The 66,746-nt window shown below is 43.6% G+C and overlaps 41 non-coding genes across 41 annotated transcripts; all 41 read left to right on the top strand.

Moving 5' to 3' along the window:
- The first annotated feature begins 10,101 nt into the window (after nucleotides 1-10,101).
- On the top strand, nucleotides 10,102-10,173 carry trnad-guc (transfer RNA aspartic acid (anticodon GUC)). Its single transcript has one exon. It is a non-coding gene; the product is annotated as a tRNA-Asp (tRNA).
- A 216-nt stretch (nucleotides 10,174-10,389) lies between these two features.
- On the top strand, nucleotides 10,390-10,471 carry trnas-aga (transfer RNA serine (anticodon AGA)). The gene has a single exon. It is a non-coding gene; the product is annotated as a tRNA-Ser (tRNA).
- A 1,854-nt stretch (nucleotides 10,472-12,325) lies between these two features.
- Nucleotides 12,326-12,407, top strand: trnas-aga (transfer RNA serine (anticodon AGA)). Its single transcript has one exon. It is a non-coding gene; the product is annotated as a tRNA-Ser (tRNA).
- A 1,868-nt stretch (nucleotides 12,408-14,275) lies between these two features.
- trnas-aga (transfer RNA serine (anticodon AGA)) lies at nucleotides 14,276-14,357 on the top strand. Its single transcript has one exon. It is a non-coding gene; the product is annotated as a tRNA-Ser (tRNA).
- Nucleotides 14,358-15,937: 1,580 nt separating this feature from the next.
- trnad-guc (transfer RNA aspartic acid (anticodon GUC)) lies at nucleotides 15,938-16,009 on the top strand. Its single transcript has one exon. It is a non-coding gene; the product is annotated as a tRNA-Asp (tRNA).
- A 216-nt stretch (nucleotides 16,010-16,225) lies between these two features.
- On the top strand, nucleotides 16,226-16,307 carry trnas-aga (transfer RNA serine (anticodon AGA)). Its single transcript has one exon. It is a non-coding gene; the product is annotated as a tRNA-Ser (tRNA).
- Nucleotides 16,308-18,177: 1,870 nt separating this feature from the next.
- Nucleotides 18,178-18,259, top strand: trnas-uga (transfer RNA serine (anticodon UGA)). Its single transcript has one exon. It is a non-coding gene; the product is annotated as a tRNA-Ser (tRNA).
- Nucleotides 18,260-20,129: 1,870 nt separating this feature from the next.
- Nucleotides 20,130-20,211, top strand: trnas-uga (transfer RNA serine (anticodon UGA)). Its single transcript has one exon. It is a non-coding gene; the product is annotated as a tRNA-Ser (tRNA).
- Nucleotides 20,212-21,790: 1,579 nt separating this feature from the next.
- On the top strand, nucleotides 21,791-21,862 carry trnad-guc (transfer RNA aspartic acid (anticodon GUC)). The gene has a single exon. It is a non-coding gene; the product is annotated as a tRNA-Asp (tRNA).
- A 216-nt stretch (nucleotides 21,863-22,078) lies between these two features.
- Nucleotides 22,079-22,160, top strand: trnas-uga (transfer RNA serine (anticodon UGA)). The gene has a single exon. It is a non-coding gene; the product is annotated as a tRNA-Ser (tRNA).
- Nucleotides 22,161-23,742: 1,582 nt separating this feature from the next.
- On the top strand, nucleotides 23,743-23,814 carry trnad-guc (transfer RNA aspartic acid (anticodon GUC)). Its single transcript has one exon. It is a non-coding gene; the product is annotated as a tRNA-Asp (tRNA).
- Nucleotides 23,815-24,030: 216 nt separating this feature from the next.
- On the top strand, nucleotides 24,031-24,112 carry trnas-gga (transfer RNA serine (anticodon GGA)). Its single transcript has one exon. It is a non-coding gene; the product is annotated as a tRNA-Ser (tRNA).
- A 1,870-nt stretch (nucleotides 24,113-25,982) lies between these two features.
- trnas-uga (transfer RNA serine (anticodon UGA)) lies at nucleotides 25,983-26,064 on the top strand. Its single transcript has one exon. It is a non-coding gene; the product is annotated as a tRNA-Ser (tRNA).
- Nucleotides 26,065-27,643: 1,579 nt separating this feature from the next.
- On the top strand, nucleotides 27,644-27,715 carry trnad-guc (transfer RNA aspartic acid (anticodon GUC)). Its single transcript has one exon. It is a non-coding gene; the product is annotated as a tRNA-Asp (tRNA).
- A 216-nt stretch (nucleotides 27,716-27,931) lies between these two features.
- Nucleotides 27,932-28,013, top strand: trnas-uga (transfer RNA serine (anticodon UGA)). Its single transcript has one exon. It is a non-coding gene; the product is annotated as a tRNA-Ser (tRNA).
- A 1,582-nt stretch (nucleotides 28,014-29,595) lies between these two features.
- On the top strand, nucleotides 29,596-29,667 carry trnad-guc (transfer RNA aspartic acid (anticodon GUC)). Its single transcript has one exon. It is a non-coding gene; the product is annotated as a tRNA-Asp (tRNA).
- Nucleotides 29,668-29,883: 216 nt separating this feature from the next.
- On the top strand, nucleotides 29,884-29,965 carry trnas-gga (transfer RNA serine (anticodon GGA)). The gene has a single exon. It is a non-coding gene; the product is annotated as a tRNA-Ser (tRNA).
- Nucleotides 29,966-31,545: 1,580 nt separating this feature from the next.
- Nucleotides 31,546-31,617, top strand: trnad-guc (transfer RNA aspartic acid (anticodon GUC)). Its single transcript has one exon. It is a non-coding gene; the product is annotated as a tRNA-Asp (tRNA).
- Nucleotides 31,618-31,833: 216 nt separating this feature from the next.
- trnas-uga (transfer RNA serine (anticodon UGA)) lies at nucleotides 31,834-31,915 on the top strand. The gene has a single exon. It is a non-coding gene; the product is annotated as a tRNA-Ser (tRNA).
- A 1,580-nt stretch (nucleotides 31,916-33,495) lies between these two features.
- trnad-guc (transfer RNA aspartic acid (anticodon GUC)) lies at nucleotides 33,496-33,567 on the top strand. The gene has a single exon. It is a non-coding gene; the product is annotated as a tRNA-Asp (tRNA).
- A 216-nt stretch (nucleotides 33,568-33,783) lies between these two features.
- On the top strand, nucleotides 33,784-33,865 carry trnas-aga (transfer RNA serine (anticodon AGA)). The gene has a single exon. It is a non-coding gene; the product is annotated as a tRNA-Ser (tRNA).
- Nucleotides 33,866-35,735: 1,870 nt separating this feature from the next.
- trnas-uga (transfer RNA serine (anticodon UGA)) lies at nucleotides 35,736-35,817 on the top strand. The gene has a single exon. It is a non-coding gene; the product is annotated as a tRNA-Ser (tRNA).
- A 1,579-nt stretch (nucleotides 35,818-37,396) lies between these two features.
- Nucleotides 37,397-37,468, top strand: trnad-guc (transfer RNA aspartic acid (anticodon GUC)). Its single transcript has one exon. It is a non-coding gene; the product is annotated as a tRNA-Asp (tRNA).
- Nucleotides 37,469-37,684: 216 nt separating this feature from the next.
- trnas-uga (transfer RNA serine (anticodon UGA)) lies at nucleotides 37,685-37,766 on the top strand. The gene has a single exon. It is a non-coding gene; the product is annotated as a tRNA-Ser (tRNA).
- Nucleotides 37,767-39,348: 1,582 nt separating this feature from the next.
- Nucleotides 39,349-39,420, top strand: trnad-guc (transfer RNA aspartic acid (anticodon GUC)). The gene has a single exon. It is a non-coding gene; the product is annotated as a tRNA-Asp (tRNA).
- Nucleotides 39,421-39,637: 217 nt separating this feature from the next.
- trnas-aga (transfer RNA serine (anticodon AGA)) lies at nucleotides 39,638-39,719 on the top strand. The gene has a single exon. It is a non-coding gene; the product is annotated as a tRNA-Ser (tRNA).
- Nucleotides 39,720-41,299: 1,580 nt separating this feature from the next.
- Nucleotides 41,300-41,371, top strand: trnad-guc (transfer RNA aspartic acid (anticodon GUC)). The gene has a single exon. It is a non-coding gene; the product is annotated as a tRNA-Asp (tRNA).
- Nucleotides 41,372-41,588: 217 nt separating this feature from the next.
- On the top strand, nucleotides 41,589-41,670 carry trnas-aga (transfer RNA serine (anticodon AGA)). The gene has a single exon. It is a non-coding gene; the product is annotated as a tRNA-Ser (tRNA).
- A 1,582-nt stretch (nucleotides 41,671-43,252) lies between these two features.
- trnad-guc (transfer RNA aspartic acid (anticodon GUC)) lies at nucleotides 43,253-43,324 on the top strand. The gene has a single exon. It is a non-coding gene; the product is annotated as a tRNA-Asp (tRNA).
- A 217-nt stretch (nucleotides 43,325-43,541) lies between these two features.
- trnas-aga (transfer RNA serine (anticodon AGA)) lies at nucleotides 43,542-43,623 on the top strand. The gene has a single exon. It is a non-coding gene; the product is annotated as a tRNA-Ser (tRNA).
- Nucleotides 43,624-45,203: 1,580 nt separating this feature from the next.
- On the top strand, nucleotides 45,204-45,275 carry trnad-guc (transfer RNA aspartic acid (anticodon GUC)). Its single transcript has one exon. It is a non-coding gene; the product is annotated as a tRNA-Asp (tRNA).
- Nucleotides 45,276-45,492: 217 nt separating this feature from the next.
- Nucleotides 45,493-45,574, top strand: trnas-aga (transfer RNA serine (anticodon AGA)). Its single transcript has one exon. It is a non-coding gene; the product is annotated as a tRNA-Ser (tRNA).
- Nucleotides 45,575-47,428: 1,854 nt separating this feature from the next.
- On the top strand, nucleotides 47,429-47,510 carry trnas-aga (transfer RNA serine (anticodon AGA)). The gene has a single exon. It is a non-coding gene; the product is annotated as a tRNA-Ser (tRNA).
- A 1,586-nt stretch (nucleotides 47,511-49,096) lies between these two features.
- trnad-guc (transfer RNA aspartic acid (anticodon GUC)) lies at nucleotides 49,097-49,168 on the top strand. The gene has a single exon. It is a non-coding gene; the product is annotated as a tRNA-Asp (tRNA).
- Nucleotides 49,169-49,385: 217 nt separating this feature from the next.
- Nucleotides 49,386-49,467, top strand: trnas-aga (transfer RNA serine (anticodon AGA)). Its single transcript has one exon. It is a non-coding gene; the product is annotated as a tRNA-Ser (tRNA).
- A 1,580-nt stretch (nucleotides 49,468-51,047) lies between these two features.
- trnad-guc (transfer RNA aspartic acid (anticodon GUC)) lies at nucleotides 51,048-51,119 on the top strand. The gene has a single exon. It is a non-coding gene; the product is annotated as a tRNA-Asp (tRNA).
- A 217-nt stretch (nucleotides 51,120-51,336) lies between these two features.
- Nucleotides 51,337-51,418, top strand: trnas-aga (transfer RNA serine (anticodon AGA)). Its single transcript has one exon. It is a non-coding gene; the product is annotated as a tRNA-Ser (tRNA).
- Nucleotides 51,419-53,272: 1,854 nt separating this feature from the next.
- Nucleotides 53,273-53,354, top strand: trnas-aga (transfer RNA serine (anticodon AGA)). The gene has a single exon. It is a non-coding gene; the product is annotated as a tRNA-Ser (tRNA).
- A 1,882-nt stretch (nucleotides 53,355-55,236) lies between these two features.
- trnas-cga (transfer RNA serine (anticodon CGA)) lies at nucleotides 55,237-55,317 on the top strand. The gene has a single exon. It is a non-coding gene; the product is annotated as a tRNA-Ser (tRNA).
- A 3,844-nt stretch (nucleotides 55,318-59,161) lies between these two features.
- Nucleotides 59,162-59,242, top strand: trnaf-aaa (transfer RNA phenylalanine (anticodon AAA)). The gene has a single exon. It is a non-coding gene; the product is annotated as a tRNA-Phe (tRNA).
- Nucleotides 59,243-61,121: 1,879 nt separating this feature from the next.
- Nucleotides 61,122-61,202, top strand: trnas-aga (transfer RNA serine (anticodon AGA)). Its single transcript has one exon. It is a non-coding gene; the product is annotated as a tRNA-Ser (tRNA).
- The last annotated feature ends 5,544 nt before the right edge of the window (nucleotides 61,203-66,746 follow it).

The raw sequence follows: 66,746 nt of genomic DNA, 5'->3' as shown, positions 1-66,746 counted from the left end.
TAACACCCCTCCCTATCTCTGTAAACTCGTCCAGTCCCTACACCCCTCCCTATCTCCGTAACCTCCTCCAGCCCTACACTCCTCCCTATCTCTCTAACCTCTTCGAGCCCCGACAGCTCTCCCTGTCTCTCTAAGCTTGTTAGGGTTAACTTCAAACCACCACTAGGATTCTGTTAGCCTTAAAGTAAATGCAGGTTTTATTAATACAAGCCGGCAGGGGAGCTATCCTTGAAGGAATGCTCGAAGATACTGCCAGAGACATCTTACTTTATACAGTTTCAGATTATAGCATTAAGTAATTACGCAAGTTACAATGATTTCATGCTGATTGATTAATACATGATTGATTGGTACAGCGCTTCCTCCAATCTGGCATCTACATGCCTTAATTGGCAATTCCAAATACATGTTGTTATGATTATTTTATTTAACTCTTATTTTGTTATACAATTCCAATTCTATGTTATCTGTGTCCATACCCAGCTCCCAAGGCCTTTAGTCTATGAATTGGAGCATCTGCTCCTCTGTGGAAGGCATCCCTCACATGCTTCCCACAAAAAACAGGCTGTGGGTTCCATTTTAAAAACCTGTTAACTCCATTTTAAAACATCACAATTATTATTATTCATTGTAATTACAATTTGTAATCTGCCCTTTCAGTCCCTCCTGTTGGTCCCTGATTATTTCTAAATAATCAGCTGACCACATATATGTTCTGAGCCATCTGCTGGAAATGGTGATATCAAGTCCATATCCCTGGGATCACTTGTAGTTCCATCTTTTGCGGAGTCTTTACATACTACCCCTGACCATTTCCCTGGGATATTGGCACATCACTTATATTTCGTTTTGTACATACAGTGCATAAGCTCGGGGTCTTGGTTGTTTCCCTAACGCGTTCCAAAGTCACTCGCCTCCCTATCATGCCTACATTACATAATTAACAGGGCTGTTTGCTGTTCGGCTAGAACCACGTGGTTGTATATCTCTCTGATCTTACACATCAGATATAGTTGGATCACGATACATATCCCTTCCACTACCATTATTACCACAATTGAATGCCACATCAATTTGAGGACTGCGTAGGCTTTAGGTGATCAGCCCTTAAAAAACCCACCATGAACAACAATTTTCCATTCCCTGCCTTATCCTTACCTGATTCCTATTTCTCCCGCCTCCGTTTCGTTGGTCAGGCGACAGGATTGGGACACTCATGACTCAGATCAGGTATTCATGCCGTCTTTTTGTTTGATTAACCTTCTTTGGATCTAGCAAAGGCTTTCTGCGTTCTTGGTTACGGGTCTTGGCCAATCTCTTCTTTCTGCGCCTCTTGTATCTGCCTGTACAGTCTCCCAGTAGCATCAACACCACTATCAGCTGCACTAGGACTAACACATGGGATATAATTCTAATCCCTATCTTGTAACTTTGCTCGGGTAAGCCTCACCTGTCTTTGCACTTGTTACATAACATCACCAACCAACTCAAGGCTATTACTATCTGTATTGCCACTAGGGTATGGGAAAGGATCCTTATCCAGGAATGTATAATCTCAAGTACCAAGGCGGGTTTTTCAGGTTATCCTTTATTTCACTCTCCAGTTCTTCAGCTTTCTCCTTCAGCTCTTAATATCTTTTAATGTTATTTCTTGAGCTAGTTAAATATTCAAGTAACAGGGGAATTGATTGTGCTTGCTCTTCCATGTAAACATCAATATCTTGCTTAATCTCATCGCTTACATTGTCTTCCTGGCATGTCATGCGTGCTCTTCCCCCTGCCACGAACAGTCTTGGAGTAACGTAAGTTCCCAGGCTAGTTACCACACAATATTGTCCTCGCCCTTGATACGTGTAATGTAGGTTCGGGCAGGTTTTATTCCAATGACGCACCCTTCCGTAGTATTGTCAAACCCGCATCTATCCTTGCTCCCGTCTCCCACTAGATGAGGACCTATAGTTAGGGTTCCTCCTCTCCGGTACATGGATAAAGATATTCCCCTTATATTACCATTCTTTTTGATCTCATACTGATCCATCGCGGATGTACTCTTCCCCTCGTATTTTGTTTGTTTCCCCTCTCATCCTCCTGTAACCGCATACACCCTTGTCATTCCTTTCAAAAAGGGCCACATTACAGCAAAGTCTAAAGGGACAAAGCGTGTTAAAAAGACAAGCCTGAAGGCTCTGTGCCTCAATGCGAGGACTATTCGTAATAAGGTGGATGAATTAACTGCACAGGTAGCAATTAATGAATATGATATAATTGGCACCACGGAGACATGGCTGTCCTGAGGCTGTGTCCCCTGGTTCTGGACTTCCCCAACATCGGGAACAAGCTACCTGCATCTAACCTGTCCCGTCCCGCCAGAATCTTTATGTTTCTAGGAAATCCCCTCTCATCCGTCTAAACTCCAATGTATAAAAACCAAGTTGATCCAGTCTCTCCTCATATGACAGTCCAGCCATCCCGAGAATCAATCTGGTGAACTTTCGCTTCACTTGCTCAATAGCAAGAACGTCCTTCCTCACATTAGGAGACCAAAACTAAACACAATATTCCAGGTGAGGCCTCACCAAGGCCCTGTACAACTGCAGTAAGAATCTGTTAAATCTGCATTTTACTGCAATTTTATGACATTCTGAACCGATAAAGAAATGGAATCGTGTCTCTCAGTCTCTGCCTCACTCTCTACCTCTGTCTCTTTAGAGATCTGTGCATGTGTTTGCGTGTTTGAGTCTTTGTCTCCCTCACTCTGCCTCTCTCTGACTCACTCTGTCTCTCCCTGTTTCTCTGTTTGTCTCGGTCTCTCAATCTGCCCGTGTCTTTCTCACAGTGTCCAGTTCTGTTGCAATGGGATTCTCTCAGTTTCTCTGTCTGACTGTCTCTCTCTTTCCCATCATTACTGTCTGTCTATGTCTCTGCCTGCCTGTCTCTCTTTGCCTGTCTCTGTTCGATCCTGTCCGTAACCTGTTGAGTATTTCCATCATTTTTTGTTTTTATCTCTGTCTCTCTCTCTCTATCTTCTCTCTCACTATCTCTCTCTCTCTCTTTGTCGCTTTCTTTGTCCATGTCTTTTTCTTTGTCTCTGGTTTTCCATTACTATTTGCCTCTCTCTCTTTATGGAGCACACACACACACACACACATCTCTGTGTATGTGTGTGTTTGAGTCTTTGTCTCACTCAGTCTCCCTATCCCTCTCAGTCTCACAATTGATCTCTCTCTATTTCTCTAGCTCGCTGTCTGTCTCTCCCTGTTTCTCTGTTTGTGTCTGTCTCTCAAAGTGTCTGTCTCTTTCTCATGATGTCCACTTCTTTTCACAGCTCGATTCCTGCTGTCTCAAAATCTACACCCGTCAGTCCATCATTGGTATAGTCGTGCGTATCCCTGCCTGTCACGCGGGAGGAATCATTTTCGAAATGTAGAATTGTACCTCTGTTATTCGGTATAGATTCATATTAACAGTTCCAGAGCAACATAGAAGAGTAAAAATACAGCAAGAGGAGATTGGCTCTTCCAGAATTTTAGGAAACAGAGACTTTTTCAGGACTCTGCGGCGTTCTGATGCAGAGAGATGGATGATTGAGTTTTATGTGAGTAACATTTAAAGAGGTAGAAACCCAGTCGTCGTGCCTGGGTGATTAAGGCGATGGACCAAAAAACCCACTGGGGTTTCACCGTGCAGGTTCGATACTGTCGACTACCGATTTCAGCGTTTTGCATTCCATTTCACAATTTAACCAGATCCCTGCAAAACGGATCCTGAGTTCGGTGGAATAACGTCCCACACCTTGCAACACTGACATTTTTTTCTCATGTTCATTAATTTGCAATATTCACGATACATACGGATAGAAAAACGCAAAAATCAGCCAAATTAGCGACAGTGATTCAGCCTGTCGATCCTTCTTTATACTAAGGCACTCTGTGTATGTCCATTGGTGCGTGTATATTTTTGGTTGTGTGTGTGTGTGTCTCTGTATCTGTCTATCTGTATGCATGTCACTGTGTATGTGCAACTGTCTGTGGATATCATCACCATGCATTTGGTATGTCCTGGAACTTTTTAAAAAGACTTGGGGAAAATAATATAGTTGTGACATTTGATATCGGCTTTGGTTCAGCGGCAGCATTTTCGACTTCAAGTCCCACTCCTGAGACTTGAGCAGAAAATCTTGGCTGACACTCAAGTGCAGTACTTGCGGAATTTTGCATCGTTGAAGCTGTTGACTTTTGGATGAAATGTCAAATTGAAGCTCCGTCTGCTCTCTCCGGTGAATGCGAAAGTTCCCACAGCATTATTAGATAAAGAGTAGTGAGTTGTCCCCGTGTCACTTTTATATAAATATTCTGAACTGCTCACTGAAAACCTGTGTGTATGCGTGTGTCTGTGAGGGTGGAGCTCAAGCCCAGATTCTCATCGAGACAGAATGTGAAGGTTCGCAAGTCCAGAATGGCTGAGTGTATAAGTCGTTGCATTTAGGATCTAATGGGTTTATACCCGCGTGGGTTCGAACCCCACTCCTCGTAGCTCTTGAATTTTGCACCGATTTTCTCCCATCCTGCTCAATGTTACCCGAATACCTTCTGTTGAATCTGTAACTCTGTCACACTCTCAACTGACAAAGAAATGGGATTGTGAAATGTATCTGTGCCTCTCACTCTCTGTCTTTAGAGAGCCCTGTATATCTTTATGTGTTTGAGTCTCTGTCACTCTCTGACTCACTCTGTCTGTGGACCTAGAAGCTGAATTCAGGGAGCTCGGAGTTAAATTAAAAAGTAGGACCTCAATGGTCGCAAACTCAGGATTGCTACCAGTGCCACCTGCTAGTCGGAGCAGGAATCGCAGGATAGCTCAGATGAATACGTGGCTTGAAATGTGGTGCAGATGGGAGGTATTCAAGTTCCTGGGACTTTGGAACCGGTTCTGGGGGAGGTGGGACCAGAACTAAACCGGAAGGTCTGCACCTGGGCAGGACCCAAAACAATGTCCAAGGGGGAGTGTTTGCTAGTGTTATTGGGGAGGGTTTAAAGTAATATGGCAGGGCGACGGGAGACAGAGGGAAGTCGAATGGGAACAGAACGAAAGATTAAAAGTAAAGGTGGAGGGCAGAGAATCCCACTGCAAAAATCAAATAGGGCCACTTTACAGCCAAATTCTAAAGGGTCAAAATGTGCTACAATAACAAGCCTGAAGGCTCTGTGCCTCATTGTGAGGTGTATTCGTAATAAGGCGGATGAATTAACTGCACAAGCAGCAATTACTGAATATGATATAATTGGCATGACGGAGACATAGCTCCAGGGTGACCAAGGCTGGGAATTCAACATTCAGGAAGCATAGGCAGAAATGAAAAGGTGTTGGGGTAGCGTTGCTGGTTAAAGAGGAAATTAAGGCAATAGTAAGGAACGACATTAGCTTGGAAGATGTGGAACATGTATGGGTGGTGCTGCGGAATACCAAAGGGAAGAAAACGCGAGAGGAGTTGTGTACAGATCAGCAAACAGTAGTAGTGAGGTTGGGGACAGCATCAAACAAGAAATTTAGGAATGCATGCCATAAAGATACAGCAGTTATCAAGGACGACCTTGCTCTAAATGTAGATTGGGCTAATAAAACAGGAAGCAATACGGTGGAGGAGGATTTCCTCGAGCGTATTAGGGATGGTTTTCTCGACCAATATGTCGAGGGACCATCTAGAGGGCTGGCCATCCTAGACTGGGTGGTGTGTAATGAGAAAGGACAAATTAGCAATCTTGTTGTGCGAGGCCCCTTGGGATGAGTGGCCATAATAAGGTAGAATTCTTTATTAAGGTGGCGAGTGCCACAGTTAATTCAGAGACTTGGGTCCTGAACTTAAGGAAAGGTAACTTCGATGATATGAGACGTGAATTGGCTAGAATAGACTGGCGAATGATACTTAAAGGGTTGACGGTGGATAGGAAATGGCAAACATTTAAAGATCACATAGACGAACTTCAACAATTGTATTTCCCTGTCTGGAGTAAAAATAAAACTGGGAAGGTGGCTCAACAGTAGCTAACAAGGGAAATTAAGGATAGTGCAAGGAAGAGGCATATAAATTGGCCAGAAAAAGACGCAACCTGAGGACTGGGAGACATTTAGAATTCAGCAGAGGAGGACAAAGGGGTTAATTAGGAGGGGGAAATTGGATTATGAGAGGAAGCTTGTTGGAAACATAATAAAGTTCTATAGATATGTGAAGACAAAAAGATTAGAGAAGACAAACGTAGGTCCCTTGCAGTCAGATTCAGGTGAATTTATAATGGGGAACAAAGAAATGGTAGACCAGTTGAACAATTACTTTGGTTCTGTCTTCACGAAGGAAGACACGCATAACCTTCAAAAATACTAGGGCACCAAGGATCTAGCGAGAAGGAGGAACTGAAGCAAATCCTTATCAGTCAGGTAATTGTGTTAGGGAAATTGATGGAATTGAAGACCGATAAATCCCCGGGGCCTGATAGTCTGCATTGGAAAGTACTTGAGGAAGTGGCCCTAGAAATAGCGGATTCATTAGTGATCATTTTCCAACAGTCCATGGACTCTAAATCAGTTCGTATGGACTGGAGATTAGCTAATGTAACACCACATTTTAAAAAAGGAGGGAGATAGAAAATGGATAATTATAGACCGGTTAGCCTGACATCAGTAGTGGGGAAAATGTAGGAATCAATTATTAAAGATGAAATAGCAGTGCATTTGGAAAGCAGTGAAAGGATCGGTCCAAGCTGCATGAATTTATGAAAGGGAAATCAAGCTTGACAAATCTTCTGGAATTTATTGAGGATGTAACTAGTATAGTGGACAAGGGGAACCAGTGCATGTGGTGTAATTACTTTCAAAAGGCTTTCAACAAATTCCCACTCACGTATTGGTGTGCATAGTATTGGGAGTAATGTACTGACGTGGATAGAGAACTGGTTGGCAGACAGGAAGCAGAGAGTCGGGATAAACGGGTCCTTTTCAGAAAAGCAGGCAGTGACTAGTGGGGTGCCGCAGGGCTCAGTGCTCGGACCCCAGCTATTTACAATATACATGAATGATTTAGATGAAGGAATTGAGTGTAATATCTTCAAGTTTACAGATGATACCAACAGGGTGGCGGTTTGAGCTGTGAGGAGTACGCTAAGAGGCTGCAGGGTGACTTGGACAGGTTAGGTTAGTGGGCAAATGCATGGCAGATGCAGTATAATGTGGATAAATGAGAGGTTATCCACTTTGGTGGCAAAAACACGAAGGCAGAATATTATCTGTATGGCGGCAGTTTAGGAAAAGGGGAGGTGCAATGGGAGCTGCGTGAGGTGGTACACCAGTCATTGAAAGTTGACATGCAGTTGCAGCAGGCGGTGAAGAAGGCAAATGGTATGTTGACCTTTATAGCTAGGGGTTTTGGGTATAGGAGTACTGAGGTCTTACCGCTGTTGTACAGGGCCTTTGTGAGACCTCACCTGGAATATTGTGTTCAGTTTTGGTCTCGTAATCTGAGGAAGGACTTTCTTGCTATTGAGGGAGTGCAGCGAAGTTTCACCATACTGATTCCCGGGATGACAGGACTGACATATGAGGAGAGACTGGATCGACTGGGCTTGTAGTCACTGGAGTTTAGAAGTAAGAGAGGGGATCTCATAGAAACATAAAAAATTCGGACGGGACTTTAAGGTTAGATGCAGCAAGAACGTTCCCGATGTTGGGGAAGTCCAGAATTAGGGGACACAGTCTAAGGATAAGGGGCAGGCCATTTAGGATCGAAGTGAGGAGAAACTTCTTCACTCAGAGAGTTGTTAACCTGTGGAATTCCCTATCGCAGAGAGTTGTTGATGCCAGTTCATTGGCTATATTCAAGAGGGCGTTAGATATGGCCATGAAGGCTAAAGGCATCAAGAGGTATGGAGAGAAAGCAGGAAAGGGGTACTGAGCTGAATGATCAGCCATGATCTTATTGAATGGTGGTGCAGACTCGAAAGCCCGAATGGCCTACTCCTGCACATATTTTCTATGTTTCTCTGTTTGTCCCTATCTCTCAATCTGTCTCTTACTTTCTCACGGTGTCAAAGTTCTGCTCCAATGGGATTCTCTCAGTCTCCCTGTCTATTTGGCTCTCTCTTTCCCATCATCCCTCTCTGTCTGACTGTCTCTCTCTATCTGTCTATGTCTCTGCCTGCTGTCTTTCTTTGCTCTGTCTCTAACCTGATGAGTATTTCCATCATTTTCTCTTTTAGTCTCTATCTCTCTTTCTCGATCAGTCTCTCTCCTTGTCACTGTCTTTATCATTGTCTTTCTCTCACTCTTTCCCTCTCTCTCTGAATAGATCACACACACACATCTCTGTGTATGTATGTATTTGAGTATTTTTCACACTCAGTCTGCCACTCCTTCATTGTCTCACACTTTCTGTCTCTCGTTGCCTCTATCTCGCTCTCTGTCTCTCCCTGCTGTCGGACTAGAAATCCATTGGGATTTTCCCACGCAGATTCGAATCCTGCCAACTACGATTCTCAGCATTTTTCATTCCATTGCACAATTTAACCAGTTCTCTGCCAAACTGATCATGAGATAAATGGAATAACGTCCCACACCTTTCAACACTGACATTTGTTTCTCATTTTTATTAATCTGCAATATTCACGATACATCCGTTTAAAACATCGCAAAAATCAGTCAAAGTTGCGACAGTGATTCAGCCTGTCTATCCCTCGAGATGTCTCAGGCATCTGTGCATGCCCGTTGGTGCGTGTAAATTTTTGGTTATGTGTGTCTCTGTGTCTGTCTATCTCTATTTTTGTCTCTGTGTATGTGCAACTGTCTGTGGAAATCATCACCATGAATTTGGTATGTCCTGGAACTTATAAAAAAGTCTTGGGGAAAATAATACGGTTGTGAACTTTTGTATCGGCTTTGGTTCAGTGGCAGCATTCTCGACTGAATCAGGAGTTTGTGTGTTCAAGTCGCACTCCTTGGACTTGAGCATATCATCTTGGCTAACACTCAAGTGCAGCACTTGGGGAATTTTGCAATGTTGAAGCTGTTGACTTTCGGATGAAATGTTAAATTGAAGCTCCGTCTGCACCCTCGGGTGGATATGAAAGGTCCCAGAGCATTACTCGAAACAGAGTAGGAGAGTTGCCCCCGTGTAAATATTACTAAAAATGTTCGTAAATGCTCACTAAAAGACTATGTGCATGTGTTTGTATGTGGGGTTGGGGTTGAAGCCCAGTTTGTCACAGAGACAGAATCCAAACTCTCACAGGGCCAGGATAACCGAGTGGTTATGTCGTTGGCCTTAACTTCAAAGGGTTTTCCACCGTGGGTTCTTCCCCACTCCTGGTTTCTATTTATTTTAACACAAATTTCCTCCCATTCTGATCAGTGATGTCCGATTTTCATCGGTTGAATCAACAATTTTCTGTAACTATGTGTCACTCTGAACCGATAATGAAATGAAATTGTGAAATGTATCTGTGTCGCTCGGTCTCTGCCTCTCTCTCTCTCTCTCCACAGAGCTGTGTATGTGTTTGTATGTCTGAGTCTTTGTCTCTCTCAGTCTGACTCATTCTGTCTGTCCCTGTTTCTCCGTTTGTCTCAGTCTCTCAATCTGTCTCTTTCTCACGGTGCCCACGTCTGTTCCAATGGGATTCTCTCAGATTCTTTGTCTGACTGGCTCTCTCTTTCCCATCATTTCGGTCTGTCCATTTCTTTGCCTGTCTCTGTTAGTCCCTGCCTCTAACCTGAGAAGTATTTCCATCATTTTCTGTTTTAGTCTCTATCTCTTTCTCTCTATCTGTCTCTCTCCTTGTCACTGTCTTTATCATTGTCTTTCTCTCACTCTTTCCCTTTCTCTCTTAATAGATCAAACGCACAAATCTCTGTCTCTGTATGTGTTTGAGTCTTTTTCTCACCCAATCTGCCTCTCCTTCTCAGTCTCACACTTTCTGTCTCTCGTTGTCTCTATCTCCGTGTCTGTCTCTCCCTGTTTGTCGGTTTGTCTCTGTCTCTCAATGTGTCTGTCGACTTCTCATGGTGTCCAGTTCTGTTCACAGCTCGATTCCTGCTCCGACAGAGCAGCTATCCGTCAGTTCCTCGTTAGTATAGTGGTGAGTATCCCCGCCTGTCACGCGGGAGAACGGGGTTCAATTCCCCGACGGGGAGGCAGATGTTTTAGAATGTTGATTTTTACTTCTGTTTCTTGGTAGATACATATTAAAAATTCCAGAGCGAAATCGAACTGTGAAAATACAGGTAGAGGAGTTTGCCTCTTCCAGATTTTTAGCAAACGGAGACTTTTTCAGGATTCTTTGGCCGTCTGCTGCACAGAGATGGATGACTGAGTTTTTTCTGAGTAACGTTCAAAAAGCCAGCGACACAGTAGTCGTGGCCGAGTGGTTAAGGCGATGGACTAGAAATCCATTGGGATTTTCCCGCGCAGGTTCGAATCCTGCCGACTACGATTCTCAGCATTTTTCATTCCATTTCACAATTTAACCAGTTCTCTACCAAACTGATCATGTGATAATTGGAATAACGTCTCACACCTTTGAACACTGACATTTGTTCTCATTTTTATTAATCTGCAATATTCACGATACATCCGATTAAAAAATCGCAACAATCAGTCAAAGTTGCGACAGTGATTCAGCCTGTCTATCCCTCGAGATGTCAAAGGCATCTGTGCATGCCCGTTGGTGCGTGTAAATTTTTGGTTATGTGTGTCTCTGTGTCTGTCTATCTCTACTGTTGTCTCTGTGTATGTGCTACTGTCTGTGGAAATCATCACCATGAATTTGGTATGTCCTGGAACTTATAAAAAAGACTTGTGGAAAATAATACGGTTGTGAACTTTTGTATCGGCTTTGGTTCAGTGGCAGCATTCTCGACTGAATCAGGAGTATGTGTGTTCAAGTCGCACTCCTTGGACTTGAGCATATCATCTTGGCTAACACTCAAGTGCAGCACTTGGGGAATTTTGCAATGTTGAAGCTGTTGACTTTCGGATGAAATGTTAAATTGAAGCTCCGTCTGCACCCTCGGGTGGATATGAAAGGTCCCAGAGCATTACTCGAAACAGAGTAGGAGAGTTGCCCCCGTGTAAATATTACTAAAAATGTTCGTAAATGCTCACTAAAAGACTATGTGGGGTTGGGGTTGAAGCCCAGTTTGTCACAGAGACAGAATCCAAACTCTCACAGGGCCAGGATAACCGAGTGGTTATGTCGTTGGCCTTAACTTCAAAGGGTTTTCCACCGTGGGTTCTTCCCCACTCCTGGTTTCTATTTATTTTAACACAAATTTCCTCCCATTCTGATCAATGATGTCCGATTTTCATCGGTTGAATCAACAATTTTCTGTAACTATGTGTCACTCTGAACCGATAATAAAATGAAATTGTGAAATGTATCTGTGTCGCTCGGTCTCTGCCTCTCTCTCTCTCTCTCCACAGAGCTGTGTATGTGTTTGTATGTCTGAGTCTTTGTCTCTCTCAGTCTGACTCACTCTGTCTGTCCCTGTTTCTCCGTTTGTCTCAGTCTCTCAATCTGTCTCTTATTCACGGTGCCCACGTCTGTTCCAATGGGATTCTCTCAGATTCTTTGTCTGACTGGCTCTCTCTTTCCCATCATTTCGGTCTGTCCATTTCTTTGCCTGTCTCTGTTAGTCCCTGCCTCTAACCTGAGAAGTATTTCCATCATTTTCTGTTTTAGTCTCTATCTCTTTCTCTCTATCTGTCTCTCTCCTTGTCACTGTCTTTATCATTGTCTTTCTCTCACTCTTTCCCTTTCTCTCTTAATAGATCAAACGCACAAATCTCTGTCTCTGTATGTGTTTGAGTCTTTTTCTCACCCAATCTGCCTCTCCTTCTCAGTCTCACACTTTCTGTCTCTCGTTGTCTCTATCTCGGTGTCTGTCTCTCCCTGTTTGTCGGTTTGTCTCTGTCTCTCAATGTGTCTGTCGACTTCTCATGGTGTCCAGTTCTGTTCACAGCTCGATTCCTGCTCCGACAGAGCAGCTATCCGTCAGTTCCTCGTTAGTATAGTGGTGAGTATCCCCGCCTGTCACGCGGGAGACCGGGGTTCAATTCCCTGACGGTGAGGCAGATGTTTCAAAATGTTGATTTTTACTTCTGTTTCTTGGTAGATACATATTAAAAATTCCAGAGCGAAATCGAACTGTGAAAATGCAGGTAGAGGAGTTTGCCTCTTCCAGATTTTTAGCAAACGGAGACTTTTTCAGGATTCTTTGGCCGTCTGCTGCACAGAGATGGATGACTGAGTTTTTTCTGAGTAACGTTTAAAAAGCCAGCGACACAGTAGTCGTGGCCGAGTGGTTAAGGCGATGGACTAGAAATCCATTGGGATTTTCCCGTGCAGGTTCGAATCCTGCCGACTACGATTCTCAGCATTTTTCATTCCATTTCACAATTTAACCAGTTCTCTGCCAAACTGATCATGTGATAATTGGAATAACGTCCCACACCTTTGAACACTGACATTTGTTCTCATTTTTATTAATCTGCAATATTCACGATACATCCGATTAAAAAATCGCAACAATCAGTCAAAGTTGCGACAGTGATTCAGCCTGTCTATCCCTCGAGATGTCTAAGGCATCTGTGCATGCCCGTTGGTGCGTGTAAATTTTTGGTTATGTGTGTCTCTGTGTCTGTCTATCTCTATTTTTGTCTCTGTGTATGTGCAACTGTCTGTGGAAATCATCACCATGAATTTGGTATGTCCTGGAACTTATAAAAAAGACTTGGGGAAAATAATACGGTTGTGAACTTTTGTATCGGCTTTGGTTCAGTGGCAGCATTCTCGACTGAATCAGGAGTTTGTGTGTTCAAGTCGCACTCCTTGGACTTGAGCATATCATCTTGGCTAACACTCAAGTACAGCACTTGGGGAATTTTGCAATGTTGAAGCTGTTGACTTTCGGATGAAATGTTAAATTGAAGCTCCGTCTGCACCCTCGGGTGGATATGAAAGGTCCCAGAGCATTACTCGAAACAGAGTAGGAGAGTTGCCCCCGTGTAAATATTACTAAAAATGTTCGTAAATGCTCACTAAAAGACTATGTGCATGTGTTTGTATGTGGGGTTGGGGTTGAAGCCCAGTTTGTCACAGAGACAGAATCCAAACTCTCACAGGGCCAGGATAACCGAGTGGTTATGTCGTTGGCCTTAACTTCAAAGGGTTTTCCACCGTGGGTTCTTCCCCACTCCTGGTTTCTATTTATTTTAATACAAATTTCCTCCCATTCTGATCAGTGATGTCCGTTTTTCATCGGTTGAATCAACAATTTTCTGTAACTATGTGTCACTCTGAACCGATAATGAAATGAAATTGTGAAATGTATCTGTGTCGCTCGGTCTCTGCCTCTCTCTCTCTCTCCACAGAGCTGTGTATGTGTTTGTATGTCTGAGTCTTTGTCTCTCTCAGTCTGACTCACTCTGTCTGTCCCTGTTTCTCCGTTTGTCTCAGTCTCTCAATCTGTCTCTTTCTCACGGTGCCCACGTCTGTTCCAATGGGATTCTCTCAGATTCTTTGTCTGACTGGCTCTCTCTTTCCCATCATTTCGGTCTGTCCATTTCTTTGCCTGTCTCTGTTAGTCCCTGCCTCTAACCTGAGAAGTATTTCCATCATTTTCTGTTTTAATCTCTATCTCTTTCTCTCTATCTGTCTCTCTCCTTGTCACTGTCTTTATCATTGTCTTTCTCTCACTCTTTCCCTTTCTCTCTTAATAGATCAAACACACAAATCTCTGTCTCTGTATGTGTTTGAGTCTTTTTCTCACCCAATCTGCCTCTCCTTCTCAGTCTCACACTTTCTGTCTCTCGTTGTCTCTATCTCGGTGTCTGTCTCTCCCTGTTTGTCGGTTTGTCTCTGTCTCTCAATGTGTCTGTCGACTTCTCATGGTGTCCAGTTCTGTTCACTGCTCGATTCCTGCTCCGACAGAGCAGCTATCCGTCAGTTCCTCGTTAGTATAGTGGTGAGTATCCCCGCCTGTCACGCGGGAGACCGGGGTTCAATTCCCTGACGGTGAGGCAGATGTTTCAAAATGTTGATTTTTACTTCTGTTTCTTGGTAGATACATATTAAAAATTCCAGAGCGAAATCGAACTGTGAAAATGCAGGTAGAGGAGTTTGCCTCTTCCAGATTTTTAGCAAACGGAGACTTTTTCAGGATTCTTTGGCCGTCTGCTGCACAGAGATGGATGACTGAGTTTTTTCTGAGTAACGTTTAAAAAGCCAGCGACACAGTAGTCGTGGCCGAGTGGTTAAGGCGATGGACTAGAAATCCATTGGGATTTTCCCGTGCAGGTTCGAATCCTGCCGACTACGATTCTCAGCATTTTTCATTCCATTTCACAATTTAACCAGTTCTCTGCCAAACTGATCATGTGATAATTGGAATAACGTCCCACACCTTTGAACACTGACATTTGTTCTCATTTTTATTAATCTGCAATATTCACGATACATCCGATTAAAAAATCGCAACAATCAGTCAAAGTTGCGACAGTGATTCAGCCTGTCTATCCCTCGAGATGTCTAAGGCATCTGTGCATGCCCGTTGGTGCGTGTAAATTTTTGGTTATGTGTGTCTCTGTGTCTGTCTATCTCTATTTTTGTCTCTGTGTATGTGCAACTGTCTGTGGAAATCATCACCATGAATTTGGTATGTCCTGGAACTTATAAAAAAGACTTGGGGAAAATAATACGGTTGTGAACTTTTGTATCGGCTTTGGTTCAGTGGCAGCATTCTCGACTGAATCAGGAGTTTGTGTGTTCAAGTCGCACTCCTTGGACTTGAGCATATCATCTTGGCTAACACTCAAGTACAGCACTTGGGGAATTTTGCAATGTTGAAGCTGTTGACTTTCGGATGAAATGTTAAATTGAAGCTCCGTCTGCACCCTCGGGTGGATATGAAAGGTCCCAGAGCATTACTCGAAACAGAGTAGGAGAGTTGCCCCCGTGTAAATATTACTAAAAATGTTCGTAAATGCTCACTAAAAGACTATGTGCATGTGTTTGTATGTGGGGTTGGGGTTGAAGCCCAGTTTGTCACAGAGACAGAATCCAAACTCTCACAGGGCCAGGATAACCGAGTGGTTATGTCGTTGGCCTTAACTTCAAAGGGTTTTCCACCGTGGGTTCTTCCCCACTCCTGGTTTCTATTTATTTTAATACAAATTTCCTCCCATTCTGATCAGTGATGTCCGTTTTTCATCGGTTGAATCAACAATTTTCTGTAACTATGTGTCACTCTGAACCGATAATGAAATGAAATTGTGAAATGTATCTGTGTCGCTCGGTCTCTGCCTCTCTCTCTCTCTCCACAGAGCTGTGTATGTGTTTGTATGTCTGAGTCTTTGTCTCTCTCAGTCTGACTCACTCTGTCTGTCCCTGTTTCTCCGTTTGTCTCAGTCTCTCAATCTGTCTCTTTCTCACGGTGCCCACGTCTGTTCCAATGGGATTCTCTCAGATTCTTTGTCTGACTGGCTCTCTCTTTCCCATCATTTCGGTCTGTCCATTTCTTTGCCTGTCTCTGTTAGTCCCTGCCTCTAACCTGAGAAGTATTTCCATCATTTTCTGTTTTAATCTCTATCTCTTTCTCTCTATCTGTCTCTCTCCTTGTCACTGTCTTTATCATTGTCTTTCTCTCACTCTTTCCCTTTCTCTCTTAATAGATCAAACACACAAATCTCTGTCTCTGTATGTGTTTGAGTCTTTTTCTCACCCAATCTGCCTCTCCTTCTCAGTCTCACACTTTCTGTCTCTCGTTGTCTCTATCTCGGTGTCTGTCTCTCCCTGTTTGTCGGTTTGTCTCTGTCTCTCAATGTGTCTGTCGACTTCTCATGGTGTCCAGTTCTGTTCACAGCTCGATTCCTGCTCCGACAGAGCAGCTATCCGTCAGTTCCTCGTTAGTATAGTGGTGAGTATCCCCGCCTGTCACGCGGGAGACCGGGGTTCAATTCCCCGGCGGGGAGGCAGATGTTTCAAAATGTTGATTTTTACTTCTGTTTCTTGGTAGATACATATTAAAAATTCCAGAGCGAAATCGAACTGTGAAAATACAGGTAGAGGAGTTTGCCTCTTCCAGATTTTTAGCAAACGGAGACTTTTTCAGGATTCTTTGGCCGTCTGCTGCACAGAGATGGATGACTGAGTTTTTTCTGAGTAACGTTTAAAAAGCCAGCGACACAGTAATCGTGGCCGAGTGGTTAAGGCGATGGACTAGAAATCCATTGGGATTTTCCCGCGCAGGTTCGAATCCTGCCGACTACGATTCTCAGCATTTTTCATTCCATTTCACAATTTAACCAGTTCTCCACCAAACTGATCATGTGATAATTGGAATAACGTCCCACACCTTTGAACACTGACATTTGTTCTCATTTTTATTAATCTGCAATATTCACGATACATCCGATTAAAAAATCGCAACAATCAGTCAAAGTTGCGACAGTGATTCAGCCTGTCTATCCCTCGAGATGTCTGAGGCATCTGTGCATGCGCGTTGGTGCGTGTAAATTTTTGGTTATGTGTGTCTCTGTGTCTGTCTATCTCTATTTTTGTCTCTGTGTATGTGCAACTGTCTGTGGAAATCATCACCATGAATTTGGTATGTCCTGGAACTTATAAAAAAGACTTGGGGAAAATAATACGGTTGTGAACTTTTGTATCGGCTTTGGTTCAGTGGCAGCATTCTCGACTGAATCAGGAGTTTGTGTGTTCAAGTCGCACTCCTTGGACTTGAGCATATCATCTTGGCTAACACTCAAGTGCAGCACTTGGGGAATTTTGCAATGTTGAAGCTGTTGACTTTCGGATGAAATGTTAAATTGAAGCTCCGTCTGCACCCTCGGGTGGATATGAAAGGTCCCAGAGCATTACTCGAAACAGAGTAGGAGAGTTGCCCCCGTGTAAATATTACTAAAAATGTTCGTAAATGCTCACTAAAAGACTATGTGCATGTGTTTGTATGTGGGGTTGGGGTTGAAGCCCAGTTTGTCACAGAGACAGAATCCAAACTCTCACAGGGCCAGGATAACCGAGTGGTTATGTCGTTGGCCTTAACTTCAAAGGGTTTTCCACCGTGGGTTCTTCCCCACTCCTGGTTTCTATTTATTTTAACACAAATTTCCTCCCATTCTGATCAGTGATGTCCGATTTTCATCGGTTGAATCAACAATTTTCTGTAACTATGTGTCACTCTGAACCGATAATGAAATGAAATTGTGAAATGTATCTGTGTCGCTCGGTCTCTGCCTCTCTCTCTCTCTCTCCACAGAGCTGTGTATGTGTTTGTATGTCTGAGTCTTTGTCTCTCTCAGTCTGACTCACTCTGTCTGTCCCTGTTTCTCCGTTTGTCTCAGTCTCTCAATCTGTCTCTTTCTCACGGTGCCCACGTCTGTTCCAATGGGATTCTCTCAGATTCTTTGTCTGACTGGCTCTCTCTTTCCCATCATTTCGGTCTGTCCATTTCTTTGCCTGTCTCTGTTAGTCCCTGCCTCTAACCTGAGAAGTATTTCCATCATTTTCTGTTTTAGTCTCTATCTCTTTCTCTCTATCTGTCTCTCTCCTTGTCACTGTCTTTATCATTGTCTTTCTCTCACTCTTTCCCTTTCTCTCTTAATAGATCAAACACACAAATCTCTGTCTCTGTATGTGTTTGAGTCTTTTTCTCACCCAATCTGCCTCTCCTTCTCAGTCTCACACTTTCTGTCTCTCGTTGTCTCTATCTCGGTGTCTGTCTCTCCCTGTTTGTCGGTTTGTCTCTGTCTCTCAATGTGTCTGTCGACTTCTCATGGTGTCCAGTTCTGTTCACAGCTCGATTCCGGCTCCGACAGATCAGCTATCCGTCAGTTCCTCATTAGTATAGTGGTGATTATCCCCGCCTGTCACGCGGGATACCGGGGCTCAATTCCCCGACGGGGAGGCAGATGTTTCAAAATGTTGATTTTTACTTCTGTTTCTTGGTAGATACATATTAAAAATTCCATAGCGAAATCGAACTGTGAAAATACAGGTAGAGGAGTTTGCCTCTTCCAGATTTTTAGCAAACGGAGACTTTTTCAGGATTCTTTGGCCGTCTGCTGCACAGAGATGGATGACTGAGTTTTTTCTGAGTAACGTTTAAAAAGTCAGCGACACAGTAGTCGTGGCCGAGTGGTTAAGGCGATGGACTTGAAATCCATTGGGATTTTCCCGCGCAGGTTCGAATCCTGCCGACTACGATTCTCAGCATTTTTCATTCCATTTCACAATTTAACCAGTTCTCCACCAAACTGATCATGTGATAATTGGAATAACGTCCCACACCTTTGAACACTGACATTTGTTCTCATTTTTATTAATCTGCAATATTCACGATACATCCGATTAAAAAATCGCAACAATCAGTCAAAGTTGCGACAGTGATTCAGCTTGTCTATCCCTCGAGATGTCTGAGGCATCTGTGCATGCGCGTTGGTGCGTGTAAATTTTTGGTTATGTGTGTCTCTGTGTCTGTCTATCTCTATTTTTGTCTCTGTGTATGTGCAACTGTCTGTGGAAATCATCACCATGAATTTGGTATGTCCTGGAACTTATAAAAAAGACTTGGGGAAAATAATACGGTTGTGAACTTTTGTATCGGCTTTGGTTCAGTGGCAGCATTCTCGACTGAATCAGGAGTTTGTGTGTTCAAGTCGCACTCCTTGGACTTGAGCATATCATCTTGGCTAACACTCAAGTGCAGCACTTGGGGAATTTTGCAATGTTGAAGCTGTTGACTTTCGGATGAAATGTTAAATTGAAGCTCCGTCTGCACCCTCGGGTGGATATGAAAGGTCCCAGAGCATTACTCGAAACAGAGTAGGAGAGTTGCCCCCGTGTAAATATTACTAAAAATGTTCGTAAATGCTCACTAAAAGACTATGTGCATGTGTTTGTATGTGGGGTTGGGGTTGAAGCCCAGTTTGTCACAGAGACAGAATCCAAACTCTCACAGGGCCAGGATAACCGAGTGGTTATGTCGTTGGCCTTAACTTCAAAGGGTTTTCCACCGTGGGTTCTTCCCCACTCCTGGTTTCTATTTATTTTAACACAAATTTCCTCCCATTCTGATCAGTGATGTCCGATTTTCATCGGTTGAATCAACAATTTTCTGTAACTATGTGTCACTCTGAACCGATAATGAAATGAAATTGTGAAATGTATCTGTGTCGCTCGGTCTCTGCCTCTCTCTCTCTCTCTCCACAGAGCTGTGTATGTGTTTGTATGTCTGAGTCTTTGTCTCTCTCAGTCTGACTCACTCTGTCTGTCCCTGTTTCTCCGTTTGTCTCAGTCTCTCAATCTGTCTCTTTCTCACGGTGCCCACGTCTGTTCCAATGGGATTCTCTCAGATTCTTTGTCTGACTGGCTCTCTCTTTCCCATCATTTCGGTCTGTCCATTTCTTTGCCTGTCTCTGTTAGTCCCTGCCTCTAACATGAGAAGTATTTCCATCATTTTCTGTTTTAGTCTCTATCTCTTTCTCTCTATCTGTCTCTCTCCTTGTCACTGTCTTTATCATTGTCTTTCTCTCACTCTTTCCCTTTATCTCTTAATAGATCAAACACACAAATCTCTGTCTCTGTATGTGTTTGAGTCTTTTTCTCACCCAATCTGCCTCTCCTTCTCAGTCTCACACTTTCTGTCTCTCGTTGTCTCTATCTCGGTGTCTGTCTCTCCCTGTTTGTCGGTTTGTCTCTGTCTCTCAATGTGTCTGTCGACTTCTCATGGTGTCCAGTTCTGTTCACAGCTCGATTCCGGCTCCGACAGATCAGCTATCCGTCAGTTCCTCATTAGTATAGTGGTGATTATCCCCGCCTGTCACGCGGGATACCGGGGCTCAATTCCCCGACGGGGAGGCAGATGTTTCAAAATGTTGATTTTTACTTCTGTTTCTTGGTAGATACATATTAAAAATTCCATAGCGAAATCGAACTGTGAAAATACAGGTAGAGGAGTTTGCCTCTTCCAGATTTTTAGCAAACGGAGACTTTTTCAGGATTCTTTGGCCGTCTGCTGCACAGAGATGGATGACTGAGTTTTTTCTGAGTAACGTTTAAAAAGTCAGCGACACAGTAGTCGTGGCCGAGTGGTTAAGGCGATGGACTTGAAATCCATTGGGATTTTCCCGCGCAGGTTCGAATCCTGCCGACTACGATTCTCAGCATTTTTCATTCCATTTCACAATTTAACCAGTTCTCGAACAAACTGATCATATGATAATTGGAATAACGTCCCACACCTTTCAACACTGACATTTGTTCTCATCTTTATTAATCTGCAATATTCACGATACATCCGATTAAAAAATCGCAACAATCAGTCAAAGTTGCGACAGTGATTCAGCCTGTCTATCCCTCGAGATGTCTAAGGCAGCTGTGCATGCCCGTTGGTGCGTGTAAATTTTTGGTTATGTGTGTCTCTGTGACTGTCTATCTCTATTTTTGTCTCTGTGTATGTGCAACTGTCTGTGGAAATCATCACCATGAATTTGGTATGTCCTGGAACTTATAAAAAAGATTGGGGAAAATAATACGGTTGTGAACTTTTGTATCGGCTTTGGTTCAGTGGCAGCATTCTTGATTGAATCAGGAGTTTGTGTGTTCAAGTCGCACTCCTTGGTCTTGAGCATATCATCTTGGCTAACACTCAAGTGCAGCACTTGGGGAATTTTGCAATGTTGAAGCTGTTGACTTTCGGATGAAATGTTAAATTGAAGCTCCGTCTGCACCCTCGGGTGGATATGAAAGGTCCCAGAGAATTACTCGAAACAGAGTAGGAGTGTTGCCCTCGTGTAAATATTACTAAAAATGTTCGTAAATGCTCACTAAAAGACAATGTGCCTGTGTTTGTATGTGGGGTTGGGGTTGAAGCCCAGTTTGTCACAAAGACAGAATCCAAGCTCTCGCAGGGCCAGGATAAACGAGTGGTTATGTCGTTGGCCTTAAACATCAAAGGGTTTCCACCGTGGGTTCTTCCCCACTCCTGGTTTCTATTTATTTTAACACAGATTTCCTCCCATTCTGATCAGTGATGTCCGATTTTCATTGGTTGAATCAACAATTTTCTGTAAATATGTGTCTCTCTGAACCGATAATGAAATGAAATTGTGAAATGTATCTGTGTCGCTCGGTCTCTGCCTCTCTCTCTCTCTCCACAGAGCTGTGTATGTGTTTGTATGTCTGAGTCTTTGTCTCTCTCAGTCTGACTCACTCTGTCTGTCCCTGTTTCTCCGTTTGTCTCAGTCTCTCAATCTGTCTCTTTCTCACGGTGCCCACGTCTGTTCCAATGGGATTCTCTCAGATTCTTTGTCTGACTGGCTCTCTCTTTCCCATCATTTCGGTCTGTCCATTTCTTTGCCTGTCTCTGTTAGTCCCTGCCTCTAACCTGAGAAGTATTTCCATCATTTTCTGTTTTAGTCTCTATCTCTTTCTCTCTATCTGTCTCTCTCCTTGTCACTGTCTTTATCATTGTCTTTCTCTCACTCTTTCCCTTTCTCTCTTAATAGATCAAACACACAAATCTCTGTCTCTGTATGTGTTTGCGTCTGTTTCTCACCCAATCTGCCTCTCCTTCTCAGACTCACACTTTCTGTCTCTCGTTGTCTCTATCTCGGTGTCTGTCTCTCCCTGTTTGTCGGTTTGTCTCTGTCTCTCAATGTGTCTGTCGACTTCTCATGGTGTCCAGTTCTGTTCACAGCTCGATTCCTGCTCCGACAGAGCAGCTATCCGTCAGTTCCTCGTTAGTATAGTGGTGAGTATCCCCGCCTGTCACGCGGGAGACCGGGGTTCAATTCCCCGACGGGGAGGCAGATGGTTCAAAATGTTGATTTTTACTTCTGTTTCTTGGTAGATACATATTAAAAATTCCAGAGCGAAATCGAACTGTCAAAATACAGGTAGAGGAGTTTGCCTCTTCCAGATTTTTAGCAAACGGAGACTTTTTCAGGATTCTTTGGCCGTCTGCTGCACAGAGATGGATGACTGAGTTTTTTCTGAGTAACGTTTAAAAAGTCAGAGACACAGTAGTCGTGGCCGAGTGGTTAAGGCGATGGACTTGAAATCCATTGGGATTTTCCCGCGCAGGTTCGAATCCTGCCGACTACGATTCTCAGCATTTTTCAATCCATTTCACAATTTAACCAGTTCTCGAACAAACTGATCATGTGATAATTGGAATAACGTCCCACACCTTTCAACACTGACATTTGTTCGCATTTTTATTAATCTGCAATATTCACGATACATCCGATTAAAAAATCGCAACAATCAGTCAAAATTGCGACAGTGATTCAGCCTGTCTATCCCTCGAGATGTCTAAGGCAGCTGTGCATGCCCGTTGGTGCGTGTAAATTTTTGGTTATGTGTGTCTCTGTGTCTGTCTATCTCTATTTTTGTCTCTGTGTATCTGCAACTGTCTGTGGAAATCATCACCATGAATTTGGTATGTCCTGGAACTTATAAAAAAGACTTGGGGAAAATAATACGGTTGTGAACTTTTGTATCGGCTTTGGTTCAGTGGCAGCATTCTCGACTGAATCAGGAGTTTGTGTGTTCAAGTCGCACTCCTTGGACTTGAGCATATCATCTTGGCTAACACTGAAGTGCAGCACTTGGGGAATTTTGCAATGTTGAAGCTGTTGACTTTCGGATGAAATGTTAAATTGAAGCTCCGTCTGCACCCTCGGGTGGATATGAAAGGTCCCAGAGCATTACTCGAAACAGAGTAGGAGAGTTGCCCCCGTGTAAATATTACTAAAAATGTTCGTAAATGCTCACTAAAAGACTATGTGCATGTGTTTGTATGTGGGGTTGGGGTTGAAGCCCAGTGTGTCACAGAGACAGAATCCAAACTCTCACAGGGCCAGGATAACCGAGTGGTTATGTCGTTGGCCTTAACTTCAAAGGGTTTTCCACCGTGGGTTCTTCCCCACTCCTGGTTTCTATTTATTTTAACACAAATTTCCTCCCATTCTGATCAGTGATGTATGATTTTCATCGGTTGAATCAACAATTTTCTGTAACTATGTGTCACTCTGAACCGATAATGAAATGAAATTGTGAAATGTATCTGTGTCGCTCGGTCTCTGCCTCTCTCTCTCTCTCTCCACAGAGCTGTGTATGTGTTTGTATGTCTGAGACTTTGTCTCTCTCAGTCTGACTCACTCTGTCTGTCCCTGTTTCTCCGTTTGTCTCAGTCTCTCAATCTGTCTCTTTCTCACGGTGCCCACGTCTGTTCCAATGGGATTCTCTCAGATTCTTTGTCTGACTGGCTCTCTCTTTCCCATCATTTCGGTCTGTCCATTTCTTTGCCTGTCTCTGTTAGTCCCTGCCTCTAACATGAGAAGTATTTCCATCATTTTCTGTTTTAGTCTCTATCTCTTTCTCTCTATCTGTCTCTCTCCTTGTCACTGTCTTTATCATTGTCTTTCTCTCACTCTTTCCCTTTCTCTCTTAATAGATCAAACACACAAATCTCTGTCTCTGTATGTGTTTGCGTCTTTTTCTCACCCAATCTGCCTCTCCTTCTCAGTCTCACACTTTCTGTCTCTCGTTGTCTCTATCTCGGTGTCTGTCTCTCCCTGTTTGTCGGTTTGTCTCTGTCTCTCAATGTGTCTGTCGACTTCTCATGGTGTCCAGTTCTGTTCACAGCTCGATTCCTGCTCCGACAGAGCAGCTATCCGTCAGTTCCTCGTTAGTATAGTGGTGAGTATCCCTGCCTGTCACGCGGGAGACCGGGGTTCAATTCCCCGACGGGGAGGCAGATGTTTCAAAATGTTGATTTTTACTTCTGTTTCTTGGTAGATACATATTAAAAATTCCAGAGCGAAATCGAACTGTGAAAATACAGGTAGAGGAATTTGCCTCTTCCAGATTTTTAGCAAACGGAGACTTTTTCAGGATTCTTTGGCCGTCTGCTGCACAGAGATGGATGACTGAGTTTTTTCTGAGTAACGTTTAAAAAGCCAGCAACACAGTAGTCGTGGCCGAGTGGTTAAGGCGATGGACTGGAAATCCATTGGGACTTTCCCGCTCAGGTTCGAATCCTGCCGACTACGATTCTCAGCATTTTTCATTCCATTTCACAATTTAACCAGTTCTCTACCAAACTGATTATGTGATAATTGGAATAACGTCCCACACCTTTCAACACTGACATTTGTTCTCATTTTTATTAATCTGCAATATTCACGATACATCCGATTAAAAAATCGCAACAATCAGTCAAAGTTGCGACAGTGATTCAGCTTGTCTATCCCTCGAGATGTCTGAGGCATCTGTGCATGCGCGTTGGTGCGTGTAAATTTTTGGTTATGTGTGTCTCTGTGTCTGTCTATCTCTATTTTTGTCTCTGTGTATGTGCAACTGTCTGTGGAAATCATCACCATGAATTTGGTATGTCCTGGAACTTATAAAAAAGACTTGGGGAAAATAATACGGTTGTGAACTTTTGTATCGGCTTTGGTTCAGTGGCAGCATTCTCGACTGAATCAGGAGTTTGTGTGTTCAAGTCGCACTCCTTGGACTTGAGCATATCATCTTGGCTAACACTCAAGTGCAGCACTTGGGGAATTTTGCAATGTTGAAGCTGTTGACTTTCGGATGAAATGTTAAATTGAAGCTCCGTCTGCACCCTCGGGTGGATATGAAAGGTCCCAGAGCATTACTCGAAACAGAGTAGGAGAGTTGCCCCCGTGTAAATATTACTAAAAATGTTCGTAAATGCTCACTAAAAGACTATGTGCATGTGTTTGTATGTGGGGTTGGGGTTGAAGCCCAGTTTGTCACAGAGACAGAATCCAAACTCTCACAGGGCCAGGATAACCGAGTGGTTATGTCGTTGGCCTTAACTTCAAAGGGTTTTCCACCGTGGGTTCTTCCCCACTCCTGGTTTCTATTTATTTTAACACAAATTTCCTCCCATTCTGATCAGTGATGTCCGATTTTCATCGGTTGAATCAACAATTTTCTGTAACTATGTGTCACTCTGAACCGATAATGAAATGAAATTGTGAAATGTATCTGTGTCGCTCGGTCTCTGCCTCTCTCTCTCTCTCTCCACAGAGCTGTGTATGTGTTTGTATGTCTGAGTCTTTGTCTCTCTCAGTCTGACTCACTCTGTCTGTCCCTGTTTCTCCGTTTGTCTCAGTCTCTCAATCTGTCTCTTTCTCACGGTGCCCACGTCTGTTCCAATGGGATTCTCTCAGATTCTTTGTCTGACTGGCTCTCTCTTTCCCATCATTTCGGTCTGTCCATTTCTTTGCCTGTCTCTGTTAGTCCCTGCCTCTAACATGAGAAGTATTTCCATCATTTTCTGTTTTAGTCTCTATCTCTTTCTCTCTATCTGTCTCTCTCCTTGTCACTGTCTTTATCATTGTCTTTCTCTCACTCTTTCCCTTTCTCTCTTAATAGATCAAACACACAAATCTCTGTCTCTGTATGTGTTTGAGTCTTTTTCTCACCCAATCTGCCTCTCCTTCTCAGTCTCACACTTTCTGTCTCTCGTTGTCTCTATCTCGGTGTCTGTCTCTCCCTGTTTGTCGGTTTGTCTCTGTCTCTCAATGTGTCTGTCGACTTCTCATGGTGTCCAGTTCTGTTCACAGCTCGATTCCGGCTCCGACAGATCAGCTATCCGTCAGTTCCTCATTAGTATAGTGGTGATTATCCCCGCCTGTCACGCGGGATACCGGGGCTCAATTCCCCGACGGGGAGGCAGATGTTTCAAAATGTTGATTTTTACTTCTGTTTCTTGGTAGATACATATTAAAAATTCCATAGCGAAATCGAACTGTGAAAATACAGGTAGAGGAGTTTGCCTCTTCCAGATTTTTAGCAAACGGAGACTTTTTCAGGATTCTTTGGCCGTCTGCTGCACAGAGATGGATGACTGAGTTTTTTCTGAGTAACGTTTAAAAAGTCAGCGACACAGTAGTCGTGGCCGAGTGGTTAAGGCGATGGACTTGAAATCCATTGGGATTTTCCCGCGCAGGTTCGAATCCTGCCGACTACGATTCTCAGCATTTTTCATTCCATTTCACAATTTAACCAGTTCTCGAACAAACTGATCATATGATAATTGGAATAACGTCCCACACCTTTCAACACTGACATTTGTTCTCATCTTTATTAATCTGCAATATTCACGATACATCCGATTAAAAAATCGCAACAATCAGTCAAAGTTGCGACAGTGATTCAGCCTGTCTATCCCTCGAGATGTCTAAGGCAGCTGTGCATGCCCGTTGGTGCGTGTAAATTTTTGGTTATGTGTGTCTCTGCGTCTGTCTATCTCTATTTTTGTCTCTGTGTATGTGCAACTGTCTGTGGAAATCATCACCATGAATTTGGTATGTCCTGGAACTTATAAAAAAGATTGGGGAAAATAATACGGTTGTGAACTTTTGTATCGGCTTTGGTTCAGTGGCAGCATTCTCGATTGAATCAGGAGTTTGTGTGTTCAAGTCGCACTCCTTGGTCTTGAGCATATCATCTTGGCTAACACTCAAGTGCAGCACTTGGGGAATTTTGCAATGTTGAAGCTGTTGACTTTCGGATGAAATGTTAAATTGAAGCTCCGTCTGCACCCTCGGGTGGATATGAAAGGTCCCAGAGAATTACTCGAAACAGAGTAGGAGTGTTGCCCTCGTGTAAATATTACTAAAAATGTTCGTAAATGCTCACTAAAAGACAATGTGCCTGTGTTTGTATGTGGGGTTGGGGTTGAAGCCCAGTTTGTCACAAAGACAGAATCCAAGCTCTCGCAGGGCCAGGATAAACGAGTGGTTATGTCGTTGGCCTTAAACATCAAAGGGTTTCCACCGTGGGTTCTTCCCCACTCCTGGTTTCTATTTATTTTAACACAGATTTCCTCCCATTCTGATCAGTGATGTCCGATTTTCATTGGTTGAATCAACAATTTTCTGTAAATATGTGTCTCTCTGAACCGATAATGAAATGAAATTGTGAAATGTATCTGTGTCGCTCGGTCTCTGCCTCTCTCTCTCTCTCCACAGAGCTGTGTATGTGTTTGTATGTCTGAGTCTTTGTCTCTCTCAGTCTGACTCACTCTGTCTGTCCCTGTTTCTCCGTTTGTCTCAGTCTCTCAATCTGTCTCTTTCTCACGGTGCCCACGTCTGTTCCAATGGGATTCTCTCAGATTCTTTGTCTGACTGGCTCTCTCTTTCCCATCATTTCGGTCTGTCCATTTCTTTGCCTGTCTCTGTTAGTCCCTGCCTCTAACCTGAGAAGTATTTCCATCATTTTCTGTTTTAGTCTCTATCTCTTTCTCTCTATCTGTCTCTCTCCTTGTCACTGTCTTTATCATTGTCTTTCTCTCACTCTTTCCCTTTCTCTCTTAATAGATCAAACACACAAATCTCTGTCTCTGTATGTGTTTGCGTCTTTTTCTCACCCAATCTGCCTCTCCTTCTCAGACTCACACTTTCTGTCTCTCGTTGTCTCTATCTCGGTGTCTGTCTCTCCCTGTTTGTCGGTTTGTCTCTGTCTCTCAATGTGTCTGTCGACTTCTCATGGTGTCCAGTTCTGTTCACAGCTCGATTCCTGCTCCGACAGAGCAGCTATCCGTCAGTTCCTCGTTAGTATAGTGGTGAGTATCCCCGCCTGTCACGCGGGAGACCGGGGTTCAATTCCCCGACGGGGAGGCAGATGGTTCAAAATGTTGATTTTTACTTCTGTTTCTTGGTAGATACATATTAAAAATTCCAGAGCGAAATCGAACTGTCAAAATACAGGTAGAGGAGTTTGCCTCTTCCAGATTTTTAGCAAACGGAGACTTTTTCAGGATTCTTTGGCCGTCTGCTGCACAGAGATGGATGACTGAGTTTTTTCTGAGTAACGTTTAAAAAGTCAGAGACACAGTAGTCGTGGCCGAGTGGTTAAGGCGATGGACTTGAAATCCATTGGGATTTTCCCGCGCAGGTTCGAATCCTGCCGCCTACGATTCTCAGCATTTTTCAATCCATTTCACAATTTAACCAGTTCTCGAACAAACTGATCATGTGATAATTGGAATAACGTCCCACACCTTTCAACACTGACATTTGTTCGCATTTTTATTAATCTGCAATATTCACGATACATCCGATTAAAAAATCGCAACAATCAGTCAAAATTGCGACAGTGATTCAGCCTGTCTATCCCTCGAGATGTCTAAGGCAGCTGTGCATGCCCGTTGGTGCGTGTAAATTTTTGGTTATGTGTGTCTCTGTGTCTGTCTATCTCTATTTTTGTCTCTGTGTATCTGCAACTGTCTGTGGAAATCATCACCATGAATTTGGTATGTCCTGGAACTTATAAAAAAGACTTGGGGAAAATAATACGGTTGTGAACTTTTGTATCGGCTTTGGTTCAGTGGCAGCATTCTCGACTGAATCAGGAGTTTGTGTGTTCAAGTCGCACTCCTTGGACTTGAGCATATCATCTTGGCTAACACTGAAGTGCAGCACTTGGGGAATTTTGCAATGTTGAAGCTGTTGACTTTCGGATGAAATGTTAAATTGAAGCTCCGTCTGCACCCTCGGGTGGATATGAAAGGTCCCAGAGCATTACTCGAAACAGAGTAGGAGAGTTGCCCCCGTGTAAATATTACTAAAAATGTTCGTAAATGCTCACTAAAAGACTATGTGCATGTGTTTGTATGTGGGGTTGGGGTTGAAGCCCAGTGTGTCACAGAGACAGAATCCAAACTCTCACAGGGCCAGGATAACCGAGTGGTTATGTCGTTGGCCTTAACTTCAAAGGGTTTTCCACCGTGGGTTCTTCCCCACTCCTGGTTTCTATTTATTTTAACACAAATTTCCTCCCATTCTGATCAGTGATGTCCGATTTTCATCGGTTGAATCAACAATTTTCTGTAACTATGTGTCACTCTGAACCGATAATGAAATGAAATTGTGAAATGTATCTGTGTCGCTCGGTCTCTGCCTCTCTCTCTCTCTCTCCACAGAGCTGTGTATGTGTTTGTATGTCTGAGACTTTGTCTCTCTCAGTCTGACTCACTCTGTCTGTCCCTGTTTCTCCGTTTGTCTCAGTCTCTCAATCTGTCTCTTTCTCACGGTGCCCACGTCTGTTCCAATGGGATTCTCTCAGATTCTTTGTCTGACTGGCTCTCTCTTTCCCATCATTTCGGTCTGTCCATTTCTTTGCCTGTCTCTGTTAGTCCCTGCCTCTAACATGAGAAGTATTTCCATCATTTTCTGTTTTAGTCTCTATCTCTTTCTCTCTATCTGTCTCTCTCCTTGTCACTGTCTTTATCATTGTCTTTCTCTCACTCTTTCCCTTTCTCTCTTAATAGATCAAACACACAAATCTCTGTCTCTGTATGTGTTTGCGTCTTTTTCTCACCCAATCTGCCTCTCCTTCTCAGTCTCACACTTTCTGTCTCTCGTTGTCTCTATCTCGGTGTCTGTCTCTCCCTGTTTGTCGGTTTGTCTCTGTCTCTCAATGTGTCTGTCGACTTCTCATGGTGTCCAGTTCTGTTCACAGCTCGATTCCTGCTCCGACAGAGCAGCTATCCGTCAGTTCCTCGTTAGTATAGTGGTGAGTATCCCTGCCTGTCACGCGGGAGACCGGGGTTCAATTCCCCGACGGGGAGGCAGATGTTTCAAAATGTTGATTTTTACTTCTGTTTCTTGGTAGATACATATTAAAAATTCCAGAGCGAAATCGAACTGTGAAAATACAGGTAGAGGAATTTGCCTCTTCCAGATTTTTAGCAAACGGAGACTTTTTCAGGATTTTTTGGCCGTCTGCTGCACAGAGATGGATGACTGAGTTTTTTCTGAGTAACGTTTAAAAAGCCAGCAACACAGTAGTCGTGGCCGAGTGGTTAAGGCGATGGACTGGAAATCCATTGGGACTTTCCCGCTCAGGTTCGAATCCTGCCGACTACGATTCTCAGCATTTTTCATTCCATTTCACAATTTAACCAGTTCTCTACCAAACTGATTATGTGATAATTGGAATAACGTCCCACACCTTTCAACACTGACATTTGTTCGCATTTTTATTAATCTGCAATATTCATGATACATCCGATTAAAAAATCGCAACAATCAGTCAAAATTGCGACAGTGATTCAGCCTGTCTATCCCTCGAGATGTCTAAGGCAGCTGTGCATGCCCGTTGGTGCGTGTAAATTTTTGGTTATGTGTGTCTCTGTGTCTGTCTATCTCTATTTTTGTCTCTGTGTATGTGCAACTGTCTGTGGAAATCATCACCATGAATTTGGTATGTCCTGGAACTTATAAAAAAGACTTGGGGAAAATAATACGGTTGTGAACTTTTGTATCGGCTTTGGTTCAGTGGCAGCATTCTCGACTGAATCAGGAGTTTGTGTGTTCAAGTCGCACTCCTTGGACTTGAGCATATCATCTTGGCTAACACTCAAGTGCAGCACTTGGGGAATTTTGCAATGTTGAAGCTGTTGACTTTCGGATGAAATGTTAAATTGAAGCTCCGTCTGCACCCTCGGGTGGATATGAAAGGTCCCAGAGCATTACTCGAAACAGAGTAGGAGAGTTGCCCCCGTGTAAATATTACTAAAAATGTTCGTAAATGCTCACTAAAAGACTATGTGCATGTGTTTGTATGTGGGGTTGGGGTTGAAGCCCAGTGTGTCACAGAGACAGAATCCAAACTCTCACAGGGCCAGGATAACCGAGTGGTTATGTCGTTGGCCTTAACTTCAAAGGGTTTTCCACCGTGGGTTCTTCCCCACTCCTGGTTTCTATTTATTTTAACACAAATTTCCTCCCATTCTGATCAGTGATGTCCGATTTTCATCGGTTGAATCAACAATTTTCTGTAACTATGTGTCACTCTGAACCGATAATGAAATGAAATTGTGAAATGTATCTGTGTCGCTCGGTCTCTGCCTCTCTCTCTCTCTCCACAGAGCTGTGTATGTGTTTGTATGTCTGAGTCTTTGTCTCTCTCAGTCTGACTCACTCTGTCTGTCCCTGTTTCTCCATTTGTCTCAGTCTCTCAATCTGTCTCTTTCTCACGGTGCCCACGTCTGTTCCAATGGGATTCTCTCAGATTCTTTGTCTGACTGGCTCTCTCTTTCCCATCATTTCGGTCTGTCCATTTCTTTGCCTGTCTCTGTTAGTCCCTGCCTCTAACCTGAGAAGTATTTCCATCATTTTCTGTTTTAGTCTCTATCTCTTTCTCTCTATCTGTCTCTCTCCTTGTCACTGTCTTTATCATTGTCTTTCTCTCACTCTTTCCCTTTCTCTCTTAATAGATCAAACACACAAATCTCTGTCTCTGTATGTGTTTGCGTCTTTTTCTCACCCAATCTGCCTCTCCTTCTCAGACTCACACTTTCTGTCTCTCGTTGTCTCTATCTCGGTGTCTGTCTCTCCCTGTTTGTCGGTTTGTCTCTGTCTCTCAATGTGTCTGTCGACTTCTCATGGTGTCCAGTTCTGTTCACAGCTCGATTCCTGCTCCGACAGAGCAGCTATCCGTCAGTTCCTCGTTAGTATAGTGGTGAGTATCCCCGCCTGTCACGCGGGAGACCGGGGTTCAATTCCCCGACGGGGAGGCAGATGTTTCAAAATGTTGATTTTTACTTCTGTTTCTTGGTAGATACATATTAAAAATTCCAGAGCGAAATCGAACTGTCAAAATACAGGTAGAGGAGTTTGCCTCTTCCAGATTTTTAGCAAACGGAGACTTTTTCAGGATTCTTTGGCCGTCTGCTGCACAGAGATGGATGACTGAGTTTTTTCTGAGTAACGTTTAAAAAGTCAGAGACACAGTAGTCGTGGCCGAGTGGTTAAGGCGATGGACTTGAAATCCATTGGGATTTTCCCGCGCAGGTTCGAATCCTGCCGACTACGATTCTCAGCATTTTTCATTCCATTTCACAATTTAACCAGTTCTCGAACAAACTGATCATGTGATAATTGGAATAACGTCCCACACCTTTCAACACTGACATTTGTTCGCATTTTTATTAATCTGCAATATTCATGATACATCCGATTAAAAAATCGCAACAATCAGTCAAAATTGCGACAGTGATTCAGCCTGTCTATCCCTCGAGATGTCTAAGGCAGCTGTGCATGCCCGTTGGTGCGTGTAAATTTTTGGTTATGTGTGTCTCTGTGTCTGTCTATCTCTATTTTTGTCTCTGTGTATGTGCAACTGTCTGTGGAAATCATCACCATGAATTTGGTATGTCCTGGAACTTATAAAAAAGACTTGGGGAAAATAATACGGTTGTGAACTTTTGTATCGGCTTTGGTTCAGTGGCAGCATTCTCGACTGAATCAGGAGTTTGTGTGTTCAAGTCGCACTCCTTGGACTTGAGCATATCATCTTGGCTAACACTCAAGTGCAGCACTTGGGGAATTTTGCAATGTTGAAGCTGTTGACTTTCGGATGAAATGTTAAATTGAAGCTCCGTCTGCACCCTCGGGTGGATATGAAAGGTCCCAGAGCATTACTCGAAACAGAGTAGGAGAGTTGCCCCCGTGTAAATATTACTAAAAATGTTCGTAAATGCTCACTAAAAGACTATGTGCATGTGTTTGTATGTGGGGTTGGGGTTGAAGCCCAGTGTGTCACAGAGACAGAATCCAAACTCTCACAGGGCCAGGATAACCGAGTTGTTATGTCGTTGGCCTTAACTTCAAAGGGTTTTCCACCGTGGGTTCTTCCCCACTCCTGGTTTCTATTTATTTTAACACAAATTTCCTCCCATTCTGATCAGTGATGTCCGATTTTCATCGGTTGAATCAACAATTTTCTGTAACTATGTGTCACTCTGAACCGATAATGAAATGAAATTGTGAAATGTATCTGTGTCGCTCGGTCTCTGCCTCTCTCTCTCTCTACACAGAGCTGTGTATGTGTTTGTATGTCTGAGACTTTGTCTCTCTCAGTCTGACTCACTCTGTCTGTCCCTGTTTCTCCGTTTGTCTCAGTCTCTCAATCTGTCTCTTTCTCACGGTGCCCACGTCTGTTCCAATGGGATTCTCTCAGATTCTTTGTCTGACTGGCTCTCTCTTTCCCATCATTTCGGTCTGTCCATTTCTTTGCCTGACTCTGTTAGTCCCTGCCTCTAACCTGAGAAGTATTTCCATCATTTTCTGTTTTAATCTCTATCTCTTTCTCTCTATCTGTCTCTCTCCTTGTCACTGTCTTTATCATTGTCTTTCTCTCACTCTTTCCCTTTCTCTCTTAATAGATCAAACACACAAATCTCTGTCTCTGTATGTGTTTGAGTCTTTTTCTCACCCAATCTGCCTCTCCTTCTCAGTCTCACACTTTCTGTCTCTCGTTGTCTCTATCTCGGTGTCTGTCTCTCCCTGTTTGTCGGTTTGTCTCTGTCTCTCAATGTGTCTGTCGACTTCTCATGGTGTCCAGTTCTGTTCACAGCTCGATTCCGGCTCCGACAGAGCAGCTATCCGTCAGTTCCTCGTTAGTATAGTGGTGAGTATCCCCGCCTGTCACGCGGGAGACCGGGGTTCAATTCCCCGACGGGGAGGCAGATGTTTCAAAATGTTGATTTTTACTTCTGTTTCTTGGTAGATACATATTAAAAATTCCAGAGCGAAATCGAACTGTGAAAATACAGGTAGAGGAGTTTGCCTCTTCCAGATTTTTAGCAAACGGAGACTTTTTCAGGATTCTTTGGCCGTCTGCTGCACAGAGATGGATGACTGAGTTTTTTCTGAGTAACGTTTAAAAAGCCAGCGACACAGTAGTCGTGGCCGAGTGGTTAAGGCGATGGACTAGAAATCCATTGGGATTTTCCCGCGCAGGTTCGAATCCTGCCGACTACGATTCTCAGCATTTTTCATTCCATTTCACAATTTAACCAGTTCTCCACCAAACTGATCATGTGATAATTGGAATAACGTCCCACACCTTTGAACACTGACATTTGTTCTCATTTTTATTAATCTGCAATATTCACGATACATCCGATTAAAAAATCGCAACAATGAGTCAAAGTTGCGACAGTGATTCAGCTTGTCTATCCCTCGAGATGTCTGAGGCATCTGTGCATGCGCGTTGGTGCGTGTAAATTTTTGGTTATGTGTGTCTCTGTGTCTGTCTATCTCTATTTTTGTCTCTGTGTATGTGCAACTGTCTGTGGAAATCATCACCATGAATTTGGTATGTCCTGGAACTTATAAAAAAGACTTGGGGAAAATAATACGGTTGTGAACTTTTGTATCGGCTTTGGTTCAGTGGCAGCATTCTCGACTGAATCAGGAGTTTGTGTGTTCAAGTCGCACTCCTTGGACTTGAGCATATCATCTTGGCTAACACTCAAGTGCAGCACTTGGGGAATTTTGCAATGTTGAAGCTGTTGACTTTCGGATGAAATGTTAAATTGAAGCTCCGTCTGCACCCTCGGGTGGATATGAAAGGTCCCAGAGCATTACTCGAAACAGAGTAGGAGAGTTGCCCCCGTGTAAATATTACTAAAAATGTTCGTAAATGCTCACTAAAAGACTATGTGCATGTGTTTGTATGTGGGGTTGGGGTTGAAGCCCAGTTTGTCACAGAGACAGAATCCAAACTCTCACAGGGCCAGGATAACCGAGTGGTTATGTCGTTGGCCTTAACTTCAAAGGGTTTTCCACCGTGGGTTCTTCCCCACTCCTGGTTTCTATTTATTTTAACACAAATTTCCTCCCATTCTGATCAGTGATGTCCGATTTTCATCGGTTGAATCAACAATTTTCTGTAACTATGTGTCACTCTGAACCGATAATGAAATGAAATTGTGAAATGTATCTGTGTCGCTCGGTCTCTGCCTCTCTCTCTCTCTCTCCACAGAGCTGTGTATGTGTTTGTATGTCTGAGTCTTTGTCTCTCTCAGTCTGACTCACTCTGTCTGTCCCTGTTTCTCCGTTTGTCTCAGTCTCTCAATCTGTCTCTTTCTCACGGTGCCCACGTCTGTTCCAATGGGATTCTCTCAGATTCTTTGTCTGACTGGCTCTCTCTTTCCCATCATTTCGGTCTGTCCATTTCTTTGCCTGTCTCTGTTAGTCCCTGCCTCTAACATGAGAAGTATTTCCATCATTTTCTGTTTTAGTCTCTATCTCTTTCTCTCTATCTGTCTCTCTCCTTGTCACTGTCTTTATCATTGTCTTTCTCTCACTCTTTCCCTTTCTCTCTTAATAGATCAAACACACAAATCTCTGTCTCTGTATGTGTTTGAGTCTTTTTCTCACCCAATCTGCCTCTCCTTCTCAGTCTCACACTTTCTGTCTCTCGTTGTCTCTATCTCGGTGTCTGTCTCTCCCTGTTTGTCGGTTTGTCTCTGTCTCTCAATGTGTCTGTCGACTTCTCATGGTGTCCAGTTCTGTTCACAGCTCGATTCCGGCTCCGACAGATCAGCTATCCGTCAGTTCCTCATTAGTATAGTGGTGATTATCCCCGCCTGTCACGCGGGATACCGGGGCTCAATTCCCCGACGGGGAGGCAGATGTTTCAAAATGTTGATTTTTACTTCTGTTTCTTGGTAGATACATATTAAAAATTCCATAGCGAAATCGAACTGTGAAAATACAGGTAGAGGAGTTTGCCTCTTCCAGATTTTTAGCAAACGGAGACTTTTTCAGGATTCTTTGGCCGTCTGCTGCACAGAGATGGATGACTGAGTTTTTTCTGAGTAACGTTTAAAAAGTCAGCGACACAGTAGTCGTGGCCGAGTGGTTAAGGCGATGGACTTGAAATCCATTGGGATTTTCCCGCGCAGGTTCGAATCCTGCCGACTACGATTCTCAGCATTTTTCATTCCATTTCACAATTTAACCAGTTCTCGAACAAACTGATCATATGATAATTGGAATAACGTCCCACACCTTTCAACACTGACATTTGTTCTCATCTTTATTAATCTGCAATATTCACGATACATCCGATTAAAAAATCGCAACAATCAGTCAAAGTTGCGACAGTGATTCAGCCTGTCTATCCCTCGAGATGTCTAAGGCAGCTGTGCATGCCCGTTGGTGCGTGTAAATTTTTGGTTATGTGTGTCTCTGTGTCTGTCTATCTCTATTTTTGTCTCTGTGTATGTGCAACTGTCTGTGGAAATCATCACCATGAATTTGGTATGTCCTGGAACTTATAAAAAAGATTGGGGAAAATAATACGGTTGTGAACTTTTGTATCGGCTTTGGTTCAGTGGCAGCATTCTCGATTGAATCAGGAGTTTGTGTGTTCAAGTCGCACTCCTTGGTCTTGAGCATATCATCTTGGCTAACACTCAAGTGCAGCACTTGGGGAATTTTGCAATGTTGAAGCTGTTGACTTTCGGATGAAATGTTAAATTGAAGCTCCGTCTGCACCCTCGGGTGGATATGAAAGGTCCCAGAGAATTACTCGAAACAGAGTAGGAGTGTTGCCCTCGTGTAAATATTACTAAAAATGTTCGTAAATGCTCACTAAAAGACAATGTGCCTGTGTTTGTATGTGGGGTTGGGGTTGAAGCCCAGTTTGTCACAAAGACAGAATCCAAGCTCTCGCAGGGCCAGGATAAACGAGTGGTTATGTCGTTGGCCTTAAACATCAAAGGGTTTCCACCGTGGGTTCTTCCCCACTCCTGGTTTCTATTTATTTTAACACAGATTTCCTCCCATTCTGATCAGTGATGTCCGATTTTCATTGGTTGAATCAACAATTTTCTGTAAATATGTGTCTCTCTGAACCGATAATGAAATGAAATTGTGAAATGTATCTGTGTCGCTCGGTCTCTGCCTCTCTCTCTCTCTCCACAGAGCTGTGTATGTGTTTGTATGTCTGAGTCTTTGTCTCTCTCAGTCTGACTCACTCTGTCTGTCCCTGTTTCTCCGTTTGTCTCAGTCTCTCAATCTGTCTCTTTCTCACGGTGCCCACGTCTGTTCCAATGGGATTCTCTCAGATTCTTTGTCTGACTGGCTCTCTCTTTCCCATCATTTCGGTCTGTCCATTTCTTTGCCTGTCTCTGTTAGTCCCTGCCTCTAACCTGAGAAGTATTTCCATCATTTTCTGTTTTAGTCTCTATCTCTTTCTCTCTATCTGTCTCTCTCCTTGTCACTGTCTTTATCATTGTCTTTCTCTCACTCTTTCCCTTTCTCTCTTAATAGATCAAACACACAAATCTCTGTCTCTGTATGTGTTTGCGTCTTTTTCTCACCCAATCTGCCTCTCCTTCTCAGACTCACACTTTCTGTCTCTCGTTGTCTCTATCTCGGTGTCTGTCTCTCCCTGTTTGTCGGTTTGTCTCTGTCTCTCAATGTGTCTGTCGACTTCTCATGGTGTCCAGTTCTGTTCACAGCTCGATTCCTGCTCCGACAGAGCAGCTATCCGTCAGTTCCTCGTTAGTATAGTGGTGAGTATCCCCGCCTGTCACGCGGGAGACCGGGGTTCAATTCCCCGACGGGGAGGCAGATGTTTCAAAATGTTGATTTTTACTTCTGTTTCTTGGTAGATACATATTAAAAATTCCAGAGCGAAATCGAACTGTCAAAATACAGGTAGAGGAGTTTGCCTCTTCCAGATTTTTAGCAAACGGAGACTTTTTCAGGATTCTTTGGCCGTCTGCTGCACAGAGATGGATGACTGAGTTTTTTCTGAGTAACGTTTAAAAAGTCAGAGACACAGTAGTCGTGGCCGAGTGGTTAAGGCGATGGACTTGAAATCCATTGGGATTTTCCCGCGCAGGTTCGAATCCTGCCGACTACGATTCTCAGCATTTTTCATTCCATTTCACAATTTAACCAGTTCTCGAACAAACTGATCATGTGATAATTGGAATAACGTCCCACACCTTTCAACACTGACATTTGTTCTCATTTTTATTAATCTTCAATATTCACGATACATCCGATTAAAAAATCGCAACAATCAGTCAAAGTTGCGACAGTGATTCAGCCTGTCTATCCCTCGAGATGTCTAAGGCAGCTGTGCATGTCCGTTGGTGCGTGTAAATTTTTGGTTATGTGTGTCTCTGTGTCTGTCTATCTCTATTTTTGTCTCTGTGTATGTGCAACTGTCTGTGGAAATCATCACCATGAATTTGGTATGTCCTGGAACTTATAAAAAAGACTTGGGGAAAATAATACGGTTGTGAACTTTTGTATCGGCTTTGGTTCAGTGGCAGCATTCTCGACTGAATCAGGAGTTTGTGTGTTCAAGTCGCACTCCTTGGACTTGAGCATATCATCTTGGCTAACACTCAATTGCAGCACTTGGGGAATTTTGCAATGTTGAAGCTGTTGACTTTCGGATGAAATGTTAAATTGAAGCTCCGTCTGCACCCTCGGGTGGATATGAAAGGTCCCAGAGCATTACTCGAAACAGAGTATGAGAGTTCCCCCCGTGTAAATATTACTAAAAATGTTCGTAAATGCTCACTAAAAGACTATGTGCATGTGTTTGTATGTGGGGTTGGGGTTGAAGCCCAGTTTGTCACAAAGACAGAATCCAAACTCTCACAGGGCCAGGATAACCGAGTGGTTATGTCGTTGGCCTTAACTTCAAAGGCTTTTCCACCGTGGGTTCTTCCCCACTCCTGGTTTCTATTTATTTTAACACAAATTTCCTCCCATTCTGATCAGTGATGTCCGATTTTCATCGGTTGAATCAACAATTTTCTGTAACTATGTGTCACTCTGAACCGATAATGAAATGAAATTGTGAAATGTATCTGTGTCGCTCGGTCTCTCCCTCTCTCTCTCTCTCTACACAGAGCTGTGTATGTGTTTGTATGTCTGAGTCTTTGTCTCTCTCAGTCTGACTCACTCTGTCTGTCCCTGTTTCTCCGTTTGTCTCAGTCTCTCAATCTGTCTCTTTCTCACGGTGCCCACGTCTGTTCCAATGGGATTCTCTCAGATTCTTTGTCTGACTGGCTCTCTCTTTCCCATCATTTCGGTCTGTCCATTTCTTTGCCTGTCTCTGTTAGTCCCTGCCTCTAACCTGAGAAGTATTTCCATCATTTTCTGTTTTAGTCTCTATCTCTTTCTCTCTATCTGTCTCTCTCCTTGTCACTGTCTTTATCATTGTCTTTCTCTCACTCTTTCCCTTTCTCTCTTAATAGATCAAACGCACAAATCTCTGTCTCTGTATGTGTTTGAGTCTTTTTCTCACCCAATCTGCCTCTCCTTCTCAGTCTCACACTTTCTGTCTCTCGTTGTCTCTATCTCGGTGTCTGTCTCTCCCTGTTTGTCGGTTTGTCTCTGTCTCTCAATGTGTCTGTCGACTTCTCATGGTGTCCAGTTCTGTTCACAGCTCGATTCCTGCTCCGACAGAGCAGCTATCCGTCAGTTCCTCGTTAGTATAGTGGTGAGTATCCCCGCCTGTCACGCGGGAGACCGGGGTTCAATTCCCTGACGGGGAGGCAGATGTTTCAAAATGTTGATTTTTACTTCTGTTTCTTGGTAGATACATATTAAAAATTCCACAGCGAAATCCGAACTGTGAAAATACAGGGAGAGGAGTTTGCCTCTTCCAGATTTTTAGCTGACGGAGACCTTTTCAGGATTCTTTGGCCGTCTGCTGCACAGAGATGGATGACTGAGTTTTTTCTGAGTAACGTTTAAAAAGCCAGCGACACAGTAGTCGTGGCCGAGTGGTTAAGGCGATGGACTAGAAATCCATTGGGATTTTCCCGCGCAAGTTCGAATCCTGCCGACTACGATTCTCAGCATTTTTCATTCCATTTCACAATTTAACCAGTTCTCGAACAAACTGATCATGTGATAATTGGAATAACGTCCGACACCTTTCAACACTGACATTTGTTCTCATTTTTATTAATCTGCAATATTCACGATACATCCGATTAAAAAATCGCAACAATCAGTCAAAGTTGCGACAGTGATTCAGCCTGTCTATCCCTCGAGATGTCTAAGGCAGCTGTGCATGCCCGTTGGTGCGTGTAAATTTTTGGTTATGTGTGTCTCTGTGTCTGTCTATCTCTATTTTTGTCTCTGTGTATGTGCAACTGTCTGTGGAAATCATCACCATGAATTTGGTATGTCCTGGAACTTATAAAAAGGACTTGGGGAAAATAATACGGTTGTGAACTTTTGTATCGGCTTTGGTTCAGTGGCAGCATTCTCGACTGAATCAGGAGTTTGTGTGTTCAAGTCGCACTCCTTGGACTTGAGCATATCATCTTGGCTAACACTCAAGTGCAGCACTTGGGGAATTTTGCAATCTTGAAGCTGTTGACTTTCGGATGAAATGTTAAATTGAAGCTCCGTCTGCACCCTCGGGTGGATATGAAAGGTCCCAGAGCATTACTCGAAACAGAGTAGGAGAGTTGCCCCCGTGTAAATATTACTAAAAATGTTCGTAAATGCTCACTAAAAGACAATGTGCATGTGTTTGTATGTGGGGTTGGGGTTGAAGCCCAGTTTGTCACAAAGACAGAATCCAAGCTCTCACAGGGCCAGGATAAACGAGTGGTTATGTCGTTGGCCTTAAACTTCAAAGGGTTTCCACCGTAGGTTCTTCCCCACTCCTGGTTTCTATTTATTTTAACACAGATTTCCTCCCATTCTGATCAGTGATGTCCGATTTTCATCGGTTGAATCAACAATTTTCTGTAATTATGTGTCACTCTGAACCGATAATGAAATGAAATTGTGAAATGTATCTGTGTCGCTCGGTCTCTGCCTCTCTCTCTCTCTCCACAGAGCTGTGTATGTGTTTGTATGTCTGAGTCTTTGTCTCTCTCAGTCTGACTCACTCTGTCTGTCCCTGTTTCTCCGTTTGTCTCAGTCTCTCAATCTGTCTCTTTCTCACGGTGCCCACGTCTGTTCCAATGGGATTCTCTCAGATTCTTTTTCTGACTGGCTCTCTCTTTCCCATCATTTCGGTCTGTCCATTTCTTTGCCTGTCTCTGTTAGTCCCTGCCTCTAACCTGAGAAGTATTTCCATCATTTTCTGTTTTAGTCTCTATCTCTTTCTCTCTATCTGTCTCTCTCCTTGTCACTGTCTTTATCATTGTCTTTCTCTCACTCTTTCCCTTTCTCTCTTAATAGATCAAACACACAAATCTCTGTCGCTGTATGTGTTTGCGTCTTTTTCTCACCCAATCTGCCTCTCCTTCTCAGTCTCACACTTTCTGTCTCTCGTTGTCTCTATCTCGGTGTCTGTCTCTCCCTGTTTGTCGGTTTGTCTCTGTCTCTCAATGTGTCTGTCGACTTCTCATGGTGTCCAGTTCTGTTCACAGCTCGATTCCTGCTCCGACAGAGCAGCTATCCGTCAGTTCCTCGTTAGTATAGTGGTGAGTATCCCCGCCTGTCACGCGGGAGACCGGGGTTCAATTCCCCGACGGGGAGACAGATGTTTCAAAATGTTGATTTTTACTTCTGTTTCTTGGTACATACATATTAAAAATTCCAGAGCGAAATCCGAACTGTGAAAATACAGGGAGAGGAGTTTGCCTCTTCCAGATTTTTAGCTGACGGAGACCTTTTCAGGATTCTTTGGCCGTCTGCTGCACAGAGATGGATTACTGAGTTTTTTCTGAGTAACGTTTAAAAAGCAGGCGACACAGTAGTCGTGGCCGAGTGGTTAAGGCGATGGACTAGAAATCCATTGGGATTTTCCCGCGCAGGTTCGAATCCTGCCGACTACGATTCGCAGCATTTTTCATTTCATTTCACAATTTAAACAGTTCTCGAATAAACTGATCATGTGATAATTGGAATAACGTCCCACACCTTTCAAAACTGACATTTGTTCTCATTTTTATTAATCTGCAATATTCACGATACATCCGATTAAAAAATCGCGACAATCAGTCAAAGTTGCGACAGTGATTCAGCCTGTCTATCCCTCGAGATGTCTAAGGCATCTGTGCATGCCCGTTGGTGCGTGTAAATTTTTGGTTATGTGTGTCTCTGTGTCTGTCTATCTCTATTTTTGTCTCTGTGTATGTGCAACTGTCTGTGGAAATCATCACCATGAATTTGGTATGTCTTGGAACTTATAAAAAAGACTTGGGGAAAATAATACGGTTGTGAACTTTTGTATCGGCTTTGGTTCAGTGGCAGCATTCTCGACTGAATCAGGAGTTTGTGTGTTCAAGTCGCACTCCTTCGACTTGAGCATATCATCTTGGCTAACACTCAAGTGCAGCACTTGGGGAATTTTGCAATGTTGAAGCTGTTGACTTTCGGATGAAATGTTAAATTGAAGCTCCGTCTGCACCCTCGGGTGGATATGAAAGGTCCCAGAGCATTACTCGAAACAGAGTATGAGAGTTCCCCCCGTGTAAATATTACTAAAAATGTTCGTAAATGCTCACTAAAAGACTATGTGCATGTGTTTGTATGTGGGGTTGGGGTTGAAGCCCAGTTTGTCACAAAGACAGAATCCAAACTCTCACAGGGCCAGGATAACCGAGTGGTTATGTCGTTGGCCTTAACTTCAAAGGCTTTTCCACCGTGGGTTCTTCCCCACTCCTGGTTTCTATTTATTTTAACACAAATTTCCTCCCATTCTGATCAGTGATGTCCGATTTTCATCGGTTGAATCAACAATTTTCTGTAACTATGTGTCACTCTGAACCGATAATGAAATGAAATTGTGAAATGTATCTGTGTCGCTCGGTCTCTCCCTCTCTCTCTCTCTCTACACAGAGCTGTGTATGTGTTTGTATGTCTGAGTCTTTGTCTCTCTCAGTCTGACTCACTCTGTCTGTCCCTGTTTCTCCGTTTGTCTCAGTCTCTCAATCTGTCTCTTTCTCACGGTGCCCACGTCTGTTCCAATGGGATTCTCTCAGATTCTTTGTCTGACTGGCTCTCTCTTTCCCATCATTTCGGTCTGTCCATTTCTTTGCCTGTCTCTGTTAGTCCCTGCCTCTAACCTGAGAAGTATTTCCATCATTTTCTGTTTTAGTCTCTATCTCTTTCTCTCTATCTGTCTCTCTCCTTGTCACTGTCTTTATCATTGTCTTTCTCTCACTCTTTCCCTTTCTCTCTTAATAGATCAAACGCACAAATCTCTGTCTCTGTATGTGTTTGAGTCTTTTTCTCACCCAATCTGCCTCTCCTTCTCAGTCTCACACTTTCTGTCTCTCGTTGTCTCTATCTCGGTGTCTGTCTCTCCCTGTTTGTCGGTTTGTCTCTGTCTCTCAATGTGTCTGTCGACTTCTCATGGTGTCCAGTTCTGTTCACAGCTCGATTCCTGCTCCGACAGAGCAGCTATCCGTCAGTTCCTCGTTAGTATAGTGGTGAGTATCCCCGCCTGTCACGCGGGAGACCGGGGTTCAATTCCCTGACGGGGAGGCAGATGTTTCAAAATGTTGATTTTTACTTCTGTTTCTTGGTAGATACATATTAAAAATTCCACAGCGAAATCCGAACTGTGAAAATACAGGGAGAGGAGTTTGCCTCTTCCAGATTTTTAGCTGACGGAGACCTTTTCAGGATTCTTTGGCCGTCTGCTGCACAGAGATGGATGACTGAGTTTTTTCTGAGTAACGTTTAAAAAGCCAGCGACACAGTAGTCGTGGCCGAGTGGTTAAGGCGATGGACTAGAAATCCATTGGGATTTTCCCGCGCAAGTTCGAATCCTGCCGACTACGATTCTCAGCATTTTTCATTCCATTTCACAATTTAACCAGTTCTCGAACAAACTGATCATGTGATAATTGGAATAACGTCCGACACCTTTCAACACTGACATTTGTTCTCATTTTTATTAATCTGCAATATTCACGATACATCCGATTAAAAAATCGCAACAATCAGTCAAAGTTGCGACAGTGATTCAGCCTGTCTATCCCTCGAGATGTCTAAGGCAGCTGTGCATGCCCGTTGGTGCGTGTAAATTTTTGGTTATGTGTGTCTCTGTGTCTGTCTATCTCTATTTTTGTCTCTGTGTATGTGCAACTGTCTGTGGAAATCATCACCATGAATTTGGTATGTCCTGGAACTTATAAAAAGGACTTGGGGAAAATAATACGGTTGTGAACTTTTGTATCGGCTTTGGTTCAGTGGCAGCATTCTCGACTGAATCAGGAGTTTGTGTGTTCAAGTCGCACTCCTTGGACTTGAGCATATCATCTTGGCTAACACTCAAGTGCAGCACTTGGGGAATTTTGCAATCTTGAAGCTGTTGACTTTCGGATGAAATGTTAAATTGAAGCTCCGTCTGCACCCTCGGGTGGATATGAAAGGTCCCAGAGCATTACTCGAAACAGAGTAGGAGAGTTGCCCCCGTGTAAATATTACTAAAAATGTTCGTAAATGCTCACTAAAAGACAATGTGCATGTGTTTGTATGTGGGGTTGGGGTTGAAGCCCAGTTTGTCACAAAGACAGAATCCAAGCTCTCACAGGGCCAGGATAAACGAGTGGTTATGTCGTTGGCCTTAAACTTCAAAGGGTTTCCACCGTAGGTTCTTCCCCACTCCTGGTTTCTATTTATTTTAACACAGATTTCCTCCCATTCTGATCAGTGATGTCCGATTTTCATCGGTTGAATCAACAATTTTCTGTAATTATGTGTCACTCTGAACCGATAATGAAATGAAATTGTGAAATGTATCTGTGTCGCTCGGTCTCTGCCTCTCTCTCTCTCTCCACAGAGCTGTGTATGTGTTTGTATGTCTGAGTCTTTGTCTCTCTCAGTCTGACTCACTCTGTCTGTCCCTGTTTCTCCGTTTGTCTCAGTCTCTCAATCTGTCTCTTTCTCACGGTGCCCACGTCTGTTCCAATGGGATTCTCTCAGATTCTTTTTCTGACTGGCTCTCTCTTTCCCATCATTTCGGTCTGTCCATTTCTTTGCCTGTCTCTGTTAGTCCCTGCCTCTAACCTGAGAAGTATTTCCATCATTTTCTGTTTTAGTCTCTATCTCTTTCTCTCTATCTGTCTCTCTCCTTGTCACTGTCTTTATCATTGTCTTTCTCTCACTCTTTCCCTTTCTCTCTTAATAGATCAAACACACAAATCTCTGTCGCTGTATGTGTTTGCGTCTTTTTCTCACCCAATCTGCCTCTCCTTCTCAGTCTCACACTTTCTGTCTCTCGTTGTCTCTATCTCGGTGTCTGTCTCTCCCTGTTTGTCGGTTTGTCTCTGTCTCTCAATGTGTCTGTCGACTTCTCATGGTGTCCAGTTCTGTTCACAGCTCGATTCCTGCTCCGACAGAGCAGCTATCCGTCAGTTCCTCGTTAGTATAGTGGTGAGTATCCCCGCCTGTCACGCGGGAGACCGGGGTTCAATTCCCCGACGGGGAGACAGATGTTTCAAAATGTTGATTTTTACTTCTGTTTCTTGGTACATACATATTAAAAATTCCAGAGCGAAATCCGAACTGTGAAAATACAGGGAGAGGAGTTTGCCTCTTCCAGATTTTTAGCTGACGGAGACCTTTTCAGGATTCTTTGGCCGTCTGCTGCACAGAGATGGATTACTGAGTTTTTTCTGAGTAACGTTTAAAAAGCAGGCGACACAGTAGTCGTGGCCGAGTGGTTAAGGCGATGGACTAGAAATCCATTGGGATTTTCCCGCGCAGGTTCGAATCCTGCCGACTACGATTCGCAGCATTTTTCATTTCATTTCACAATTTAAACAGTTCTCGAATAAACTGATCATGTGATAATTGGAATAACGTCCCACACCTTTCAAAACTGACATTTGTTCTCATTTTTATTAATCTGCAATATTCACGATACATCCGATTAAAAAATCGCGACAATCAGTCAAAGTTGCGACAGTGATTCAGCCTGTCTATCCCTCGAGATGTCTAAGGCATCTGTGCATGCCCGTTGGTGCGTGTAAATTTTTGGTTATGTGTGTCTCTGTGTCTGTCTATCTCTATTTTTGTCTCTGTGTATGTGCAACTGTCTGTGGAAATCATCACCATGAATTTGGTATGTCTTGGAACTTATAAAAAAGACTTGGGGAAAATAATACGGTTGTGAACTTTTGTATCGGCTTTGGTTCAGTGGCAGCATTCTCGACTGAATCAGGAGTTTGTGTGTTCAAGTCGCACTCCTTCGACTTGAGCATATCATCTTGGCTAACACTCAAGTGCAGCACTTGGGGAATTTTGCAATGTTGAAGCTGTTGACTTTCGGATGAAATGTTAAATTGAAGCTCCCTCTGCACCCTCGGGTGGATATGAAAGGTCCCAGAGCATTACTCGAAACAGAGTAGGAGAGTTGCCCCCGTGTCAATATTCCTCAAAATGTTCGTAAATGCTCACTAAATACTATGTGCATGTGTTTGTATGTGGGGTTGGGGTTGAAGCCCAGTTTGCTACAGAGACACAAACCAAACTCTCACAGGGCCAGGATAGCCGAGTGGTTAAGGCGTTGGTCTGAAACTTCAAAGGGTTTTTCCAGCGTGGGTTCTTCCCCACTCATGGTATCTATTTAATTTAACACGGATTTCCTCCCATTCTGATCAGTGATATCCGATTTTCATCGGTTGAATCAACAATTTTCTGTAACTATGTTACACTCTGAACCGATAATTAAATGAAATTGTGAAATGTATCTGTGTCGCTCGGTCTCTGCCTCTCTCTTCACAGAGGTTTGTATGTTTGAGTCTTTGTCTCTCTCAGTCTGACTCACTCTGTCTGTCCCTGTTTCTCCGTTTGTCTCAGTCTCTCAATCTGTCTCTTTCTCCCTTTGCCCACGTCTGTTCCAATCGGATTCTCTCAGATTCTTTTTCTGACTGGCTCTCTCTTTCCCATCATTTCGGTCTGTCCATGTCTTTGCCTGTCTCTGTTAGTCCCTGCCTCTAACCTGAGAAGTATTTCCATCATTTTCTGTTTTAGTCTCTATCTCTTTCTCTCTATCTGTCTCTCTCCTTGTCACTGTCTTTATCATTGTCTTTCTCTCACTCTTTCCCTCTCTCTCTTAATAGATCACACACACATCTCTGTCTCTGTATGTGTTGGAGTCTTTTTCTCATCCATTCTGCCTCTCCTTCTCAGTCTCACACTTTCTGTCTCTCGTTGTCTCTATCTCGGTGTCTGTCTCTCCCTGTTTGTCGGTTTGTCTCTGTTTCTCAATGTGTCTGTCGACTTCTCATGGTGTCCAGTTCTGTTCACAGCTCGATTCCTGCTCCGACAGAATACTTGCCCGTCAGTTCCTCGTTAGTAAAGTGGTGAATATCCCTGCCTGTCACGCGGTGAGACCGGGGTTCAATTCCCCGACAGGGCGGCAGTTGTTTCAAAATGTTGAATTTTACATTTGTTTCTTGGTAGAGATACATATTAAAAATTCCAGAGCGACATCGAACTGTGAAAATACAGGCAGAGGAGTTTGCCTCTTCCAGATTTTGAGCTAACGGAGACTTTTTCAGGATTCTTTGGCCGTCTGCTGCACAGAGATGAATGACTGAGTTTTTTCTGAGTAACGTTTAAAAAGCCAGCGACACAGTAGTCGTGGCCGAGTGGTTAAGGCGATGGACTAGAAATCCATCGGGATCTTCCCGCGCAGGTTCGAATCCTGCCGACTACGATTCTCAGCATTTTTCATTCCATTTCACAATTTAACCAGTTCTCTGCCAAACTGATCATGAGATAAATGGAATAACGTCCCAAACCTTTCAACACTGACATTTGTTTCTCATTTTTATTAATCTGCAATATTCACGATACATCAGTTTAAAAAAATCGCAAAAATCCGTCAACGTTGCGACAGTGATTCAGCCTGTCTATCCCGCGAGATGTCTGAGGCATCTGTGCATGCCCGTTGGTGCGTGTAAATTTTTGGTTACGTGTGTGTGTCTCTGTGTCTGTCTATCTCTATTTTTGTCTATGTATATGCGCAACTGTCTGTGGAAATCATCACCATGAATTTGGTATGTCCTGGAACTTATAAAAAAGACTTGGGGAAAATAATACGGTTGTGAACTTTTGTATCGGCTTTGGTTCAGTGGCAGCATTCTCGACTGAATCAGGAGTTTGTGTGTTCAAGTCGCACTCCTTGGACTTGAGCATATCATCTTGGCTAACACTCAAGTGCAGCACTTGGGGAATTTTGCAATGTTGAAGCTGTTGACTTTCGGATGAAATGTTAAATTGAAGCTCCGTCTGCACCCTCGGGTGGATATGAAAGGTCCCAGAGCATTACTCGAAACAGAGTAGGAGAGTTGCCCCCGTGTAAATATTACTAAAAATGTTCGTAAATGCTCACTAAAAGACAATGTGCATGTGTTTGTATGTGGGGTTGGGGTTGAAGCCCAGTTTGTCACAAAGACAGAATCCAAGCTCTCACAGGGCCAGGATAAACGAGTGGTTATGTCGTTGGCCTTAAACTTCAAAGGGTTTCCACCGTAGGTTCTTCCCCACTCCTGGTTTCTATTTATTTTAACACAGATTTCCTCCCATTCTGATCAGTGATGTCTGATTTTCATCGGTTGAATCAACAATTTTCTGTAAATATGTGTCACTCTGAACCGATAATGAAATGAAATTGTGAAATGTATCTGTGTCGCTCGGTCTCTGCCTCTCTCTCTCTCTCCACAGAGCTGTGTATGTGTTTGTATGTCTGAGTCTTTGTCTCTCTCAGTCTGACTCACTCTGTCTGTCCCTGTTTCTCCATTTGTCTCAGTCTCTCAATCTGTCTCTTTCTCACGGTGCCCACGTCTGTTCCAATGGGATTCTCTCAGATTCTTTGTCTGACTGGCTCTCTCTTTCCCATCATTTTGGTCTGTCCATTTCTTTGCCTGTCTCTGTTAGTCCCTGCCTCTAACCTGAGAAGTATTTCCATCATTTTCTGTTTTAGTCTCTATCTCTTTCTCTCTATCTGTCTCTCTCCTTGTCACTGTCTTTATCATTGTCTTTCTCTCACTCTTTCCCTTTCTCTCTTAATAGATCAAACACACAAATCTCTGTCTCTGTATGTGTTTGCGTCTTTTTCTCACCCAATCTGCCTCTCCTTCTCAGTCTCACACTTTCTGTCTCTCGTTGTCTCTATCTCGGTGTCTGTCTCTCCCTGTTTGTCGGTTTGTCTCTGTCTCTCAATGTGTCTGTCGACTTCTCATGGTGTCCAGTTCTGTTCACAGCTCGATTCCTGCTCCGACAGAGCAGCTATCCGTCAGTTCCTCGTTAGTATAGTGGTGAGTATCCCCGCCTGTCACGCGGGAGACCGGGGTTCAATTCCCCGACGGGGAGGCAGATGTTTCAAAATGTTGATTTTTACTTCTGTTTCTTGGTACATACATATTAAAAATTCCAGAGCGAAATCCGAACTGTGAAAATACAGGGAGAGGAGTTTGCCTCTTCCAGATTTTTAGCTGACGGAGACCTTTTCAGGATTCTTTGGCCGTCTGCTGCACAGAGATGGATGACTGAGTTTTTTCTGAGTAACGTTTAAAAAGCCAGCGACACAGTAGTCGTGGCCGAGTGGTTAAGGCGATGGACTAGAAATCCATTGGGATTTTCCCGCGCAGGTTGGAATCCTGCCGACTGCGATTCTCAGCATTTTTCATTCCATTTCACAATTTAACCAGTTCTCGAACAAACTGATCATGTGATAATTGGAATAACGTCCCACACCTTTCAACACTGACATTTGTTCTCATTTTTATTAATCTGCAATATTCACGATACATCCGATTAAAAAATCGCAACAATCAGTCAAAGTTGCGACAGTGATTCAGCCTGTCTATCCCTCGAGATGTCTAAGGCAGCTGTGCATGCCCGTTGGTGCGTGTAAATTTTTGGTTATGTGTGTCTCTGTGTCTGTCTATCTCTATTTTTGTCTCTGTGTATGTGCAACTGTCTGTGGAAATCATCACCATGAATTTGGTATGTCCTGGAACTTATAAAAAGGACTTGGGGAAAATAATACGGTTGTGAACTTTTGTATCGGCTTTGGTTCAGTGGCAGCATTCTCGACTGAATCAGGAGTTTGTGTGTTCAAGTCGCACTCCTTGGACTTGAGCATATCATCTTGGCTAACACTCAAGTGCAGCACTTGGGGAATTTTGCAATGTTGAAGCTGTTGACTTTCGGATGAAATGTTAAATTGAAGCTCCGTCTGCACCCTCGGGTGGATATGAAAGGTCCCAGAGCCTTACTCGAAACAGAGTAGGAGAGTTGCCCCCGTGTAAATATTACTAAAAATGTTCGTAAATGCTCACTAAAAGACAATGTGCATTTGTTTGTATGTGGGGTTGGGGTTGAAGCCCAGTTTGTCACAAAGACAGAATCCAAGCTCTCACAGGGCCAGGATAAACGAGTGGTTATGTCGTTGGCCTTAAACTTCAAAGGGTTTCCACCGTAGGTTCTTCCCCACTCCTGGTTTCTATTTATTTTAACACAGATTTCCTCCCATTCTGATCAGTGATGTCCGATTTTCATCGGTTGAATCAACAATTTTCTGTAAATATGTGTCACTCTGAACCGATAATGAAATGAAATTGTGAAATGTATCTGTGTCGCTCGGTCTCTGCCTCTCTCTCTCTCTCCACAGAGCTGTGTATGTGTTTGTATGTCTGAGTCTTTGTCTCTCTCAGTCTGACTCACTCTGTCTGTCCCTGTTTCTCCGTTTGTCTCAGTCTCTCAATCTGTCTCTTTCTCACGGTGCCCACGTCTGTTCCAATGGGATTCTCTCAGATTCTTTGTCTGACTGGCTCTCTCTTTCCCATCATTTCGGTCTGTCCATTTCTTTGCCTGTCTCTGTTAGTCCCTGCCTCTAACCTGAGAAGTATTTCCATCATTTTCTGTTTTAGTCTCTATCTCTTTCTCTCTATCTGTCTCTCTCCTTGTCACTGTCTTTATCATTGTCTTTCTCTCACTCTTTCCCTTTCTCTCTTAATAGATCAAACACACAAATCTCTGTCTCTGTATGTGTTTGCGTCTTTTTCTCACCCAATCTGCCTCTCCTTCTCAGTCTCACACTTTCTGTCTCTCGTTGTCTCTATCTCGGTGTCTGTCTCTCCCTGTTTGTCGGTTTGTCTCTGTCTCTCAATGTGTCTGTCGACTTCTCATGGTGTCCAGTTCTGTTCACAGCTCGATTCCTGCTCCGACAGAGCAGCTATCCGTCAGTTCCTCGTTAGTATAGTGGTGAGTATCCCCGCCTGTCACGCGGGAGACCGGGGTTCAATTCCCCGACGGGGAGGCAGATGTTTCAAAATGTTGATTTTTACTTCTGTTTCTTGGTACATACATATTAAAAATTCCAGAGCGAAATCCGAACTGTGAAAATACAGGGAGAGGAGTTTGCCTCTTCCAGATTTTTAGCTGACGGAGACCTTTTCAGGATTCTTTGGCCGTCTGCTGCACAGAGATGGATTACTGAGTTTTTTCTGAGTAACGTTTAAAAAGCAGGCGACACAGTAGTCGTGGCCGAGTGGTTAAGGCGATGGACTAGAAATCCATTGGGATTTTCCCGCGCAGGTTCGAATCCTGCCGACTACGATTCGCAGCATTTTTCATTTCATTTCACAATTTAACCAGTTCTCGAACAAACTGATCATGTGATAATTGGAATAACGTCCCACACCTTTCAAAACTGACATTTGTTCTCATTTTTATTAATCTGCAATATTCACGATACATCCGATTAAAAAATCGCGACAATCAGTCAAAGTTGCGACAGTGATTCAGCCTGTCTATCCCTCGAGATGTCTAAGGCATCTGTGCATGCCCGTTGGTGCGTGTAAATTTTTGGTTATGTGTGTCTCTGTGTCTGTCTATCTCTATTTTTGTCTCTGTGTATGTGCAACTGTCTGTGGAAATCATCACCATGAATTTGGTATGTCTTGGAACTTATAAAAAAGACTTGGGGAAAATAATACGGTTGTGAACTTTTGTATCGGCTTTGGTTCAGTGGCAGCATTCTCGACTGAATCAGGAGTTTGTGTGTTCAAGTCGCACTCCTTGGACTTGAGCATATCATCTTGGCTAACACTCAAGTGCAGCACTTGGGGAATTTTGCAATGTTGAAGCTGTTGACTTTCGGATGAAATGTTAAATTGAAGCTCCGTCTGCACCCTCGGGTGGATATGAAAGGTCCCAGAGCATTACTCGGAACAGAGTAGGAGAGTTGCCCCCGTGTCAATATTCCTCAAAATGTTCGTAAATGCTCACTAAAAGACTATGTGCATGTGTTTGTATGTGGGGTTGGGGTTGAAGCCCAGTTTGCTACAGAGACACAAACCAAACTCTCACAGGACCAGGATAGCCGAGTGGTTAAGGCGTTGGTCTTAAACTTCAAAGGGTTTTTCCAGCGTGGGTTCTTCCCCACTCATGGTATCTATTTAATTTAACACGGATTTCCTCCCATTCTGATCAGTGATATCCGATTTTCATCGGTTGAATCAACAATTTTCTGTAACTATGTTACACTCTGAACCGATAATGAAATGAAATTGTGAAATGTATCTGTGTCGCTCGGTCTCTGCCTCTCTCTTCACAGAGGTTTGTATGTTTGAGTCTTTGTCTCTCTCAGTCTGACTCACTCTGTCTGTCCCTGTTTCTCCGTTTGTCTCAGTCTCTCAATCTGTCTCTTTCTCCCTTTGCCCACGTCTGTTCCAATCGGATTCTCTCAGATTCTTTTTCTGACTGGCTCTCTCTTTCCCATCATTTCGGTCTGTCCATGTCTTTGCCTGTCTCTGTTAGTCCCTGCCTCTAACCTGAGAAGTATTTCCATCATTTTCTGTTTTAGTCTCTATCTCTTTCTCTCTATCTGTCTCTCTCCTTGTCACTGTCTTTATCATTGTCTTTCTCTCACTCTTTCCCTCTCTCTCTTAATAGATCACACACACATCTCTGTCTCTGTATGTGTTGGAGTCTTTTTCTCATCCATTCTGCCTCTCCTTCTCAGTCTCACACTTTCTGTCTCTCGTTGTCTCTATCTCGGTGTCTGTCTCTCCCTGTTTGTCGGTTTGTCTCTGTTTCTCAATGTGTCTGTCGACTTCTCATGGTGTCCAGTTCTGTTCACAGCTCGATTCCTGCTCCGACAGAATACTTGCCCGTCAGTTCCTCGTTAGTAAAGTGGTGAATATCCCTGCCTGTCACGCGGGAGACCGGGGTTCAATTCCCCGACAGGGCGGCAGTTGTTTCAAAATGTTGAATTTTACATTTGTTTCTTGGTAGAGATACATATTAAAAATTCCAGAGCGACATCGAACTGTGAAAATACAGGCAGAGGAGTTTGCCTCTTCCAGATTTTGAGCTAACGGAGACTTTTTCAGGATTCTTTGGCCGTCTGCTGCACAGAGATGAATGACTGAGTTTTTTCTGAGTAACGTTTAAAAAGCCAGCGACACAGTAGTCGTGGCCGAGTGGTTAAGGCGATGGACTAGAAATCCATTGGGATTTTCCCGCGCAGGTTCGAATCCTGCCGACTACGATTCTCAGCATTTTTCATTCCATTTCACAATTTAACCAGTTCTCTGCCAAACTGATCATGAGATAAATGGAATAACGTCCGAAACCTTTCAACACTGACATTTGTTTCTCATTTTTATTAATCTGCAATATTCACGATACATCAGTTTAAAAAAATCGCAAAAATCCGTCAACGTTGCGACAGTGATTCAGCCTGTCTATCCCGCGAGATGTCTGAGGCATCTGTGCATGCCCGTTGGTGCGTGTAAATTTTTGGTTACGTGTGTGTGTCTCTGTGTCTGTCTATCTCTATTTTTGTCTATGTATATGCGCAACTGTCTGTGGAAATCATCACCATGAATTTGGTATGTCCTGGAACTTATAAAAAAGACTTGGGGAAAATAATACGGTTGTGAACTTTTGTATCGGCTTTGGTTCAGTGGCAGCATTCTCGACTGAATCAGGACTTTGTGTGTTCAAGTCGCACTCCTTGGACTTGAGCATATCATCTTGGCTAACACTCAAGTGCAGCCCTTGGGGAATTTTGCAATGTTGAAGCTGTTGACTTTCGGATGAAATGTTAAATTGAAGCTCCGTATGCAACCTCGGGTGGATATGAAAGGTCCCAGAGCATTACTCGAAACAGAGTAGGAGAGTTGCCCCCGTGTCAATATTCCTAAAAATGTTCGTAAATGCTCACTAAAAGACTATGTGCATGTGTTTGTATGTGCGGTTGGGGTTGAAGCCCAGTTTGTCACAGAGACACAAAGCAAGCGCTCACCGGACCAGGATAGCCGAGTGGTTAAGGCGTTGGCCTTAAACTTCAAAGGGTTTTTCCAGCGTGGGTTCTTCCCCACTCCTGGTATCTATTTAATTCAACACGATTTCCTCCCATTCTGATCAGTGATATCCGATTTTCAACGGTTGAATCAACAATTTTCTGTATCTATGTGACATTCTGAACCGATAATGAAATGAAATTGTGAAATGTATCTTTGTCGCTCGGTCTCTCCCTCTCTCTCTCTCGCCACAGAGCTGTGTATGTGTTTGTATGTTTGAGACTTTGTCTCTCTCAGTCTGACACACTCTGTCTGTCCCTGTTTCTCCGTTTGTCTCAATCTCTCAATCTGTCTCTTTCTCACGGTGCCCACGTCTGTTCCAATGGGATTCTCTCAGATTCTTTTTCTGACTGGCTCTCTCTTTCCCATCATTTCGGTCTGTCCATGTCTTTGCCTTTTTCTGTTAGTCTCTGCCTCTAACCTGAGATGTATTTCCATCATTTTCTGTTTTAGTCTCTATCTCTCTCTCTCTATCTGTCTCTCTCCTTGTCACTGTCTTTATCATTGTCTTTCTCTCACTCTTTCCCTTTCTCTCTTAATAGATCACACACACACATCTCTGTCTCTGTATGTGTTGGAGTCTTTTTCTCACCCAATCTGCCTCTCCTTCTCAGTCTCACATTTTCTGTCTCTCGTTGTCTCTATCTCGGTATCTGTCTCTCCCTGTTTGTCGGTTTGTCTCTGTCTCTCAATGTGTCTGTCGACTTCTCATGGTGTCCAGTTCTGTTCACAGTGGCTCGATTCCTGCTCTGACAGAAATGGTACACGTCGGTTCCTCGTTAGTATAGTGGTGAGTATCACCGCCTGTCACGCGGGGAAACCGGGTTTCAATTCCCCGACGGGGAGGCAGTTGTTTCAAATTGTAAAATTTTACTTCTGTTTCTTGGAAGAGATTCATATCAAAAAGTTCCAGAGCAATATCGAACTGTATAAATACAGGTGGAGGAGGTTGCCTCGTACAGATTTTTAGCAAACGGAGAATTTTTCAGGAGTCTTTGGCCATCTGCTGCACAGAGATGGATGACTGAGTTTATTCTGAGTATCGTTTAAAAAGGCAGCGACACAGTAGTCGTGGCCGAGTGGTTAAGGCGATGGAGTCGAAATCCATTGGTTTATTCTGCGCAGGTTCGAATCCTGCCGACCACGATTCTCAGCATTTTTCATTCCATTTCACAACTTAACCGGTTCTCTGCCAAACTGATCCTGAGATAGATGGAATAACGTCCCACACCTTTCAACACTGACATTTTTTTCTCATTTTTATTAATCTGCAATATTCACGATACATCCGTTTCAAAAATCGCAAACATCAGTCAAAGTTCCGACAGTGATTCAGCCTGTCTATCCCTCGAGATGACGAAGGCATCTGTGCATGCCCGTTGGTGCGTGCAAATTTTTGGTTATGTGTTTGTGTGTCTCTGTGTCTGTCTATCTCTATATATGTCTCTTTGTATGTGCAACTCTCTGTGGAAATCATCACCATGAATTTTATATGTCCTGGAACTTATAAAACAGACTTGGGGGAAATAATAAGGTTGTGAACTTTTGTATCGGCTTTGGTTCAGTGGCAGCATTCTCGACTGAATCGGGAGTTTGTGTGTTCAAGTCGCACTTCTGAGACGTGAGCATTATGATCTTGGCAAACACTCAAGTGCAGAACTTCGGGAATTTTGCAATGTTGAAGCTGTTGGCTTTCGGATGAAATGTTAAATTTAAGCTCCGTCTGCACCCTCGGGTGGAGATGAAAGTTCCCAGTGCATTACTCGAAAAAGAATAGGAGAGTTGCCCCCGTCTCAATATTACTAAAAATGTTCGCAAATGCTCACTGAAAGCCGATGTGTATGTGTTTGTATGTGGGGTCGGGGTTGAAGCCCAGATTCTCACAGAGACAGAATGCAGGTTCTCACAGGACCAGGATAGCCGAGTGGTTGAGGCGTTGTCCTTGAATTTTAATGGCTTTTTCCCGCGAGGTTTCGTACCCCACTCCTGGTATCTCTTTAATTTAACACGGATTTCCTCCCATTGTGATCAGTGAGACCGGATTTTCATCGGTTGAATCAGCAATTTTCTGTAACAATGTGACACTTTGAACCGATAATGAAATGAAATTGTGAAATATATCTGCGTCGCTCGGTCTCTACCTCTCTCTCTCTCTTCAGAGAGTTGTGTATGTGTTTGTATGTTTGAGTCTTTGTCTCTCTCAGTCTGACTCACTCTGTCTGTCCCTGTTTCTCTGTTTGTCTCTGTCTCTCAACCTGTCTCTTTCTCACGGTGCCACGCCTGTTCCAATGGGATTCTCTGAGACTCTTTGTCTGACTGACTCTCTCTTTCCCATCATTTCGGTCTGTCCATGCCTTTGCCTGTCTCTGTTAGTCCCTGCCTGTAAGCTGAGAAGTATTTCCATCATTTTCTGTTTTAGTCTCTATCGCTCTCTCTCCATCTGTGTCTCTCCTTGTCACTGTTTTTATCATTGTCTTTCTATCACTCTTTCCCTCTCTCTCTGAATAGATCACACACACACATCTCTGTATATGTATATGTTTGAGTCTTTTTCTGACTCAGTCTGCCTCTCCTTCTCAGTCTCACACTTTCTGTCTCTCGTTATCTCTATCTCGCTGTCTGTCTCTCCCTGTTTGTCGGTTTGTCTCTGTCTCTCAATGTGTCTGTCGACTTCTCATGGTGTCCAGTTCTGCTCACAGTTGCTCGATTCCTGCTCTGACGGAAGTGGTGCACGTCAGTTCGTCGTTAGTATAGTGGTGAGTATCCCCGCCTGTCACGCGTGGAGACCGGGGTTCAATTCCCCGACGGGGAGGCAGTTGTTTCAAATTGTAAAATTTTACTTCTGTTTCATGGAAGAGATTCATATCAAAAAGTTCCAGAGTAATATCGAACTGTAAAAATACAGGTAGAGGAGGTTGCCTCGTATAGATTTTAAGCAAACGGAGAATTTTTCAGGAGTCTTTGGCCATCTGCTGCACAGAGATGGATGACTGAGTTTTTTCTGAGTGACGTTTAAAAAGGCAGCGACACAATAGTCGTGGCCGAGTGGTTAAGGCGATGGACTAGAAATCCATTGGGTTATCCCGCGGAGGTTCGAATCCTGCCGACTACGATTCGCAGCATTTTTCATTCCATTTCACAATTTAACCGGTTCTCTGCCGAACTGATCCTGAGATAGATGGAATAACGTCCCACACCTTTTAACACTGACATTTTTTTCTCATTTTTATTAATCTGCAATATTCACGATACATCCGTTTCAAAAATCGCAAACATCAGTCAAAGTTCCGACAGTGATTTAGCCTGTCTGTCCCTCGAGATGACGAAGGCATCTGTGCATGCCCGTTGGTGCGTGCAAATTTTTGGTTATGTGTGTCTCTGTGTCTGTCTATCTCTATATATGTCTCTGTGTATGTGCAACTCTCTGTGGAAATCATCACCATGAATTTTATATGTCCTGGAACTTAGAAAACAGACTTGGGGGAAATAATAAGGTTGTGAACTTTTGTATCGGCTTTGGTTCAGTGGCAGCATTCTCGACTGAATCGGGAGTTTGTGTGTTCAAGTCGCACTTCTGAGACTTGAGCATTATCATCTTGGCTAACACTCAAGTGCAGCACTTGGGGAATTTTGTAATGTTGAAGCTGTTGGCTTTCGGATGAAATGTTAAATTGAAGCTCCGTCTGCACCCTCGGGTGGATATGAAAGTTCCCAGTGCATTATTCGAAAAAGAATAGGAGAGTTGCCCCCGTCTCAATATTACTAAAAATGTTCGTAAATGCTCACTGAAAGCCAATGTGTATGTGTTTGTATGTGGGGTTGTGGTTGAAGCCCAGTTTCTCACAGAGACAGAATGCAGGTTCTCACAGGACCAATATAGCCGAGTGGTTGAGGCGTTGGCCTTAAATTTTAATGGCTTTTTCCCGCGCTGTTTCGTACCCGACTCCTGGTATCTCTTTAATTTAACACGGATTTCCTCCCATTCTGATCAGTGAGACCGGATTTTCATCGGTTGAATCAGCAATTTTCTGTAACAATGTGACTCTCTGAACCGATAATGAAATGAAATTGTGAAATATATCTGCGTCGCTCGGTCTCTACCTCTCTCTCTCTCTTCAGAGAGTGGTGTATGTGTTTGTATGTTTGAGTCTTTGTCTCTCTCAGTCTGACTCACTCTGTCTGTCCCTGTTTCTCTGTTTGTCTCTGTCTCTCAATCTGTCTCTTTCTCACGGTGCCACGCCTGTTCCAGTGGGATTCTCTGAGACTGTTTGTCTGACTGGCTCTCTCTTTCCCATCATTTCGGTCTGTCCATGCCTTTGCCTGTCTCTGTTAGTCCCTGCCTGTAAGTTGAGAAGTATTTCCATCATTTTCTGTTTTATTTTCTATCGCTCTCTCTCCATCTGTCTCTCTCCTTGTCACTGTCTTTATCATTGTCTTTCTCTCATTCTTTCCCTCTCTCTCTTAATAGATCACACACACACATCAATGTATATGTATATGTTTGAGTCTTTTTCTCACTCAGTCTGCCTCTCCTTCTCAGTCTCACACTTTCTGTCTCTCGTTGTCTCGATCTCGCTGTCTGTCTCTCCCTGTTTGTCGGTTTGTCTCTGTCTCTCCATGTGTCTGTCGACTTCTCATGGTGTCCAGTTCTGCTCACAGTTGCTCGATTCCTGCTCTGACGGAAGTGGTGCACGTCAGTTCCTCGTTAGTATAGTGGTGTGTATCCCTGCCTGTCACGCGGGAGACCGGGTTTCAATTCCCCAACGGGGAGGCAGTTGTTTCAAGATGTAGAATTTTACTTCTGTTTCTTGGAAGAGATTCATATTAAAGATTTCCAGAGCAATATCGAACTGTAAAAATACAGGTAGATGAGATTGCCTCGTTTCGATTTTTAGCAAACGGAGAATTTTTCAGGAGTCTTTGGCCGTCTGCTGCACAGAGATGGATGACTGAGTTTTTTCTGAGTAACGTTTAAAATGACAGTAACAAAGCAGTCGTGGCCGAGTGGTTAAGGCGATGGACTAAAAATCCATGGGGTTATCCCGCGCAGGTTCGAATCCTGCCGACTACGATTCTCAGCATTTTTCATTCCATTTCACAAGTTAACCGGTTGTCTGCCAAACTGATCCTGAGATAGATGGAATAACGTCCCACACCTTTCAACACTGACATTTCTTTCTCATTTTTATTAATCTGCAATATTCACCATCCATCCGTTTCAAAAATCGCAAACATCAGTCAAAGTTGCGACAGTGATTCAGCCTGTCTATCCCTCGAGATGTCTGAGGCATCTGTGCATGCCCGTTGGTGCGTGTAAATTTTTAGTTATGTGTGTGCGTGTCTCTGTGTCTGTCTATTTCTATATATGTCTCTGTGTATGTGCAACTGTCTGTGGAAATCATCACCATGAATTTGGTATGTCCTGGAACTTATAAAAAAGACTTGGGGGAAATAATAAGGTTGTGAACTTTTGTATCGGCTTTGGTTCAGTGGCAGCATTCTCGACTGAATCGGGCGTTTGTGTGTTCAATTCGCACTTCTGCGACTTAAGCATTATCATCTTGGCTAACACTCAAGTGCAGCACTTGGGGAATTTTGCAATGTTGAAGCTGTTGATTTTAGGATGAAATGTTAAATTGAAGCTCCGTCTGCACCCTCGGGTGGATATGAAAGTTCCCAGTGCATTACTCGAAAAACAATAGGAGAGTTGCCCCCGTCTCAATTTTACTAAAAATGTTCGTAAATACTCACTGAAAGCCGATGTGTATGTGTTTGTATGTGGGGTTGGGGTTGAAGCCCAGATTCTCACAGGGACAGAATGCAGGTTCTCAGAGGACCAGGATAGCCGAGTGGTTGAGGCGTTGGCCTTAAATTTTAAAGGTTTTTTCCCGCGTAGGTTCGTACCCCACTCCTGGTATCTCTTTAATTTAACACGGATTTCCTCCCATTCTGATCAGTGAGACCGGATTTTCATCGGTTGAATCAGCAATTTTCTGTAACAATGTGACACTCTGAACCGATAATGAAATGAAATTGTGAAATGTATCTGTGTCGCTCGGTCTCTGCCTCTCTCGCTCTCTTCAGAGAGTTGTGTATGTGTTTGTATGTTTGAGTCTTTGTCTCTCTCAGTCTGACTCACTCTGTCTGTCCCTGTTTCTCTGTTTGTCTCTGTCTCTATATCTGTCTCTTTCTCACGGTGCCACGTCTGTTCCAATGGGATTCTCTGAGACTCTTTTTCTGACTGGCTCTCTCTTTCCCATCATTTCGGTCTGTCCATGTCTTTGCCTGTCTCTGTTAGTCCCTGCCTGTAAGCTGAGAAGTATTTCCATCATTTTCTGTTTTGGTCTCGATCGCTCTCTCTCCAACTGTCTGCTTGTCACTGTCTTTATCATTGTCTTTCTATCACTCTTTCCTTCTCTCTCTTCATAGATCACACACACACATCTCTGTATATGTATATGTTTGAGTCTTTTTCTCACTCAGTCTGCCTCTCCTTCTCAGTCTCACACTTTCTGTCTCTCGTTGTCTCTATCTCGCTGTCTGTCTCTCCCTGTTTGTCGGTTTTTCTCTGTCTCTCAATGTGTCTGTCCACTTCTCATGGTGTCCAGTTCTGTTCACAGTGGCTCGATTACTGCTCTGACAGAACTGGTACACGTCAGTTCCTCGTTAGTATAGTGGTGAGTATCCCCGCCTGTCACGCGGGAGAGAGGGGTTCAATTCCCAACGGGGAGGCAGTTGTTTCAAGATGTCGAATTTTACTTCTGTTTCTTGGAAGAGATGCATATTAAAAAGTTCCAGAGCAATCTCGAACTGTAAAAATACAGGGAGATGAGATTGCCTCGTCCAGATTTTTAGCAAATGGAGAATTTTTCAGGAGTCTTTGGCCGTCTGCTGCACAGAGATGGATGACTGAGTTTTTTCTGAGTAACGTTTAAAATGACAGTGACAAAGCAGTCGTGGCCGAGTGGTTAAGGCGATGGACTAGAAATCCATGGGGTTATCCCGCGCAGGTTCGAATCCTGCCGACTACGATTCTCAGCATTTTTCATTCCATTTCACAAGTTAACCGGTTGTCTGCCAAACTGATCCTGAGATAGATGGAATAACGTCCCACACCTTTCAACACTGACATTTCTTTCTCATTTTTATTAATCTGCAATATTCACGATCCATCCGTTTCAAAAATCGCAAACATCAGTCAAAGTTGCGACAGTGATTCAGCCTGTCTATCCCTCGAGATGTCTGAGGCATCTGTGCATGCCCGTTGGTGCGTGTAAATTTTTAGTTATGTGTGTGCGTGTCTCTGTGTCTGTCTATTTCTATATATGTCTCTGTGTATGTGCAACTGTCTGTGGAAATCATCACCATGAATTTGGTATGTCCTGGAACTTATAAAAAAGACTTGGGGGAAATAATAAGGTTGTGAACTTTTGTATCGGCTTTGGTTCAGTGGCAGCATTCTCGACTGAATCGGGCGTTTGTGTGTTCAATTCGCACTTCTGCGACTTAAGCATTATCATCTTGGCTAACACTCAAGTGCAGCACTTGGGGAATTTTGCAATGTTGAAGCTGTTGATTTTAGGATGAAATGATAAATTGAAGCTCCGTCTGCACCCTCGGGTGGATATGAAAGTTCCCAGTGCATTACTCGAAAAACAATAGGAGAGTTGCCCCCGTCTCAATTTTACTAAAAATGTTCGTAAATACTCACTGAAAGCCGATGTGTATGTGTTTGTATGTGGGGTTGGGGTTGAAGCCCAGATTCTCACAGGGACAGAATGCAGGTTCTCAGAGAACCAGGATAGCCGAGTGGTTGAGGCGTTGGCCTTAAATTTTAAAGGTTTTTTCCCGCGTAGGTTCGTACCCCACTCCTGGTATCTCTTTAATTTAACACGGATTTCCTCCCATTCTGATCAGTGAGACCGGATTTTCATCGGTTGAATCAGCAATTTTCTGTAACAATGTGACACTCTGAACCGATAATGAAATGAAATTGTGAAATGTATCTGTGTCGCTCGGTCTCTGCCTCTCTCGCTCTCTTCAGAGAGTTGTGTATGTGTTTGTATGTTTGAGTCTTTGTCTCTCTCAGTCTGGATGGAATAACGTCCCACTCCTTTCAACTTTGAAATGTTTTTCTCATTTTTATTGTTCTGAAATATTCACGATACATACGTTTCAAAAATCGCAAACATCAGTCAAAGTTGCGACAGTGATTCAGCCTGTCTTTCCCTCGAGATGTCTGAGGCATCTGTGCATGCCCGTTGGTGCGTGCAAATTTTTAGTTATGTGTGTGTGGGTCTCTGTGTCTGTCTATCTCTTTATATGTCTCTGTGTATGTGCAACTGTCTGTGGAAATCATCACCATGAATTTGGTATGTCCTGGAACTTATAAAAACGACCTGGGGAAAATAATACGGTTGTGAACTTTTGTATCGGCTTTGGTTCATTGGCCGCATTCTCGACTGAATCGGGAGTTTGTCTGTTCAAGTCGCACTCCTGAGACTTGAGCATATCATCTTGGCTAACACTCAAGTGCAGCACTTGGGGAATTTTGCAATGTTGAAGCTGTTGACTTTCGGATGAAATGTTAAATTGAAGCTCCGTCTGCACCCTCGGGTGGATATGAAAGTTCCCAGTGTATTACTCGAAAAAGAATAGGAGAGTTGCCCCCATGTCAATATTACTAAAAATTTTCGTTAATGCTCACTGAAAGCCGATGTGTATGTATTTGTATGTGGGGTTGGGTTTGAAGCCCAGATTCTCACAGAGACAGAATCCAGGTTCTCACAGGACCAGAATAGCCGAGTGGTTGAGGCGTTGGCCTTAAAACTCAACGGGTTTGTCCCGCGTGGGTTCGTCCCCCACTTCTGGTATCTCTTTAATTTAACACGGATTTCCTCCCATTCTGATCAGTGAGACCGGATTTTCATCGGTTGAATCAGCAATTTTCTGTAACAATGTGACACTCTGAACCGATAATAAAATGAAATTGTGAAATGTATCTGTGTCGCTCGGTTTCTGCCTCTCTCTCTCTTCAGAGAGTGTTGTATGTTTGAGTCTTTGTCTCTCTCAGTCTGACTCACTCTGTCTGTCCCTGTTTCTCTGTTTGTCTCTGTCTCTCAATCTGTCTCTTTCTCACGGTGCCACGTCTGTTCCAATGGGATTCTCTCAGACTCTTTGTCTGACCCGCTCTCTCTTTCCCATCATCATTTCGGTCTGTCCATGTCTTTGCCTGTCTCTGTTAGTCCCTGCTTGTAAGCTGAGAAGTATTTCCATCATTTTCTGTTTTAGTCTCTATCGCTCTCTCTCTATCTCTCTCTCTCCGCGTCACTGTCTTTATTCATTGTCTTTCTCTCACTCTTTCCCTTTCTCTCTTAATAGATCACACACACACATCTCTGTATATGTATATATTTGATTCTTTTTCGCACTCAGTCTGCCTCTCCTTCTCAGTCTCACACAAACTGTCTCTCGTTGTCTCTATCTCGCTGTCTGTCTCTCCCTGTTTGTCGGTTTTTCTCTGTCTCTCAATGTGTCTGTCGACTTCTCCTGGTGTCCAGTTCTGTTCACAGTGACTCGATTCCTGCTCTGACAGAGCTGGTACACGTCAGTTCCTCGTTAGTGTAGTGGTGAGTATCCCTGCCTGTCACGCAGGAGACCGGGGTTCAATTTCCTGATGAGGAGGCAGTTGTTTCAAGATGTCGAATTTTACTTCTGTTTCTTGGAAGAGATGCATATTAAAAAGTTCCAGAGCAATATCTTGTGTTGGGGGACTTTACGAACCGAGCTACCATTACCAGTCGCTCCCTTCTGTACTGTGCAATGATTGTAAAGCTAATTCAGTGACTTGAGCCATTCTAAAATGTCTCACTGTTTTTGATGATGCATTTCACTTGCTTGTCTAATTTGGAAAGAGTTCAGAATTGTGCATTGTGACGAAGTTTTCCTTTACAGGTGGAGCCAAATTTGTTTAAAAATATTCTGTTCCCACCCTGCCCCAACCCCCCCCCCCACCGCACCCCCAACCCCCAATTTCAGAACACTGCAGTACTGACTGGGACGGTCACAAGTTCGATCCTTGATCTGGGCTGTTAGTTGAGCTCAGCCAAGGCAGCAGTTCACAGGTTATAATTGTCCTCTGTACAACTGGGAAGTGTGTGGATGTCATTTGAGGACAGGAGTTGAGGCTGGGATGCCTACCACAGTGGAAATCCTGCTGGCACTCACTGAATCGACTGACCGTGAGGCACTAGAGGTTAACTAATGTCTGTGGAATTGCACCGAGCCAGATTCAGCACTTTCTGGAGATAATAAAGCTCAGGCGATGAAATGAATGTTGATTTTAGACAGTAAATGTCTAGAATAAGGAATTTCGGAGGGACAGGAGGGGACAGAATGTTCCATAGAATCTAGAATTGTCTATTCTTAATTTATATCCTGTACTTAAAGTAACAACGTTTGTAACCACCATTTATTTGCAGGGTATTAGAAGGGGAGGATCTGCAACTGGGAAATGCAATCCAGACATCGTGTCAAGATTTGACAGATTCCCCAGATTGATCAGGATCATCTTATCATCAGCCTTTGTAAAAACACCAATCACAGCGGGGAGAAACAGGACACCTGTTCTGTGTGTGGATGCTCCTACAACCAATCGTTCAGCCTGTGAGACTCGTGCACCCACCTGACTCAACACTGTAAATGTGGGGACAGCGGGAATGGATGCTGTTGTGCGTGGAAAGAGATTCAGTCGCTCATCTCACCAACTGACATTCGAGCAGATAGATAACAAACTTTCCCCTGTGAATATAGAGCTGGGTTGTTAGTCCGTGATGTGTTCACTTATTCATCTTGGTGACTCTAAACCTTTGCCAATTATTTCATGTGATCAGTTTACATGTACATATTTTTTAAAATGCATTTGCTGAGTGGATTCAAATTTAAATTGAACCCAGGTTTGCAGGCGGGATGCTCCATTCACACATCGAAGGTGAGAGAGATGCTGTGGGGCACACGCTAAGTCCAGTATCTGAAAGTGATTACCAGACTGGGAACTTGTCCCGGAGAGTAACTGATGGTATGAGAACTGTAATAATCCAGAATTAGAAAGAAGAAAAGGCCCAAATTGGTGCAGTCAGTAACAGGACATCAGTTAGTCCCCTCTGGTCTTGGAGATATCAAATATCGACACACTGTGTTATTTGAAACATGAAAATATTAAGCTCTAGCCCAGTTATAGGTTATTCACATCAACAGAAACAAACCCCAAGTGAGACAACAAACATGATTCAATCAGGATGCGATTAACAGCAGCAAAAACAATAGAATCCAACTCCTGCAGTCACTTGTGAACTCGTTGGTGTCTCAGCAGTTGGGATGACTGAGTGAATCCCTTCCCACACTCAGAACAGGAGAACGGCCTCTCCCCAGTGTGAATTCGCTGGTGTGTCAGTAGGTGGGATGACTGAGTGAATCCATTCCCACACTCAGAGCAGCTGAACGGGCTCTCCCCAGTGTGACTGTGACTATGCATTTTCAGCTTACAAGGTTGGGTTCAGTTCTGCAACCGCTGTGCGCAGAGTGAGAATAAAATCAATGAGCTGCCGATTCTCTCCGCTGGACAATGGGTCTTTTGTGCTGGCCCAATAGGGTGAGACGGGCTGGCCGAATAGGGTGAGCCCAGGCTGGCCCAATAGGTGAGTCCAGGCTAGTCCAATAGTGTGAGCCGGGCGGGCCCAATAGTGTGAGCCGGGCTGGCCTAGTAGGGCGTGGCCAGGCTGGCCCAATAGGTGAGCCCGGGCTGGCCCAATGAGTTGAGCCTGGGATGGCCTGGGCCAGGTGAGCCTGGGCTAGCCCAATAGGGTGATCACAGGCTGGCCCAATAGGGTGAGCCAGTTTGGCCCAGAGTCACCAGACAACAATCACCAGAACAACAAGGTTCCCTTTCAGGGGCCACTGATCTGGGCACAAACATGATGACCAATAAAACTGACAGACACCCTGAAGCCCCGCCCACCCAATGTCCCTGCCGTGTCGAAACTCCGAATGGAGCACTTGCTTTAGGAGGCTTGTATTGGGAATATGGACAGCAGAAATTGTAGAGTACACTCCATAACGCCTCATGGTTGACCTTGTCAAAGGCCTTCGTCATGTCAAAGAATGTTGAACCAAAGCCTCAGTCACTGACACCAAGTTCCTCCCATGTGATATAAACCAACCCTTGTCACTGACAACAAGTGGACTGGGAAAATATGTTGGAGGATAAGACTGTAGAAATGCAATGGCAAACATTTAAGGATATATTTCATAACTCTCAGCAAAGATTTATTCAAGTGAGAAATAAAGATGCTAAGAGAAGGATGAACCATCCCTGCCTGACTAAGGAAGTAAAGGATGGTATCAAATTGAAAAAAGGCATATAATGTTGCGAACGACAGTGGAAGGCCTGAGGATTGGGAAATTTTTAGAAACCAGCAAAGGACGACGAAAAAATGATAAAGACAGTGAAGATAGCAGATGAAAGCAAATTAGCAAGGAATATGGAAACAGAAAATAAGAGCTTCTACAGGGATATA

The sequence above is a fragment of the Pristiophorus japonicus genome, chromosome 23 (genome assembly GCF_044704955.1).
Source record: "Pristiophorus japonicus isolate sPriJap1 chromosome 23, sPriJap1.hap1, whole genome shotgun sequence".
NCBI lineage: Eukaryota > Metazoa > Chordata > Chondrichthyes > Pristiophoridae > Pristiophorus > Pristiophorus japonicus.
Note: the sequence above shows the minus strand (reverse complement) of the source record. Positions and strands in the feature narration are given on the sequence as shown.